Raw genomic sequence first — 72,089 nt, 5'->3', positions numbered from 1 at the left:
ATTGCCAGCCAGAAACTTTTTCTACCCACTCAAAAATAGCTTTGAGAAACCCTCAATAAATGGGAATGATGTAAGCCTTTTGATTATGACCACAGGGAAGATCTTGTATCAGATTGTCTTCCTGCTAAAATGATTATGGGAGTTGGACAAAATACACAAAGCAATTGGTTGAAGGAATTGGAGAGCACTCAGTGCAGCTATGATCTCTAAGAGAAAGAAACACATGAGCTGAACTTCATATCCATCCTGGATATACCCAAGGGCATTTTCCCAAATAGCTGATTGGGGTGGGGAATGGGAATAGGGGGATAGCAGAAAGCAGCAGTCTCACTAGAGAGAGATCAAAATTTAAGCCTGCCTGAGTGGCCAGAACTTGAAGGGGAAATGATAGATTGAATGAGAAATCTGTATCCACGTTCCTCTCAAGATATTGACAGTCTCTTAAGTTGAGCATGCAGTGAAAACGACAGAGAATCCAAAAGAAGTCAGCAACTGGAAAGCTAAAGAGCAAATGTTACTTCATAGTGTTGAGAGAGGTTTGAGTCCCACTGAAATAGAGGGAATTTGACAAATACTTTAGTTGTTTGACTGAGAGACTCCAGAAAGGCCACACAGTAGGAGTGAGGACTATGCCTTGTAGCAAGATGGCAGACTTAAACACAACTACATTAAATGTGAATGGACTAGACACTCACATGAAAAAGACAAAGACCAGATTTAAGCAGAGCATTATGATGGCTGGATGGTGGCGTACCCAGTTAAGCACATGTCACCAAGCCCCTGGTTCACACCTGCAGGGAGGAAGCTTCACAAGCAGTGAAAGCAGGTCTACAGGTGTCTCTCTTTCTCTCATTTGCAGTTTCCCCCACCTCTCTCAATCTCACTCTGTCCTATCAAGAAAAAAGAGAGCATTATGATATTTATAAGGGACATTCTTTAAATCTTAGGAAACAGACTGATAACTGTAGGATGGAATAAAATATATAGTCAGCAAAATTAATTTGGTGGTGTTTATTCAGTATCCCGAAAATTTCATAATGACAAAAGGTCAATTCAAAAGTAAAACATAAGTTATTATAACACAAAAATATCATTATTGCCATCAACTGTATGTCAGGTGCCAACATAAATATTTCACATTCAGTATTACATGTAATCTGCTGAGCAATTTTATGAAGTGAAGCTTATCACTCCCACTAGAAGAGAAAAAAAAAATTGGAGCTCAGAGAGACAGAGGGATTTGCCTAAGATCACACAACTAGACAAGAATCACATTTGGGCTGGAGAGATAGCTGACTGGGTAGGGCAGTTTTGCCAGGTAAATGGCCCAGGTTCAAAGCCTGCTATTAGATAGAAGGAGCCCAGACACCAAGAGAAGTCTAGTGCTGTGGTGTCTCTCTCCTGCCCCTCCCACCTCCCCATCTGAATGAAAAATCAGTTCAAGAGCAGTGTAAGAGCAGATATATGAGACTCTGACCCTTGAAAAAAAAATAAAACAGACTCAAACTTAATTTTGCCTGAACTCTTTTTTTTTAATATTTTTTTAATTATTCCCTTTTGTTTCCCTTGTTGTTTTATTGTTGTTGTCGTTGTTGGATGTAGCCTCAGCCACAAGTTTCAGCATGCCTGCAGGGGAGGGCTGGTGGGGGGGGAGAAGTCTGACAAGACAGTAGGATCTGTCATGGGGTAGAGGAAACCACAAAATGAAGCACTTCCTAGAGTGGACAAACTAGGACTGGAACCCCATTTACCCTTAAGTTACCAGGAGGGTACTTTCTCTCAGATACTCTTGTCTTTAATTGCTCCTCTTATTACTTCCTGGGAAGGTGCCAATATTGATAGGAAAACTTCCAAAGCAAGTCAGGGCCAGAAGGCAGCTCACCTGGATGGGTACATGCCTTGCCATGTGCATGGGCTCAAGAGCTAGATGAGAGGAAATGATTGTACTTGAATCACTTGCTACAGAATTGGGGGTGAGGGCGTAGAGTGCTGGCATACTGGGTTGAGCTCACATGTTACCAAGCACGAGGACCTGGATTTAAGCCCCTGGTCCCTATCTGCAGAAGGAAAGCTTTGCAAGCCTTGAAAGTGCATCTAATTGTGCCTACCTTGCTGGATTGGAGAAAAATATGAAAAAACATGAAAATAAGCACGCGTGTGCACCCACACACACACACATATATACAGCACAGCAAAGGTTTAAGCTGTCTCTGGGTAGGTGAATTCACGAGTGAAAGTAGCAACATTATGTGTAATCACCCCCAAGTGGAAGCAATCTGCTCATCCATTGATTGGGGAATGTATTGACAAGGAAAGCAATTTACACACAGTGAAATCCCATTTAGCAGTCAGAGGAGCAAACTACTGACACAGGATAAATAATCGGCTGATTTCAAATACTTAAACTAAGTAAAAGAAGGCAGACCTAGTATGGATTGACCTGCCAACAAGTCCAGCAGAGAACCAATTACAGAAGATAGAACTTTTAACTTCTGCACCCTAAAAAGAACTTGGGTTCATAGTCCCAGAGAGGTAAAGGGTAGGGGAAGAAGACAAGAGGGCTCTGAATCCCATTTCTGCAAGGACCTGAAATATTTGTCACCAGGAATCTTGTTTTTGTACTATCATAGAAAGGGAAGAAAATCTGGAAAACACCAGAAGTCAGGCACTGTTTCCTTTATCAGAAAGAAGAGGGAAAAAAAAGGAACGACAGTCACACTCTGAAATAGTAATGCATGTAGATGTTACTTAGAAAGGAACAGAAGGGGAGTCGGGCGTAGCTCAGCGGGTTAAGTGCAGGTGGCGCAAAGCACAACGATTGGCATAAGGATCCCGGTTCGAGCCCCCAGCTCCCCACCTGCAGGGGAGTCGCTTCACAGACGGTGAAGCAGGTCTGCAGGTGTCTATCTTTCTCTCCCCCTCTCTGTCTTCCCCTCCTCTCTCCATTTCTCTCTGTCCTATCCAACAACGATGACAGCAATAACAACAACAACGATAAACAACAAGGGCAATGAAAGGGAAAATAAATAAATAAATGAGAAAATAATAATAATAAAATAAAAATAAAAAATAAAAAAAATAATTTTAAAAAAGAAAGGAACTGAAGGCAGGAATGTAGACAAATGGGCAAAAATATAGATATGGATATAAATAAATAGTGATATATGAAAAATCAAACCATATCTATATGCAACCTTGGGAGAACTACTGCAGTTTCCAGTGAAGGGGATGAAGAAACAGAACTCTGATAGTGGGAACATTATGAGATTATACCCCTATTATCTTATAATTTTGTGAATAAATATTAAATCACTAATAAAACTGCCAAAAAATAAGAAGCTAGAACCAGAAAAATCACATTTGGTACAATTTCCTTTCTATGAAATGTCCAAAAAGGGCAAATTTGTAGAGACATAAAATAGATTGCCTGGGGGCAGGGACTAGGAATGGGGATTAACTGTAACTAAGTATCAGATTTTTATCACAAGAATGCAAACATTCTAAAGGCCATACCACCCTGAACACGCCCAATCTCGTCTGATCTTGGAAGCTAAGCAGGGTCGGGCCTGGTTAGTACTTGGGTGGGAGAAACACTTCAAGTGCTGCTTCAGCAATCCTAAAGCTGCCCCTCTGCACATGGAGACCCCCAGCTTGAACCAGGGTCCTTGTGCATCATAACATGTACTCTACCAGATGCAGTACCACCTTTAGTGCAGCCCCATTAGTGTGACTCTAGGTGTATAAATGTCTTGAAAACTGTTGGATTTAATAGGTGAAATGTATCTCAGTAAAACTATTTTAAATTAAAACTTATTTGTGGGGCCACAGTACACTAGTGGTGGATGCAGTGCGGAACTACACCCTCTAGTCTTACAATCTTGTTGGATAAGAGGGGTACATTTCCATACAATTCCCACCACCAGAACTCCGTATCCAACCCTCTCCTTTGATAGTTTTCCTATTCTTTTTTTTTTTCAGTGCTTGTGTGGATGTTATGTTTTTGATAGTTTTCCTCCTATTCTTTTTTAAACTTTGTATTAGGACTCAGACTTTGATTTTTTTTATCTTTATCTATTTTTTGCATAGAGACAGCCAGAAATTGAGAGGAAGGGGGAGATAGAGAGACAGAGAGACACCTGCAGCCCTGCTTCACCACTTGTGAAGCTTTCCTCCTACAGGTGGGGACTGGGGACTTGAACCTGGGTCCTTTCACACTGTAACAGGTGCACTCAACCAGATGAGCTCCACCTGGCCCCTCCTCCTATTCTTTATTCCTCTGTGAGTATGGACCCAGGGTCATTATGGGGTACAGAAGGTGGAAGGTCTGGCTTCTGTAATTGCTGCCCCCACTGAACATGGACGTTGACAGGTCGATCCATACTCCCAATCTGTCTCTCTCTTGCCCTAGTGGGGCAGGGCTCTGGGGAAGCTGGGCCCCAGGACACATTGGTAGGGTTGTCTGCCCAGGGAAGTCTGGTTGGCATCATGGTAGCATCTAGAACCTGGTGGCTGAAAAGAGTTAACATATAAAGCCAAACAAACTGTTGACTAATCATGAACCTAAAATCAAGAATATTGCAGGTGAAGATTTGGGGATAGGTCTATTTTAGATATATTCCAAGGGGCCCATTACTTTACTAGTTTTTGCCTGAGCTTGACATCTAATATGCAGGTGGATTCAGGTTATTGCCTGGGGAGATGGTGTCATAGTTGGAAAAAAAAAAGTCTTATAATCTTGTATCCAACTGTTAATCACACACACACACACACAAAAATTAAGTGGTAGATGATGCTATTATCAATAACTAAGAAACAGATAAACTTGAACAATGAAGTGAGTTTTTTTTTTAATTAAGTTAATTAAGGCGCTGGGCGGTACATAGTCTGAAGTGCAAGGACCTGTGCAACGATTACAGTTCAAGTCCGCAATCCCCAACTGCGGGGTGGGGGTCTCGCCACAAGTGGTGAAGCAGATCTGCAGGTGTCTGTCTTTCTCTCCCCTTCTCCCCTCCTCTTGCAATTACTCTCTGTCCTATTCAACAACAGCAGCAAAATGACAATAACAGCAACAACAATGGAAAAAAGATGGCTGCCAGGAGCAGTGGATTCCTAGTGCAGGCACGGAGCCCTAGCAATACCCTGGGGCGGGGGGGGGGGGGGAATTAAGTTAACCGATGTATTGCATCAAAGTAAAGGACTCTAGAAGGAGGAACTCTCAGGTCCCGGTGCATGATGGCAGAGAAGGACTTCAGCTGAGGATGAGATGCTTTATAGAAAACTGAGAAATTTCACACATGTATCATCAACTCATTTTACTGCCAACCATTAATCTCCCCAATAACAATTAATAAATAAGTTAATGGGGCCAGGTGGTGGCGCACCTGGTTGAGTGCACATGTTACAGGGCATAAGGACCCAGGTTTGAGACCCTGGTCCCCACCTGCAAGGGGAAAGCTTCATGAGTGGTGAAACAGGGCTGCAGGTGTCTCTCTGTCTCCCTCCCTCTCTATCTCCCCCTTCCCTCTCGATTTCTGGCTGTCTCTATCCTATAAATAAATAGATAATAATAAAAATTTTAAAAATAAGTTAATATAATAAAACTGCATGTTATTAGTTGTTTAATTTTAAAGGATTTTTATTTATTTACTTATTCATTTGAAAATGTATTTATTTATTTATTAATTATTGGATAGAGACAGAGAAATTGAAAAGAGTGGGGGAGCTAGAGAGGGAAAGAGGCAGAGAGACACCCACAGTCCTGCTTCACCTCTCATGAAGCTTCCCCGTTGCAGGTGGGGAACAGGTGCTTGAACCTGAGTCCTCGTGCACTGTAATGTGAACACTTCACCAGGTGTGCCAGGTGGCCCCTTATTTATTAAGGAGAGAAGAGAGAAAGAGAACCAGACATTACTCTGTTACATGTGCTGCCGGGAATCCAACTTGGGACCTCATGCTGAGAGTCCACTGAGCCATCACCTGGACCACTCTAGTTTTTTTTTTGTTTGTTTGTTTCTTTTTTAAGGAAGATACATTAATATATAAAGAGAAAAAGAAATATTTGTAATCTCCTTTAAACAACTGTTGGGGGGGATGACTTTACAAAGATTACTAAATTTTAATTTTTTTTTCCTGTTGCCTGCCCTCCTAAATTTTAATTTTACTTGAAACTAGTAATAGGAACTGAACCAAAATGAAGAAGTTGTTGAACATCTCATATTGATTTACAACAGAATCATTCATTTCTAAACTCCACCTGAAGGCAAAAAGAGGAAAAAAGGTGGAGCCTCAGTTGAGATATATGGTTTCCCTTTCAGTTCATGTTTCTTATGGTCAATGTTAAATCCTCAAGTGGACAGTTGTTGTTTTTTCTTTCTTTTTTTAATCAAAGGACATTCCTAATGTTTAAATAATTAAAGCACCTGATCTTCTGAGCTTAGAAAAATTATTGAGTGGTCTGGGAGGTGGAGGTGGCGCAGTGGATAAAACATAGGACTCTCAAGCATGAGGTCCTGAGTTCGATCCCTGGCAGCACATGTACCAGAGTCACCACTCTGGCTCTTTCTCCTCCAGTGTTTCTCATTGATAAATAGATAAAATATTTTTTAAAAAGAAAAATTATTGAAAGCTTTAGCAAGCATATATATATATATAATTTTTCCCTTTTGTTGCCCTTGTTGTTTTTCATTGTTGTTGTAGTTACTGTTGTTGTTATTGCTGTCATTGATGTTTTATTGTTATAGTTATTGTTGTTGTCGTTATTGGATAGGACAGAGAGAAATGGAGACAGGAGGGGAAGACAGAGAGAAGGAGAGAAAGATAGATACCTGCAGACCTGCTTCCCTGATTGTGAAGGGACTCCCCTGCAGGTGGGGAGCTGGGGGCTCAAACAGGGATCCTTACACTGGCCCCTGTGCTTTGCACCACGTGCGCTTAACCTACCACCCGACTCCCTTTAGCAAGCTTTTAGCATCAACTTCTAAGAGTTATTTTTTAAGTAGTGGCTGGTTTGTAAGTCAAATAATTAGAAATGTTGACAAACCCCTATTTAAAAAGCAGGAGAAAATGCTTGTAGCTGGTATGTAAAATAAATCCAAGGAAGTTACCTATGAATTCTGAATTTTTGTCAGTTGTCTCCTACACACACACACACATACACGCGCGCGTGCGTGTGCGTGTGCGTGTGTGTGTGTGTGTGTGTGTGTGTGTGGCAGGGGACACAGTACTTTGGTGTCTATCTCCTTTGAAATTAGGAAAAAAGTTGAGTTGCATGGGCTTTCAATGTCATACTGGGCAATTATTTAAAATTACTTAGCAAGCTCCCCCAGGGATCATTTAATTTTCTAGAAGACTGTATCTGTGTTTGACTTTGTTATGCATTATGTGATTGTAGCTCAGATACTGTGATTCTCCGTGTTGACTTGTATATTCCAATCAGGTAGGAAAGATAGCCCCCAAAGGTTATGGTTTTATTAGCCTGTGGGACATTAACCAATGTCTTCTGTAACCTATCAGTCTTATTCTAACATCCTTCTTTAAGTTGAAAATCTTTTTCCTGGTAGCTTTTTATAAACCCTCTTTCTTTCTGAAGTGGAAACTAGTGAACTCAACTTCAACTTGGCATAATTCTAGATGTCCATCTACCCATTAACTATATCAGAATAAGGGTGGAAAGTGAGTTGATGGAAAAGCTGTATATATAGGTTGAACCTTGAGAAATTGTCCATATTCAACTATGTATGTATGTATGTATATATGTATGTATGTATGTATGTATGTATGTATTTTACTGCCAGCAGGGTTATCACTGAGGCTCTGTACCTACATGATTAATCCATCTCATATGGCAGCCATTTTGTCCTTCCCTCACCCTCCCTTCCCCATCCCCCTCCCCTTCCCCTCCTCCTCTTCCTCTGGTACCCCCTCCCCTCCCCCTCCTCTCCTCTCCTCTCCTCTTCTTTTACTGGACAGAAAGAAATTGAGAGGGGAAGGAGAAAATAGACACCTGAAGCCCTGCTTCACAACTGGTAAAATCCACCCCCACCTTCCCTCCTTTAGATGGGGGACCAGGGCCTTGAACCTGTGTCCTTGTGCATGATAATGTTTACATTCAACTGGATGTGCCACCGCCTAGCCCCTCAATTCTTTACTGAACTTACAAAAACTGGTTTTGTATGGGCTGACCTAATTAACTCTCAGGTGTTTCTAATTTGAAAAGAATTGGCAATTACCTGTAAATACATAGCAACTGGGACTTGAAATTTTAAGGAGGAATGAGTTGTAATTTTCGTCAGATTTACATATTTAAATATTAAGGATTTTTTCACAGAAAAATAGACAAACTACTTTTTTTTGGCAAACAATCTCTGAGGTGGGTGTGGGTGTGGGGTGTGGGGCGGGGGAGGGCTGGGGAGGATTATGGACTTCTTAAATGTCAGGGATCTGAGGTTAATTCTGTTTTACAAAGGTATGCTGAAGGATGGAACTTTGCTGCCCTCTACTGACAATGGTCCTGGGCTGGGTTACTCTGTGAGGCCTGGTAGTGATGCACCCAGTAGTATGCACACACATTATCGCGAAGACTGAGTTCAAGTCTCAGGTTCCCAACTGCAGTGGAGGAAGCTTCAGAAACTGGAGCAGTGCTACAGGTGTCTCTTTCTCTCTCTCCCTCTCTCTTTCCTCACTCTCTATTTCACTCTGTCTCTATCAAAGGAAGAAGAAAGGAAAAATGGCTACTGGGAGCTGTGCGTTTGTTGTGCAAATACTGAGCTCCAGCGATAAACCTGGCAGCAAAAACCAAACCAAACAAACAAAAAACCTCAATGTTGACAGCTCTTAGAGATGTTCAGAAATCTGCTTCTTTTTCTTCACCTTCCTCCCTGTCCTCCCCTCTTCAAAAGTTATTGTAGTACCTCAGGAATGACAAAAAAAAGGGGGGCCAGGTGGTGGCGCACCTGATTGAGCACATGTTACAATGTGCAAGGACTCAGTTCAAGCCCCAGGCCACCACCTTCAGGGGGAAAGCTTTGCGAGTGGTAAAGCAGTGCTGCAGGTGTCTCTCTGTCTCCCTCCTTCTCTATCTCCCCTTTCCCTTTTCTTTTTTCGTTTTTTTTTTTTTTAATTTTTTATTTAAGAAAGGATTAATGAACAAAAACATAAGGTAGGAGGGGTACAACTCCACACAATTCCCACCACCCAATCCCCATAACCCACCCCCTCCCCTGATAGCTTTCCCATTCTCTAGCCCTCTGGGAGCATGGACCCAGGGTCATTGTGGGTTGCAGAAGGTGGAAGGTCTGGCTTCTGTAATTGCTTCCCCACTGAACATGGGCGTTGACTGGTCGTTCCATACTCCCAGTCTGCCTCTCTCTTTCCCTAGTAAGGTGTGTCTCTGGGGAAGCTGAGCTCCAGGACACATTGGTGGGGTCTTCAGTCCAGGGAAGCCTGGCCAGCATCCTGGTGGCATCTGGAACCTGGTGATTGAAAAGAGAGTTAACATATGAGGCCAAACAATTTGTTGAGCAATCATGGATCCCAAGCTTGGAATAGTGGAGAGGAAGTGTTAGGGGGTTACTCACTGCAAACTCTAGTGTACTTCTGCTTTCAGGTATATATTTTGCAGTAGTTTATGGATACGTGTGCACATAAGCTCTCTCTCACAGAAACTGGTGTATATCTAGGTTATGGGACTTTGTTAGAAAGTGAACTACCTGAGATGAAATTAGAGTGTACTATAAAAGGAAAGGTCTCACCCGAGTAATGAAGCTGAAGGGTTGTCATTCCACACGTGAAGTCTCTGGACACAGTCTGAGGTGAAGCATGTTGAGGTGGCAATCATTGCGTTGGTTAGGTTGTGATCGGCGGATATTAAAAAGGTTTATAATATTTATTTTCCCTTTTTTTGTTGTTGCACTTGTTATTTTTCATTGTTGTTGTAGATATTATTGTTGTTGTTATTGATGTCATCATTGTTAGATAGGACAGAGAGAAATGGAGACAGGAGGGGAAGACAGAGGGGAAGAAAAAGAGAAGGGAAGAGAGACACTTGTAGACCTGCTTCACTGCCTGTGAAGCGACTCCCCTGCAGGTGGGGAGCTGGGGGCTAGAAGGGGCTACATTTTTTTAAAAATATTTATTTTATTTATTTATTCCCTTTTGTTGCCCTTGTTTTATTGTTGTAGTTATTATTGTTGTTGTCGTTGTTGGATAGGACAGAGAAAAATGGAGAGAGGAGGGGAAGACAGAGAGGAGGAGAGAAAGATAGACACCTGCAGACCTGCTTCACCACCTGTGAAGCGACTCCCCTGCAGGTGGGGAGCCAGGGTTCGAACCAGGATCCTTATGCCGGTCCTTGTGCTTTGCGCCACCTGCGCTTAACCCGCTGCGCTACAGCCCGACTCCCGGGGCTCCATTTTTAAAGTGAAGAAGGAATGGGAAAATAGGAGAACACACCAGATGGAGTAAAAACACGTTTCTTAAACACTTTGAGTTGAATCTCTTTATCTGCCTGACTGCTTACCTAATTTACTGTAGTAAGAGAAAACACTGATCCTAAAAGCACTTTAAAAATTCAGTCTAGCTATAGTCAAAAAAACTTTATTTCTTTTTTTTTACCTTGCCTTTTCTTTCTTTCTTTCTTTTTTTTTTAACAATGACTCCTGAGGCTTAGAAGTCCAGTACCACCACAAGCCAGACCTGAACAGTGCTCTGATAAAAATCAAACAAAAATGACTTCCAGAGGACTAAACATTAAGGTTTTTTTGTTTGTTTGTTTGTTTTCAGGCTCTTAACTATTATTCATTCTTTTTTAAAAATTTATTTATTTTTCCTTTTTGTTGCCCTGGTTGTTTTAACATTGTTGTGGTTATTAATGCCGTTGTTGTTGGATAGGACAGAGAGAAATGGAGAGAGAAGGGGAAGACAGAGAGGGGGAGAGAAAGACAGACACCTGCAGACCTGCTTCACCGCCTGTGAAGTGACTCCCCTGCAGGTGGGGAGCCGGGTCTCGAACCAGAATCCTTTCACCAGTCCTTGTGCTTTGCACCATGTGTGCTTAACCCGCTACACCACTGCCTGACTCCTGGTTCTTACCTATTCTAAAGGGAATCACTTGTTAGCTTGAGTGCTTTCCGCGGAATTTTGTCTACATTTCAAGTTAAATAACCAACCAAAGATATGGGAGTAGGGGGATGACATGGAATTAAGGCAACAATATCAAGATTCCTGGGACAGGGAGGGGCTTTTTTTTTTTTTTAAACCTTCTACCAATAAGGTAAGTTCCAATGGGGATATGGAATAAAAATGGGAAGAATTCTTTTCCTACATTTTAAAATCTACTTTTGAGTGTTTTATTACTTAGCTTTCAGGAACTGTTAACCATTAGATATTGCTGTCTAAATATTGTGACCATTAGGCATTGCTGATTCATTTTTATTCTCAGATGTACAAGTCTGTGCCTAGACCAAGCCAAAAATGTAATTATGTAGAATGTCCTGACAGGGTTATAGTTGTCACTTTATTAAAGTCATCCTACCTGTTTGTCCTCATACAAAAGTTAATTTAAAAACTGTGACAACCGTGTTAATAGACATCCAACAAAAATGGGCTAGATGATGAGTGTTGTGAAGCCAACCTGAAAGAGAGGTGAAATGTTTTAAAATAATGCTATGATTTATCCTGGGATTAACAACAGTATCTCACTTTTGGTATTTTAAAAATTAACGTGGCATTTTATGAAGTTTCTGTGCATTTTTACCAGTTTTTGTATCCCACCTGGGGAAACTGAGTCTAATTTAGAAGGATGGAGGAGGGGGTGGCAGGTTAGTGAGACTAACCTTGTACACGTGACGAGACATCAAGCGTTGGACAGGGTGGGCGAAGATATCCGCGTATATTGGCAGGTCCGGTCGAGCGTAGACGTGGGAAATGAACTTAGATGATGCCACATCCTGATGAATATCTGGCGGGGCGATGCTGCTAAGAACTGGCAGCCATGGAACCAGGGTGGAACGGATGGTTCCAGAAAATATCCTCATGGAGTCCTGTGCTCAAGCCTTAGCAACACCATATCCCAAAGCTCAGCACTGCTCTGCTGCTCTCTTATGAAAATAAAACTTGAAAAAATATTTTCCCCCATAGGAATTGGACAGTAGCACACCCAATTGAGCACACAGGCTACTATATACAGGGTAGAGGTTCCAACCCAGGTCCTACCGAGAGAGGGAAGCTTCATCATCAGTGAAGCAGAGCTGTAAGTGTCTCTTCTTTCTTTCTCCCTCCCTAATTTCCCCTCCCCTCTCAATTTTTTTCTCCATCCCATCAAATAAGAAGGGGGGGTGGGGGGTGAAGTGGAGAGGGAAGAAAGAAAAAAAAATGGCCAACAGAAAAAGTAGATTCCTCATGCATGTACCAAGCCCTGATGATAACTGTGGTGGCCAAAAAAGAAAAACAAATATTTTATAGAATACTTTTTTTTTAACTGTCCCCCATAGAAGCAGCCTTTATTTAGAAACCCACCTCAGAATCTGCCATATCAGGAGAATGATAGGGGGCTACTGCTTTCCTGGAATGGGAAAGAACCAAAGTTTCCCATCTGATAGAGTAAACTCATTCTGTTGTCTGCCTCCACCCATTTTATTCATCAGTTTCATTCCTCTCTGTGTGGGCCCAAGCATGCTTTGTGAAATGCAATCTTCTTTTTTTTTTTTTTTTTGCCTCAAGTGTTATCACTGGGGCTTGGTGCCTGCACTACCAATCCACTGCTCCTGGAGGCCATTTTTTCCATTTTGTTGCCCTTGTTGTTATTGTTGTTATTGGCTAGAACAGAGAGAAATCAAGAGAGATGGGGAAGACAGACACTTGCAGAACTGCTTCACCACTTGTGAAGCGACTGCCCTGCAGGTGGGGAGCTGGGGACTTGAACCCGGATCCTTGAGTCAGTCCTTCCACTTTGTGGTATGTATGCTTAACCTGCTGCGCTACCGCCTGCATCCCGTGAAATGCAGTCTTAAAGTACCCCCACCCTCCTTGTCAGAAACCACATCCTAAACCGAGAATTGGAGTGGATGTCCATTCACCATTTCCTGAAGAAGAAAGATGTGAATTATACTTCTTTCAAGTGAAAACTAGCATTTGGGATCATTCTCTCCTCCCAAAAGGGTGAGTTACACATCCTCACATAATACAACAAAAATTGAAGTAGTTTCTTTTATTTAAAAAACAAACAAACAAACAAAAAAAACATTTAGAGAGTTGGAAAGATAGCTCACTGGGTAGACATACTTTTTGCCAGGTTCAGGCCCCAGCACCACATGGGATGCCATGGCAGTAGGAAAAGCTCTGGAACTGTAGCATTTATTACCCCTTCTCCCATTTAAATGAAAAAGTATCCAGGGATGGGTGAAATCACTCCTGCACAAGGCCCGGACTCTCCAGATACAAAGAATACTCGGAGAACTAAACACACACATACCTGTTGTATGCTTTACATTGGGTAGTTCTCCCCCACCAAGAGAATTGGATCAGTCCAGTTAGTTTTGCGGGCCTGCTTGGCCCCGCCCGAAGGAACCCCGCCAGAGTTCCAGAGTTCGAGAGTAAGAGAGGTCAGAGGGTTCCTGAGTTCCAGAGTAAGAGAGAGTGCTTGTGCCGCCGCAAAGAGACAGCAGAGTTCTGTTTGGTCATTAGTTTGTCTTAGTTTATGAATCGTTGTTCCTGAATAAAGAAATACAGCTTCCCTGCCCAGCCGTTGTCTCCGCATCTCTGTTACCTGCCGTGAAGCTAGCCCGCACAGCTAGAGCCGCCGAATTTTAACAACACATACCTGTATGGTTTTTTTTTTTTTTCCATTCTCATAAAGACCATTTATTTTGTAAAGGTATCAGGCTGGGTAAGAGAACATCAACAAAGAACATGCCAGTCTGGAATTATTTTTCTCTCTAAATCAGTATTGAATAAGGTGCCATTCAGTGAACACTGCTGTGGTTACATTCTTGCAATCAGGATTCAGACACAATTTAAGGCAAAACTCCAAGTGCCTTTGTCAAATAAACACAAATCTTTAGAAAGAACAAGTGACACTGAAGTATAGATTCTTTTTATCCCTCCATTAACCCTGTAATTGGATTGACCTGATGGAGACCATCTACAACTAAGCTAGGGGCAGGGGCAGACCTTGTTTTGTATTGTGCATCATCTGTTCAGGAGGTGGGGGGGGGCGGTATATTACAGGGAATCTAGATAATTCCATTTAAGACACCTTACAGACAACCTGCTGCTTGGGGGCTGAACACTGATTTTCAGTCTCTCTGTGGTTTGTGTCTCTCCTTCCATCTTGGCATTCACTCTCACAAACCACATTATTTTCTGACTCCAGACAGATTACGAAACCACTTACAGATTCCAGGGCAGCAATGAGGTCTAAGCCGGAGCAGGCTTCTGAGTAAGACCCTCTGACCATTACTTGTGCTTCAGTTTTTGAAGTCAGATTTCACTCTGCCGATTGTCACATAGGTATAAAATTCTGAGAGCCTCAAAAGCTGTCTTTCTGAATAGGTCCAAATACTCATAAGTGCTACTTCTTACTTAATGACAGATCCATTTCAAATTTCAGTTCCCCCTTTACAGACAGATAAACACAAAGATGAAAGAAAGAAAGGAAGGAAAGAAGGGAGGGAGGGAGGAAGGAAAGGAAAAAGAAAGGAAAAAGAAAGAGAAAGAAGGGAGGAAGGGAGGGAGGACAGAAGGAAGAAAAAAACTGATACATTCGTGGTCAGGAATATGAAATCTCTTAGCTCCTAATTTAGTGGTTTATATGTTGAATAACACAGACACTTCAGGCCTCAGACCAGAGTCATGGAACCTTAGATCAGCAATAAGAGCCCCAACTTCCACAATGACCAGCAGAATTAGCTGGAAAGTTTATGAAGTGTGAAAATAACAGAATATTCTGCACAATTAACCAACATTGATTCAGATAAATCCATTAAAAGAAATCGCTTCAGACAAAATAAGTAAGATAAAAATTCAGCTCCCCAGCCTTACAAAAGTGTAATGCTACTTAGAACGAGGACTACATAATTCTGGTTACAAGACAAATATCACCAACCTTCCCCAAAGAGTTTAAGACAACTATTACATTAATGGTGAAATTTTTACAGAACAGGAACAGGTCTCACTGGACAGCTATACTTGAAGGATGAAAGCAAATGTAAAGAAATGTTTCTTGGGAGGTCTAAGGTAGGTGGCTCACCCAGTAGAGTTCACATACTGGAACAGATGTGTTAGCATGTCTGAGGAGGCCCCAGTGCCTGCAATAGGGAAGCTTTACTAGCTGTGGAGTGGTGCTATAGGGCCTCTTCCTCTCTTGTCTCTCACCCTCTATGGGGTGGGGGGGGAATGGCCGCCGGGAACAATGAATTCATGCAGGCACTGAACTTAGCAATAACTGGTGATAACAAAAATGCTATTTGTAGATTCAAGGTGTGAATGTTTACTGTACAGTTCTTCATATATTCCTGCACACTTGAAGAAAGTGCTGGGGGCAGAGAGTAAGCCAGCAAACTACCACCTTAAACTTACATGACATCCAAATATCAGAAAGCAGTCAGTTTTAGTTTTAATTAGTACTTTCACTGAATGTTCAACACTAAATATTGGACTGTGTGTTGTGTGTTGACCTGCAGTTACAGAGGACTGTGTCCCTCTTCATTATTTATTCTCCTAAGGGCTAGAGTAGAAAACTGTTTCAGCTTCCAGCACCACTGAGAGTATCTCTTTCATGGGGCACAGGAATCCACATGCCCTACTTTACGTTGGTACTTTAACTTTGACCCTGAAATACATCTGGAACAATGTTGGGATAATGGCAGCAGAAGCAAGTTCCCTCTACTGAGAGGGAGGTTCTCTTTTTCAAAGAAAATCGTTTGGTAGCAGCATCACAGCTGTGCTTTGGTGGATGCCTCCGAGCAGGATTACACTTCCACTTAGAGCTTCAAGCCCAGAGAGCAGAGGAGTCTCTTTTCTTCCTTCTTTTCCTAAAGGCAGAGCTAATATCCTTCTAAGACAGCACTTTGCGACAGTTGGGACCACTGCATTTCTTTCTCCCTTCTACGAAATTATTTTGCCCGTGTTTAAAATTCTTTTTAGAATGTTAGAATAACCTGAGTTTTCGAAGAAGGACAAGCTATAAACACATTAAAGGCTTGGGTGACATTTAGTGAAACAACTAAGCATCTCCTTGCAGTGTTTATCTTTCACTGAAAGTGAAGGCTGTAATTGAATGTTCAAGCTGTGGAAATCCATCCAATTAAATTTAATCAGATTATTCTGTGAACCTGGGAATTAAGAAATGCATTTCAAAAGAACAAACATGGCTATCACTCTTTTTTAATTTCCTTAAGGCATTACATTGTTTGGGTTCTGTAGAACTAACTAGACCTCACAAATAGCATCTAGTGGTATTTGAATAAATGAGTAGAATTTAATTGGAACTAAACAAGGGGGAAAGAAAGCAGTAACTAGTAAAAGTACTTTAAAGTTGTTTTAAAAAAAAACTCTAATCTCCCGTCTAATCCCACCTGCGGGAGGTGGGGGGGGGGGTCGGTTCACAAGTGGTGAAGCAGGTCTGTAGGTGTCTTTCTCTCCCCTTCTCTATCTTCCCCTCTGCTCTCCATTTCTCTTTCCTATCCAACAACAGCAACAACAAAAATGGAAAAAAATAGCCACCAGGAGCAGTGGATTCATAGTGCAGGCACCAAGCCCCACCAATAGCTCTGGAGGCAAAAAAAAAAAAAAAAGACTCTAATAATGAAAACAAAAAAAGTTTGGTCACCAGAGATTTGAGGATCCCCTGGATACAGAAATGTCAAACAACTACTTCTTAGACAGCTGTTGCATGAATAATAAGCCTACTTTACAGTTTCTGGGATAAAAGCAGTAATGACTTAATTTTATGCTTGCCATAGAAATAACTAGGAGACAGTACCCAGCATTTTTAAAAAATATTTATTTATCTATTTCCTTTTGTTGCCCTTATTGTTTTATTGTTGTAGTTATCATTGTTATTGATGTCATCATTGCTGGATAGGAAAAAGAGAAATGGAGAGAGGAGGGGAAGACAGAGAGGGGGGAGAGAAAGATAGACACCTGCAGACCAGCTTCACTACTTGTGAAGTGACTTCCCTGCAGGTGGGGAGCCGGGGGCTTGAATCAGGATCCTTACACCCGTCCTTGAGCTTTGTACCACCTGCACTTAAACTGCTGCGCTACCGCCTGACTCCCAGTACCCAGCATTTCTATATTAGTTCACTCCTAAGCTAACTCCCCTCTCATTTTATTTCAGTTTTCTCCACCCCCAATATAAAGTTGTCATATTATAGTACAATCATAAAATGTCATTACTGCCAAGGCCAAAGGTTAGTAAAAACAAACAAGGCAACAAGCAACAATAACAACAAAAACACTAGTCAATATCCTAGTTACCCAACAACAAAATGGATAAATCGCAGCTTTCATTCAACACCTCTGAGACAAAGATGAAATTTCTTTCCATTTGAGCAATGCTAAAAAATGTAAAAGATACATGTTAAACAAAAGGCTGATAAAATAAAAATATGTGGTCTAAACTGTTGTTGGTCAACTGGGTGAGACTAAATGTTTCAGAGTAGGAGAGAAGATCATGAAAAATACTGGGTTGGGGGCCGGGCTGTAGCGCATCGGGTTAGGCGCACATGGCGTGAAGAGCAAGGGCTGACATAAGGATCCCGGTTCGAGCCCCCAGCTCCCCACCTACAGGAGAGGGTCACTTCACAAGCCGTGAGGCAGATCTGCAGGTGTCTTTCTCTCTCCCTCTCTGTCTTCCCCATCTCTCTCCATTTCTCTCTGTCTTATCCAACAACAACAGCATCAATAACAACAACAGTAACAACAATAATAATATAACAATAACAACAATAGTAACCACAACAGTAAACAACAGGGGCAACGAAAGATAGCCTCCTGAAGCCATGGATTCGTAGTGCAGGCACCAAGCCTCAGCGGTAACCCTGGAGGCAAAAAATAAATTTAAAAAAAAAAGAAGAAAAATACTGGGTTGTCACAAGCCATGGCATATTTTTGCATAGAAAAATATGTCATGACTTTTTCAACAATCCAATACAAGGAACAACAATTGTCCAGGTAAGACTGCTTCTGAGATGAAGTTTTAATGTAAAGTTCCATGCAGAATGACAGTTTGGCCATTAACTCTATTTTTATATTCACAGTGAGTAGCTAGTATAAATAAGAGGCTGGTTTTCTACAACATGTCAACTGTTGGGTGTTAAAAAAATTCTGCTAATTTGAATTGAGTGTGACCTAGCTGATGGACACTAGCAATTATGTAAGCAAAAAGTAATTTCGACTGGCAAATCTTCAACTATTGTCAATGTCCTACTGGTCAGAACTTCATTTTTTTATTAATCTTTTAAAAAAGATTTTTATTTATTTATGAGAAAAATAGGAGAGAGAAAAAACAAGACCTCACTCTGGCACATGTGGTATCGAACTCGGGACCTCATGCTTGAGAGTCCAAAGCTTTATCACTGCGCCACCTCCTAGACCATAGAACTTCAACTTTAATAGAGAATTTTATGGCTGGGAGTATCTATTCCTATTTCTTACTTTATAGATAGGAGACGTGAAGCTGAAAAGTTGAAGCAAAAGGGAAAAAAACATGACGAAACAAAACCCCATTTTTATTTGGATTAAGATTCCCAAGTTAGTAGAAAAAAAGAAATAACACAACCAAAGCAGGAAATGACTGGCCGCAGTGCCTAGTGACAGCTATGCTTTTAATAGAAATTTCACCAGGAAGCGTTCAAATGTCATTTCCTTTTTTGGTGAGGTTCAGTTTTTTTTTTTTTTTTTTTTTTGTGGGAACATTTATCTCAGCTAAAAGTACATATTTATTGTAGGAAACATAAAACTTTTAAGAAAGTGTAAATAATTCTCAAGTCATCAAAAATAACTCAGTTATTTTCCTTTAAGACTTTTTCTAGGCACATACAAAAAATAACCGCCATTTAAAGTGGAACTCCAGAATTTTTAATTTATTGAAAAACAATCATAGGAACAGCAGTTGTGCAGGGCCCCCTACCCCAAGGGTGGTGCTGCAAGGACTCTCAGGAGCCAGTTGGGAAGCAGAGTCACTAAGAGACACAAACTGCCAAGAAATAGACTGGAAACGAACGAGCAGGTGGCATTGATGGTGGTACTGGCCACAGGATATATAACATAAGCCCATCAGAGAAGGCTACAAATGGGAAGGGCAGGGAGGTTAGAGAAAAGAAAAGGGGAAAAGACCTCTGGGACCCCACTTGCTGGGTCTGTTCAGAACTGAAGCTATTCTTTTGAATAGACAAGGTCTCCCTTTTGAAATGAAGGCTGATCTTCAACACTGGCCAGGGGGCTCCCGATTTGGCCTCTGGAGATATAGTACTGTCTCTTGTGACCAGACAACTTTGACAATCTTGTGTAAGCAGGACAGTGTGTGGGTCCTCTCAAATTCTAAGAGCCTACACTGGTGGGGACTCCCTGAGAACGAAATTTCATCACATTTGCTTTTGATAAATATACATTGGCTCAAAAGTAGTCTCTCCTACTAGGGGCATTTAGTCACCACAATACATTCCATTTTTTTTTTTTTTGCTATAAATTATTGGAGTGTTTCAACCTATAACCCTATCTCCAATATTTCCCTAGTATTAAGAAATTCTGCCTTAGAAAACCTTTTGTGTACATTTGATTGAGCTAAACGTGAGGGTGTTCAAAAGAGTTGAAAAATTTCTGGCTCACATAGCATTCGCTATGCCACATTGGCTAACTAGTTGCATCATTTTTAATGTTTATGTCACTGACTGTGTGCATTTCCTTGTCATGCAGACATTAAACAGCAGAGAATATATGCAGAGCTGGGGGAATTCACTCTGCAGGGAACGGACAAAAAGGAACTTATAGAATAATGCTGAGCAGCTAGTTGGTATCCATATAGTTCTCAGCATTGTAAAGTCTGGAGAAGATGCTGCTTTGTAGCTTCCAGGAAATAATATAACCAGGGTCAAATGAAACATTTAAAGAAGAATTATTCAACAGACAATATATGTTCACACTCAGTAAGCAAGGTCATATCTAGGTTCTAAAGTAGTTCCTGAATATGCTTAGTTAACACCGCCCCCCCCCCACCCCCAGGAGAGTGAGGGAGTAAATGAGAACTGAAGTTTCCCAAGGATTAAGGTTCAGATCCTCTGAAATTTATAGGTCAAATAAAATGAGAACTCAACTCAAGAGTAAGAATTCTTCTTCCTGGCACCAGCATGAGGTGGTAGTGATTGGTAAGTTTAATATATTACATATAATACTATAAAAATAAACTGATGCTTTAAGGAGCATCCATTACTATTAAAAGGTTTGAGTTTTACTACTCCAACCCTGGGCTTTCTGACAATAAAACAGGGGAGTAAAAAAAAAAACAAATACATGGAAGTACAACAGAGAGGTATCCTGACTGGCAGTCAGCTATGGCAACATGCTGCAGATACTTCACTTTAACAACTGGGACATATACATTCTCAGGGGAAAAACTGCTCTCCGTACTTGTAAAAAGAAGTGGTGAGCAACCTCTCTCAACATTCACTGGTGAGCACATCATTCACACTGATTTGTTTCTTTGTTTATGTATAACTGAACACAGGACAAGGAAAGGTACTTTGTTTCTCTAAACCAGTTAAAAACACAATCAAAACAAACAAGGGGACACTATACCCCTGCATCCGTACAAACAAGGGGAAACTACACCCCTGCATCCGTACAAACAAGGGGACACTACACCCCTGCATCCGTACTTCGAGGCTGAAAACCCTCCCTCCGAAGGCTCCCCATGTCAAAGCGGGTAGAGACCTCACAGCGTACTAACAAAGTGTCATCCTTAATGAAGGTTCTTTGTCTCAGGGCTTCCAGGTGCATGAAAGTCACATAGCCAAAACCTTTTGGGTTCCGTGGGATCGTGGGTCTCTGGAAAGCTAGCAGTTCTGGCTTGGCATCCATTATTTCCTCGTGGTTTTGCCTAATAGGTGCTTCAGACTGATCAAGAATTGTAAGGCGTATTGTACCCTGGAAGGGCCAAGGGAGGTGGCTGTCATATTCTCCTTGCATTGTGTGGACGAAGAGGGAAATATAGTTTGCACAGCGCTGAGCAGTGGGTAGCTGAAGGTGCAGGCGCATGCACAGTTTGTACCCGGGCTTGCCAGTGTAGAACCCAGGACTATGAATGACAACAGGTTTCTCCTCTTCTTGGGATTTCAAGTGCATTCCAAAGTTGCCAATCTTCCAGATGTAAATCCCATTGCACTGCTGTGCTTCAATTTCGGCAATTTTGTCCTCAAGGGTTCGAACTGTTCGTTTGAGCTCACTTACATATATACTCTGAGTTTCCATTTTAGCTGTCAGCTCTCGGATTTGATGGTCTTGCCTTACAAGGCGACCCTCTAACTGTTGGATGGTTTCTTGGAAATTTTGGACCTCTGGGTGACACCCAGAGGAGATCCGGGGTAAAGAGGAAGAGTCATATGGAAGCAGCTCTGGTTGAGGCATGGGAGCTAAAGCAAGGCCTAAATTCTGAACAGCCTGAGCTAACATTCTCATGTGGGACTGAGTATTCTCTTGTAGATGGCGCGCCAAATGATTCCTCTGCATCTGAAAAGTCAAGCACAATCCTTAGACTAGGTCTTGTGAGGGCTAAGAATGGGACATAGCCAAATTAAAAAAGAAAAAAAAAAAAACGGTTTTAAGTATTACTATTACTTCCCTCAAGCTCCTTTCCAATCTTGTCTGTATCAAATTCACAATCTCATGAGATGGTCTTTCCCCTTTATAATTGCAGAGAAAACGAGACTCCCTGCTGAATATTCCCCTAGCCTTCACTCAGGTAAATCTTCTCTCCTAGTCTCTCCTAGTCTCAGGGTCTACACGCATGCTTCTCTTTTGACTCCACAACGATCCTCCTCTTGTCTAAGATTAATGTTTCTCGTAGGCTCTAAATGGCATCCACTCTTTTATTGTCTCAAATATTTATTTTATTTTATTATTTATTGGATAGAGACAGAAAAATTGAGAGAGGAGGAGGAGACAGAATACAGAGAGATACCTGCAGTCCTACTCCAACACTTGTGAAGCTTCCCCCCCTGCAGATGGGGACCCGGGGCTTAAGCCTGGGTCCTTGTACAATGTAACGTGTGTGCTCGACTAGGTGTGCCACTGCCCGACCCCTATCTCAAGATTTTGCTTGGTTATCCCTCCTCTCCCTTTTTCTTCAAATATTCTGTCCTTCTAACCTTCTCCCTTAGAATTTAATGATTAAAATATTATTTCTCATTTAAAAGTGGATTATCCTCATTTATCTTTTGTCTTCCTCTAGCTATAACCATTTTTTTCTCTTATAACCAAGAGTAGTCTACCAATACTCTATCCCATCTAACTACTCATATACTCCCATATATTTTCATCAAGCATTTTTCCCATGTACATAATACAGAATCTTCCCACAAAAGGTAACTACACCGTTTTCTCATTTTAGCTTTTAAGTTATTAAACACATACCAATTATGTTTAAAAGCCAGGTTAAAAACAGCATAATAGACAATCAGAAGTGAAGTTACATCTCCAAAAAGAACGAGTCATCGTAATGCTCCATCTCAAACACTTGACACTAGTTTTGAAACTAATTTTGAAGATTATATCAAGTCCTTCTCTTTGCCAGGCTTGTCAGTGTTAAATGCTACTCATCTGTGGTTCTGTTTGGATATACAGTCTGTATGGTCACAGTCACATCTTCCACTGTCAACACAAGCCACTTCCCTAAATCAATATCCTGAGTTTTAATTTCTCTTCAGAGTTTAAGACCACAAACACAGTACATGCAAGTCATCTTCATTCCCACTGGTATTATCGACTGCATTATACAACTAAACTTTCTTGATTTACATTCAAGATTCAAAGAGGGAAAATATTTTACATTCAAGATTTAAAGAGGGGAAAATATTTCTTACCTTTGCATGGCAACCGAAAGTACTAAAAGTGCACGGAATTGGAGCTGTAGGACAGTCTAAATCATAATGGTTAGGCATCTAAAAATCAAAACAAAGGTTTAATAGAGTTTCTGCTTGCATACAACATCCTGTTTTGGTGAAATCACACTTGAGGTGAAGTTTTTAATTTAAACAAACACATGTATTCCCTACAGCTACTTTTCTATCACAACAGTAGAGCTGAGTAGTTGCTGTAAAAATTGCATAGCCAATAAAGATGAAAATCCTACTTTCAAAAGTCACAGAAAATGGAAATGTCGACATCTCGTTTCATTCCTCCCTAGATCACTTAAGAAATTGATTTTAAGCAAATGAAACTATTTCTATTGATGGAAACTGGCACCCTCCAGTGGCATTTTTGAGAAAAAGCATCTTCTGATATTAATAACTTATAAACTCTATCAGGACTTTCACTGTGCTCCAAGTCTTTCAGTATCAACCAGTGGACTATATACACTTTAAAGAAAGTGAATATGTCCATTACTTCCTCCATGATCTGCTTTTGTAAATCTTAATTTTTGTTAGCCTCAGTGTGCACTGGATAACACTGGGAGTCTCAGATGTTAAAACGCATTTTAAGCACACTAAGTTCTACAGTAAGTCTCACTCTCTCATCTGGAAATCTTAACATATATTCTTTGAGGTCAGATCCACCACACAAAATAATATTCTTTGAAAGAGGTACCAAAAATTCCATTTAGCATTTAGTTCAGCTATAGTCTTAGACAATGTAAGGCAGAAATAACCTAATACATCTCTTAATTAAGCTCTTTATTTTGAATAATCTAGAATGGCAGTCAGCAAAAATGCTTGTAAAGGATCAGACAGTCACTAATTTCTGTTCTATGGTTTCTGTTTCTTTCAGGTACTCAGCTCTCATCATTACAATATACAACCAGTCATATACAACATTTACACACATGGATATGACTGTGTTCCAGTAAAACTTGTATTTTGGGGTCAGGCAAAGGCACACATGGTTAAATACACATATCACCATGCACAAGGACCGTTCGTGGCCAATCTGCAGGGGTAGGCTTCACAAGCAGTGAAGCAGGTCTGTAGGTGTGTGACTCTCCCTATCTCCCCCTCTCAATTTCTCTCTGTCCTGTCAAGTAAAATAGAAATAGAAAATAAAATAAAAAATAAAAAAAAAAGGAAAAAATGGCCACCAGGAGTGGTAGATTTATAGTGTAGACATCAAGCCACAGTGACAACACTTTTGGTAATGAAAAACAACAATAAAGAAAACCTTTTATTTTATAGCCAGTTCAGATTTGGTTAGTAAAATATGGTACAGCAAGGAAAAAAAAAAAAAAAAAAAAAAAACATCCTTCTACTCCCTAACTCTTAACCTTAGGGTGTTTTCCTACATTAAGTTTTGTTTTGGTTGGGTTTCCAATGCGTTACACGGCTTTCTTAAACATTAAAGCAGATCAACAAGGAAAATCAGAGAGGCAAGACTTCATAAGCAAAAAAAGTTTAACAACTTCAAATCAAAGCTTTGTTAGAAAAAAAAAATCTAAAGGACCCTATTAATGGACAAGTGGAAAAGTTTAGTCTAGTGAAAGGTTTTGCTTCTACTCAGTCAGGTAATCAATTATGATCTCTGGGTTTGCATAGTTCATTAGTGTTTAATTATTTAGTGACTAATATTCATAAGTGTGGGTAAACTTAAATGTCAGAAATACCAGTCAGATGGAATTTTCCTTTCTCCATTAATAATAATAATGAAATTGGTTTCTACTGTAACCACATCTTCTGATGAGGTCATACTAGTGCCCTATATGACTGCTGGACAGGGACTACAGACCTACAAATCTCAATCTCTTAATATGTTTCAAAGACTAAAGCTTGAAAGCTCTAGTTCTGTTACTGAGCAGACTTTCTGTATTTATTATTTTATTTTAGATAGAGACAGAGAGAAATTGAGAGGGACAGGGAGGCAGAGTGGGAAAGAGAAAGACACCTGCAGCACTGCTTCATTATTTGTGAAAGCTTCCCCCTTACAGGTGGGGACTGAGGACTCGAACCTAAATCCTTGCACACTGTAACATTTACAATCTACCAGATGTACCACTGCCACCCTCTAGATCTTCTTTCTTTCAATTTCAATGCTCACAACCCTTTTAGTCCTTTTAGTTGGTCTCTGCATACCTAAGATCCTTATTTCATAGTCTATATATCAATCTCTCTCTTTTTATTTTCTTGCCAGAGCCCTGCTCAACTCTGGCTTATGGTGGTGCTGGGGAGTAAACCTGGGGCCTTTAGTGCCTCAAGCATGACAGGCTTTTTGAATTGAATAGCCATTGTGCTATCTCCCTCTTACTATAAAATTTTATTTCTTAAAGATTTTTTTTAAATGGATATTTTTACTTATTTTTATCTTAAAGTTACCTGGTTTTGCTTGAAACTTTCATGGATATATGTAAACATGGGTTTTCAGTTAATGACTTAGAAAGGGCTGAATATTCTCTTCTTTCTGAAGGTATTTGTCTACTAATTTATATAAAAAAGAATTTACACAGTTCTAACACTTCTTCAACTTGTGTTCATTTCACTTTGTTAATTTAACCTTCCAACTGAAAAATCTCACTTTAGTCAACTTAAGAAAATATTAATTTATGAGAGGTAGTAATCACACCTGTTCTCTGATGAGCACGGTATTGCAATATTCACAGATGACATTTGCCAAAGGACAGGTTTCATCATGGATCTGTTTTACAAGAGAAAAATAAGAAAATCTGAAGAAGTGAAAATGTAATTTAAAAAAAAAAAAAGTAACTTACTTCACTAACAAGTTAAGGATATTGATTTATGTAACACAGTAGTATGAGTAATATAAAGAAGTTGTTTTCTTTCCTTTTGTTTATGTAGTAATGAAATTCCCCTCTCCTTCCAGCTCTTTAGAATCTTTTAAGGGGGTTAAGAAATAGTTCACCCGATAGAGTGAATATCTTACCATGCAAAAAGCCCTGAGTTTGACCCTTGGCAATACATGGCGACATCATGGCATTGACAGGCTCCATGGATGGTGGAGCTGTGCCATGGTGTCACTCCCCCACTATCTAAAAACAAAAAGAATAGAAATTGGCTTTGGAACAGGGGTATGGAGTATGAGCAAGATCTGAGTATTACTAAACAGTATCGAAGAATGAATTTAGGGTCTCTCCTACTACTGAGACACCTGACCCAACTGTTCATTTTATATTACTTTTTATGAGAGAATGAGATAGAATACAGAGAAAGAAAGTCTTTATATGCAAGCAAACTCTTGTCCCACCATCTATGGAATTTTGCTCACTTTGTCTTTTTCCTCTTGTGTGGTGCTGAGGACCAAAGCCTTATGCATGCAAGGCAAGGCAGGTAGGTACTCAACTGAGTCATCTCCTAGACTCCTAAATCTTTTTTCTTTCTTTCTCTCTTTTTTCTTTTTTTAAAACCAGAGCACTATTCAGCTCTAGTTTATGGTAGTGCAGGCACTGAACCCAGGACTTTGGAGCTTCAGGCATGAGAATCTCTTTACATAACCATTATGCTATCTCCCTCACCCCCTTAATCATTTGCCCAGAGGTGGAACATCTTTGATGAGTTTATCATTTACCATTTGTTCAAAGACACTCTTTCAAAATTCCCAGCAGTAGAATGATGATTTAATTAAAAGTCTTGTCAGGAGGGTTAAAGAACAAAAACATTAGTATTGGGGCCAGAGTCATTGGTGCGCAGATTCTCATAGGGGATTGGAAAAATGAAACCTGTTTTTCTGGACTACAATTAATTTATTTTAGTTGATATGCTAGCAAAAAAATTAACCTTCCAGATTAATTTCATTTATTGAATGACAATTAAAGACAGCGACTCACTCTAATATCACCTCAGACTTTGCACATTTTCAGCAAGTTAGCTGTTTCTGATTATTTCACCAAGTTTACAAGTGTAATAGGCCTAAACATAAGAAAGCAGAAAAATGACCAAAATAAATCTGTAAACACTAATTTTAATGAAGTTTCTCTCTCTCTCTTTGTAAGGAAGTTTTGTAATAGTTTTTTTGGACAAGGATTCCAGCACTGGCTTTACCAGTGACAATACCGATATAAAGTGACTTTAACCTTTCTATCTCTCAGTCTATGAATGGAAGAACTGCGCACTCATCATCATATTGTCAGGCACCTAGAAGCATTGTTTTGTTATGATTTTTTTTGTCTGTATACATGTATTTATTTATTTATTTATTATTTTTTATTTAAGAAAGGATTAATGAACAAAAACATAAGGTAGGAGGGGTACAACTCCACACAATTCCCACCACCCAATCTCCATAACCTACCCCCTCCCATGATAGCTTTCCCATTCCCAAACCAAATAATATTGCATCCGCCAATCACAACCTAACCAACGAAACGATTGCCACCTCAACATGCTTCACCTCAGACTGTGTCCAGAGACTTCACGTGTGGAATGACAACCCTTCAGCTTCATTACTCGGGTGAGACCTTTCCTTTTATAGTACACTCTAATTTCATCTCAGGTAGTTCACTTTCTAACAAAGTCCCATAACCTAGATATACACCAGTTTCTGTGAGAGAGAGCTTATGTTCACACGTATCCATAAACTACTGCAAAATATATACCTGAAAGCAGAAGTACATTAGAGTTTGCAGTGAGTACCTCCCTAACACTTCCTCTCCACTATTCCAAGCTTGGGATCCATGATTGCTCAACAAATTGTTTGGCTTCGTATGTTAACTCTCTTTTCGATCACCAGGTTCCAGATGCCACCAGGATGCTGGCCAGGCTTCCCTGGATTGAAGACCCCACCAATGTGTCCTGGAGCTCAGCTTCCCCAGAGACACACCTTACTAGGGAAAGAGAGAGGCAGACTGGGAGTATGGACCGACCAGTCAACGCCCATGTTCAGCGGGGAAGCAATTACAGAAGCCAGACCTTCTACCTTCTGCAACCCTCAATGACCCTGGGTCCATGATCCCAGAGGGCTAGAGAATTGTTATGATTTTTTAAAATACTTTCTTTATAATGTTTGTTTTGGATACAGACAGAGAGAAATTGTAAGAAGAGAGAGAGGGAGAGAGAGATGTGCTGCACTGTTTCACCACTTGTAAAGCTTCACACTGCAGGTGAGGGACCAGTGACTTAAAACTTGGGTCCTTGAGCACTCTAATGCATGCAGTCAACCAGGTGTGCCACCACCTGACCCCCAGATCAAAATGTTTTAATTAAAGTATAATATTATACTATGTTATAAGAAAGATAGCATAATTTATCAATGAAAAAAGTAAATTCATTATTTTTTTATGAATTATCACCAAACAAAAATATTTTGTGGGATTTGTCTCTCTAAAGACATTTTAATAACCTAACCTCTTTCCAAAGAAAAAAGTGTAAGTCTTTCATAGTAATTTTTTTGGGGGGTTTCCAACCCAAGTTCATCATTACCTATCACTCAGAAAATCTTTGAGACATTTACTGATCTACTGCATTGGTAAGTAGTATAAGCAATGTTTTCTACAAAAGATATGCAAATATAAACTCTATACTTAACTAAGGTGGTTTACTGAACTAACAACAACAAAAAATCTATTTCCTCACATCTGGTAATAAAGAATCCGAATGAGAGTAATGTCCCTATCGACTACTAATAATGATAATTATGACATGACTATTAAAAAGTTAGCACATGCCTCTTTATCTTCGAATGCTATCAACATAGCACAGTTGACACAGGAAACTTGTCTCCTTGGACATTCCTTGTGGATGTGAATTTTGGACTGGTACTTTGGGAAGGGACGTTGGCATTGAGGACAATTAATAAGAGCAAACTCACAATGCACTTGATGATCCTATTATAAGAGAAAAATAATTGATTAGTATTAGCCAATCTTTAAGACAGCTCTTAAATATAATCTAAGAATATATACTATATTCTCTTTTAGATAACTGATGGCTAGAACCTACTTTTTTAGTATTTCCCAAACGATCACAATATAAAGATTTCAGTTCATTTTTTTCCAGTAGTGAATGTCAACTGTAAGTTTATAAGAAGAATGCTCTTAAATTCATATATCTAATTAGGAAAAGTTGGAAAGAAGTCAGATCTTCCTATCAAGTTAGTACTTTGACAAAAGGGCAACTCTTTTAAAAGCTCCAGAGCTGAGGAAAATTACAGTATCTAAAACAGTGATTTTAAATAAATAAAACTAAGCAAAGAATTAGTTTAATTCAAAAGAGAGGCTAGGTGCACATGGTACAAAGCACAGGACGGGCGTAAGGACCCCAGTTCCAGCCTCTGGCTTCCTACCTGTGGGGGGGGGGAGGTCGCTTCACAAATAGTGAAGCAGGTCTGCAGGTGTCTATCTTTCTCTCCCCCTCTGCCTTCCTCTCCTCTCTCGATTTCTCTCTGTCCCATCTAACAACAACAGTAGCAATGACAACAATAATAACAACAACAATAAACAACAAGGGCCACAAAAAGGGAAAAAATGGCCTCTAGAAGCAGGGGATTTATAGTGCAGGCACTGAGCCCCTGGAGGCAAAAAAGAAAATTCTTTTCACTGATTATTTCATTTAATCTCAAATATAGATAGACTACTGAGTTCATAATAAAATGCACAATGTTAGGGAAGAGTAGGATGAGGGTACTAAGATGATGGCTACTTGGAATTTGTTGCTTTTATCAAAATAAGAAAAATGAATTATGAGATTAAGATATGACACTTGACTTAATAGCTACCATAAGAAATTTCTCATTATACTTACATTTGAATGAATAATAAAAGGGTTGGTATTAGCTCAGGAAGAATTTATTTGCCAATCAGTATATGCTAAATATTGACAAAACACAGATGGATAAAGTTCCTAGTCTCTAGAACTGCCTGTATACATACTAATTGCTAGAAAATAACTTTAATACCTCTAGATGTCTTAGTTCCATCTTGTGCAAACAACCTTCATTTGGACATTTTACCATCAGAGAGAGAATCTCTCGTTTTGCAAAATTGTCAGGAAATAGCTGGTTTTCCAATAGTATTTCATTGTCAACTGGACATTTGTGACCTGCATCCCTAAAAGAAACAAATACAGGGCATACATTTGGTAGCTGTAAACAAAAATTCATATTAGAAATCTAAACTTTAATTCAACATATATTTTTCCCTTTCTTGTGGCCTGTAGAAAATATAACATTTTATTGTCTATCAGCAAAATAAACTGTCCTTTGATAAACCAATCTTTCATGAAATAAATACAACTAGGATCATACCTGTTACCTAATAAAATCTGGGACTTTATTTTATGGAACTCCAACCAAAGTATGAGAAAAACTACACAAAATTATATTTTGATAGGCATAAAATGAGATGAAAGTTAAGGATGAAATCAGGCAGATAGCTATATAACCTTGTAGTGAGATCCAACTAAATGTGCTGTTCGGAACACTAATAATATCTATATAGAATATTTCTCAGCCTTTAAAAAATGATTATCTTCATTTATTGGATAGAGACAGTCAGAAAATCAAGAGGAAGAGGGTGGGAGAGAGGGAGAGAGACAGACAGACACCTGCAGCCCTGCTTCACCACTGGCAAAGCTTTCCCCCTGTAGGTAGGTACCGGGGGCTTGAACCTAGGTCCTTGGGCATTGTAATGTGTGCTCAGCCAGATGTGCCACCACCCAGGCCCTATTTCTCAGTCTTAAGCAAAAACTAAATCAATTAGCAGCACTACCTTTTTAAAAACATTTATTTATTTATTCTCTTTTTGTTGCCCTTGTTTTATTTTTGTAGTTGTTGATGTCATCGTTGTTGGATAGGACAGAAAGAAATGGAGAGAGAAGGGGAAGACAGAGAGGGGGAGAGAAAGACACCTGCAGACCTGCTTCACTGCTTGTGAAGAGACCCCCCCTGCAGGTGGAGAGCTGGGGGCTCAAACCAGGATCCTTGTGCTTTGTACCACATGCGTTAACCTGCTGCGCTACCGCCCTGACTCCCTATCAGCAGCACTACCTTTTAAAGCTTTCTCTCTAGTCCCTGCAGCAATCTGATTCATAAGCAACAAGTGGTTTCCTTTATTTTTTTGTGCCCAGAATATAATGTAGTAGGGAGTTAGAGAACCTCTATGTCCTATTTGCCAGTGTTTTCCTGCATTTTATGATGGGTAAAATGCATCCATTTCTTTTCTTCTTTTCTTTTCTTTTTTGTCTCCAGGATTATCACTGGGGCTTGGTGCCTGCACTACAAATCCACTGCACCTGGAGGCTATTTTTTTTCCCCTTTTGTTGCCCTTGTTGTTTAAAATCATCCATTTCAAGTATGGGTATCTGTCATTCTCCCTTGAACTTTTTGGGATGCATCAATAACTCTCACAAAATTTAGTCTGCAGGAACATTAATAACTAATTCAAGTATCTACAGAGCACTTGCTATATGTAAACCAACCATACTAGTTGCTACAGAAAGGGTAGAAAAAGCTAAACATGGGGCCTGCCACCAAATTCCTTAAAATTAGTAAAGGTGAGAAACTCAGTTGTCTTTATAGGGCTTCCTCTAATATTTTCTGAGAACCATAAAAAAAAAGTTATATTAAATTTATTAAAGCACACACCTTTAATCCAAGCGATGGACATCTAAGAGAAAACAAGAGTCTTAAAAATGTAACTGAAAATCATTATCCAAGGCATTGGCAATCACTCCAGAAGAAAATAGTATTGAACTGAGATGGATTTTGACTTCCTGAATGACGTGTTGCCTTGTAACTTAAATTAAACCAAGTCCTGAGTATGTGGCAATCCTAAATTCAAGTGTTACAGGAAAGTTCATTTAAAAGTTGAAAGAGGGAGTCAGGCAGTAGTGCAGCTGGTTAAGTGCAGGTGGCGCAAAGCAAAAGAACCAGCATAAGGATCCCGGTTCGAGCCCCCGGCTCCTCGCCTGCAGGGGAGTCGCTTCACAGGTGGTGAAGCAGCTCTGCAGGTGTCTGTCTTTCTCTCCCCCTCTCTGTCTTCCCCTCCTCTCTCCAATCCAACAACAATGATGTCAATAACTACAGCAATAAAACAACAAGGGCAACAAAAGGGAATAAATAAAATAAATTTTAAAAAAAGAAAGAAATGGAGGAAAGGGGACAAATAAATTTTTTAAAAAGTTAAAAGAAAAAAAAAAAAGCACTTTTACAGAGTAGTGAATAGCCAGCATAACCAACTAAAGAAAGATGTCTCCAATATTCCTAGGTGCTTATTTACTGAAGATCATAAAATCCCCCCCTTGCCCGTCTTCCTTTTTTTTTTGGTTCTACATAGAGCGTTTTAGTCACCTATGCTTATAGTACAATGTAGGAATTCTTCAGTTAAAGTGATCATAATTTACTGGACACTTGTTGCGTAGTAAGCACATTCCTGGAATTCAGGAATAAACAGTAAGAAATAAAAATAGATCAATTCCCACATCCAAGCTACCCAGGAGAAGATGAGACACACCAGAGAGTATAGGTTGCTAGCGAAGTAGTTTGATATGAGTGTTCCAAGTGGAAAGAATAGTTAAAGACAACTCCTCAAAGTGGAAACATGCTCCACATGTTCAGGAAGCAGCTAAGAACAAAGTGGTAAAAGGAAGGAAGGAAGGCATAACAGAGAAGTCAGAAAATGGATCATAAGGACCTGGGGTGATGGCTGTTTATGGAACAATAGACTTTCATGTCTGAAGCACCAGAGATCCTCAGTACCACCACAGACCAGAGCTGAGCAGTGCTCTGATAAAGTGAACAAACAAACAAAAACCCAAAGCTTATCTTTCAGGGTATGAGGACATTGGGTTTTTCTCCCAGGTGACCTGCCTTAATATTCTGAGAAGAGAGTATCTTACCTATTTTATTGGGTTCACTCTGGCTGCTGAGTTGAGAACAGCTTGGAAGAAGGAAGCTGTAGTAGAAGTGGGAATTGTGAAAGAGCTCATGGTGACTCAGAACAGGGTGGTAAAAATCAAAGCAGAGAGAAGGGATTAGATTTTGAATCTATTACGAAGGTAACGCCATCAATCAAAACTTCCTTAAAAAAATACTCTGTTAACGGTATTTATATACTTTTCTCGTATTTGGGAACTACTCTCTGCCCTGATCCAGCTTTCTAGTACTGTTCCCAACTCTGACACTATCTTTCCAGACAATACTTTAAGCCCACCTGCATGTTACCTGTGGGGCTCAGGCAAAAATTAGTAAAGTCATGGGCCCCTCCTTTGGAATAACAGACTTTCTAGCTTCTTCCAACATGAAGACCCCAAATCTCATCTGCTATAGTCTTACCTTTAGGTTCCTGATTATTAAATAATTTGTTCTGCTTTATATATTTTTTAAAAAATATCTATTCATTCCCTTTTGTTGCCCTTGTTTTATTGTTGCTGTTGTTATCGTCATTGTTGGATAGGACAGAGAGAAATGGAGAGAGGAGGGGGAAGACAGAGGGGGAGAGAAAGACAGACACTTGCAGACCTGCTTCACCGCCAGTCTTTGCACTTTGCACCACCTGTGCTTAACCAGCTGCGCTACCGCCCGACTCCCTGCTTTATATCTTAATACTTTTCAGCCAGCAAGTGGCAGATGTTACCATGAGGCCAACCTGACTTCCCTGGGCAGACGACCTCACCAATGCATCCTGGAAACCCACCTTCCCACAGCCCTGTCCCACTTGGCAAGCAAGATAGAAACAGGCTGGGAGTATGGATTGACCTGTCAATGCCCATGTCCAGTGGAGAAGCAATTACAGAAGCCAGACCTGTCACCTTCTGCACCCCATAAAAATCTTTGGTCCTCAGGTTTCGGGCAGTGGCGCACTGGGTTAAGCACACATAGTGGAAAGGATCCTAGTTTGAGTCGTTCCCTCCCCCCCCCATCCAACAAAAACAAAAATGGAAAAAATGGCCGCCAGGAGGAGTGGATTTGTAGTGCAGGCACTGAGGCCCAGTGATAACCCTGGAGGCATGGAACTCTGGTGGTGGGAAAAGTATGGAATTGTACCCCTCTTATCTCACAATCTTGTTGAACATTAGTAAATCACTAATTAAAAAAAATAACCAAGAAATACTCATTTATCAAGATTGGGTGGTGGTGCACCTGGTTAAGCACACCCATTACAGTGTACAAGGACCTGGGTTCAAGCCCCCAGACCCCACCTACAGAAGGGGGGGCTTCATGAACAGTGAAACAGTACCACAGGAGTCTCGCCTTCTCCTTCTCTATTTCCCCCTCCTCTCTCAATTTCTCACCGTTGCTATCCACAAAAACAAAGAAACACAAATACTAACTCACTATCTTATAATAGCTATTGCCATCTGGTAACAGAACATTTTATAAATATGCATTAACATGAAAGAGAGAAAAGGAAAGAGAAGCAGAGCATCACTGTGGCATGTATAATGAATGCTGGGATTGAACTCAGGACTTCATGGTTCAAAGTCCAACTCTTTTGTCACTGTGCGGCCTCATGACCACTGATAACAGAATTTAAGGTAGTTTAAAAAATTACCTGATAGGTGGTCTGGGAGGTGGCACAGTGGTAAAGCTTTGGACTCTCAAGCATGAGGTCCCGACTTCGATGCCCAGCAGCACATGTGCCAGAGTGATGTCTGATTCTTTCTCTCTCCTCCTATCTTTCTCATAAATAAATAAAATCTTAAAAAAAAAAAAACCTGATAATTTAGTCAATATTCTTTTTAAAAAATGTCATTATCTTTTATTTATTATATAGAGACAGCCAGAAATCTAGAGGGGTGAGGGAGGTAGCGAGAGAGACATCTGCTGCATTGCCTCACCACTTGCAAAGTTTTCCCCCTGCAGGTGGGGACTCGGGGGGCTTGAGCCTGGGTCCTTGTGCATTGTAGCATGTGTGCTCAACCAGATGGACCACCATTTAGCCCTTGAGTCAGTATTCTTTGTAGAGCAAGGTTATCTGATTTTATTAGCATTATTATTTAAGATAAGTACATTATTTTCTTAAAGTACAGAAACTTGCCCCCGATAGAACTGTATAGAATTGCTTTATGTAAAAACAGCTTTTATTTACTACTTTATTTACCTGAGAAGATAAATAAAACGGGAGAGGAAGGACAGTAAAACCTGAATAAAAATCCAAATTTCTGTTCAGTGTTCTTTCCCCCCCCTAGGTTTTTCATGTAAAAGACTACTTTCGGTGCTTTTTTTTTTCCTTGCTTTTTAAAAAATATTTATTTATTCCCTTTTGTTGCCCTTGTTGTTTTATTGTTGTAGTTATTATTGTTATTGATGTCATCATTGTTGGATAGGACAGAGAGAAATGGAGAGAGATGGGGAAGACAGAGAGGGGGAGAGCAAGATAGATACCTGCAGACCGGCTTCACTGCTTGTGAAGTGACTCCTCTGCAGGTGGGGAGCCAGGGGCTCGAACCAGGATCCTTATGCTGGTCCTTGCGCTTTGCACCATGTGTGCTTAACCTGCTGTGCTACCACCGACTCCCTACTCTTCGCTTTTTTTTTTTTTTTTTTTATAACCAGAGCTCTACTTAGCTCTGGCTTATGGGCTTATGGTGGTGCAGGGAGTTGAATCTGGGACTTTGGAGCCTCAGGCATAACCATTATGCTATCTACCTCCCACTAAAAGGCTACTTTTGGAATATGCTGTGTAACAATGTTGTCTATACTTGGTTCAGTTATAGGGCAGGCTACTCTCATAAGCTCACGTACCTGATTGACTTGATGATGCAGGCTTTGCAAAACCTATGGCCACATGGTGTTTGCACTGCTTCCCGTAATGCCATCAAGCAGATAGGACATTCATACTTGCTTTCCAGGGGTGGGTCAAACTCCACATCGTATCCCTGGACCTCTTCCACAAAAGAGTTGGAAAGGTTCCCTGTGCTGGCAGTTCCACCCACACTGTCGTCTTTTGCTGACGCACTACAGGAGCTGGCCATGGCAGCACAGCAGTCACTTTCCGACTGGCTGGATCCACAGCTGTTTTCACAGTTTAGGAGACTCATAGTAACGAGGTTATCGGTTGCTCTGTAAAAACTGTAAGAAACAAAGACACCTTAAACACATATGCATCACAGATTATCTATGCAAACCACCATCTAGGTGATAGACGTTAGCTTTATCAATATTTAGATATAATTTTCGTGCTTTGAACTTTGTCTCATCACTATTTTATAATAAAGTTCTGGATGTTGTACAATCATAAAATTTAAAAAAAACATGCACATGAATTGCAACATTTAGCTGTCTGTAAATACCTGTTCATAAGTCACTTGACCATTTGGATCTCGGTTTCTTCCTCTAGGTCTAAAATTCATGCACACTTTGAAGTGTTTAGTGTAGGGATTTCTATTAGATAGAAAGAATGGAAGTGAAAAGGGATATCTGCAAGTCCTTCTTCTGTTTTACTTTTAATGACTGGAAAAACAAGGGAACAATGAATTAGAAGGGCCTACATCAAAAATACTGGAAGCAAGAGTTGGCAAGAATGATGAGAAAAGCCTCTTTGGTGGGGAATACAAATTGGTATAAAGTCCATAGGAAAAGAGTATGGAGGGGGTTTGGGCAGTAGTGCAGCAGGTTAAGCATACATGACGGGAAGCACAAGGACCAGTGTAAGGATCCCGGTTCAAGCCCCCAGCTCCCCACATGCAGGGGGGGGGGTGCTTCATAGGTTGTGAAGCTCGTCTGCAGGTGCTTATCTTTCTCTCCCCGTCTTCTTCTCCTCTCTCGATTTCTCTCTTTTCTATCCAACAACAGCAATGGCAACAATAACAAGAACAATAACAACAAGGGTAACAAAATGGGAAAAATGGCCTTCAGGAGCAGTGGATTCGTAGTGCAGGCACTGAGCCTCAGTGATAACCCTAGAGGCAAAAAACAAGGGTAGTCCTTAAGCAAATAAAAATGGAAATACTTTACAATTCAACAATATCACTGCTAGACCTCTACACCCGGCACATAAACACATATCTGAAATGTCTGCACTGTTGGTAGCTACACTATTCACGATAGCCCAAGTATGGAATTCACCTAAATTTCCATCAACAGGTGCATAGATAAATAAGTTATGTTATACATGCTCTGTGGAGTATTATGTGACCACTAAAAAAGAGGGCATTGTTTGTCCAGGATAGAATGGACAGAACTATAGATGATTATGATAAATTAAGTTAAGTAAAGAAGTGAACAGGGAAACAGAGAGACAGGCTGGGAGTATGGATCAACCTGTCAATGCCCATGTTCAGCGGGGAAGCAATTACAGAAGCCAGACCTTCCACCTTCTGCACCCCATAATGACTCTGGGTCCATACTCCCAGAGGGATAAAGAGTAGGAAAGCTATCAGGGGAGGGGATGGGATATGGAGTTTTGGTGGTCGGAATTGTGTGGAGTTGTACCCCTCTTATTCTATGGTTTTTGTCAGTGTTTCCTTTTTATAAATAAAAATTTTTAAAAAAAGAAGTGAAAGGTTAGTAATAAGTGGGTTGACTCATATTTGGAATACAGATAACTATAACAAACTTACATAAAAACGGTAAGAGTAACCAAACTCTCAGACTCTGTGAAACCTGGGGTGGTTATCAAAGGAAAAAAAAAAGGGTGGAACGGGGAGAATAAGGGATCGGTAGAAGCTTCCATCCGATGTAATGGCACATGAAGTTTGGTGGCTGGTATGATAGTTATATTCACACAGTATGAAACTATACTCCTAAGATCTTACAATAGTGTAAGCCAGTGTTAAATCAATAAAACCAGAAATGTAATAATAAAGTAAAACAAGCAAGGTTTGCCTTTGTAAAACTGCTGTTAAATGGATAGAGAGGATACCTTTGAATTCTGAATCACCATTGTATTAGTGAGAACCTGATGTTTAAAAGCAATACACAGCCAGTGAAACTGGGCCTCTGTTGCAGACGACTCCACCTGAAGAAAACTGCTAATATATACCACATATAGTTTAGAAACAGACAAACCTCTCATCAGTGGTCATGCTAGACAAATTAGTCCCTGCCTGGCTCACTTGATATAGAAATTCTGGCTGCCAGTGATGCCAAGTGCTGGGCTAAGAAAGCAACCTTCTTCTCTTCCCTCTACTATAGACACAAAGAAGGCTGAGTGCCAACTGACAAGCACCTTCTCTGAGTGGAGGCATACTAATCCGCAGTGGCAGAGAGGGTAGGTGCTGGAAACTGGATGATGTGGATTTAACTCTTCACACAGAAAAACACCTGGGCAAACTGTATAAGCTTGTGTGTTGCTATACAGCTTCCTCATTTGGAAATGCAGATAATCATAGAATCCACATCTCAGTTACTAAGAGGGTCTCTGTACCAACATGTGCAAAGCACTCAGAACTCCGCCTAAGAGTATGAATGAGCTACTATTATGTGCCGTTTAATGCAATAATTATATTAAACTTAAAAAAATTTGATAGGACAAAGAGAAATTGAGAGGGATGGGGAGATAGGAATAGAGAAAGAGAGACCCCGGGAGCCGGGCGGTAGCGCACCGGGTTAAGCATACATAGTATGAAGCACAACGACCTACACAAGGATCCCGGTTCTAGCCCCCGGCTCCCCACCTGTAGGGGGGGTCACTTCACAGGTGGTGAAGCAGGTCTGCAGGTGTCTCTCTTTCTCTCCTCCTCTCTGTCTTCCCCCTTCTCTCAACTTCTCTCTGTCCTATCAGAAAAACAAAACAAAACAAAACAAAAAAGCCACAGGAGCAGTGGATTCGAAGTGCAGGCACTGGGCCCCAGTGATAACCCTGGAGACGCGCGCGTGCGAGAGAGAGAGAGAGAGAGAGAGAGAGAGGGAGAGAGAGAGAGACGGGGGGGACCCCTAATGCACTGCTTTACCACTTGTGAAGCTCCCTGCTGCATGCAGGTACCAGAAGCTTGAACCTGGGTCCATGCACATGATAACATGTGCACACAAGTGACTGCATCCCCACTGGGTCCTGTAATAAATGTATTCAACCGTTTCAGAGTCCCCATTTTACCAAACTGGCAACTGTGGGATTTAAAAGAGAAGTAGCTAATGAATAAGTAACAGAACTGGGATCAGAACCTAGGTGTACTGGACCCCAGAACCTGTGTACTTTGTGCTATGCAGCCTACATTGGTCAATTTGTGTTCTGGAAGGTATTTATTTATTTACTTACTTACTTACTTATTTATTATGATTTTGACTCCAGGGTGGCTGGGGCTCAGTGCTGGCAGTACATATCCACTGCTCCTGGTGGCTATTTCTTTCATTTTATTGGCTAGGACTGAAAGACATTGAGAGAGGAGGGGGAGACAGAGAAGGAGAGAGACACACCTGCAGGTGGGGAGGGGGGGCTCGAACCCGACTGTTAAGTAGGTTATTGAGCTTAGTTCTATGTGCACTTTACCGGGTATGCCACTGGCCCCTGGCAGATTTATCTAAAATGGTGGATTAAAGTTTTTCCGTTTTTATCGTACTGGACAAGGAGCCTGACCACTATGGCTCTTATGCATGAGTTGTCCAGCATTATTGTGCTGGGTGGACAGAATTCATACAAAGAGGAGTTTTAAAACCCTGACACTTGTATAATTTTGATATAACAGCTTAAATAGTAAAGAAAGTTCCTAACGTCCTGTGACTGATAATTCAGAGTTCCAGGGAATGTGCCCAGAACAGGCTGAGAGAAAGGGAGGGTTGTCAAATGGCACAACGAGCCATTACACCTGAGCTAGAGGACAGTGTACAGGGTGAACAGGGTTTGTTGTATCCTTGACATGCTAAGCCAAGTTTTATATCCTCTGCTATTCTTCTTCCCATATACACTACTGTGCCCAGTTATTTCCTCAGGTAACTTTCCCTAAAGAACTGCTGGATCAACAGTGCATAAGGATCCTGAAATAATTCTGGCTGTCTGATATGCATCAAAGCCTTTCCAATTCCCACTCACCAAAGTGGACTGCATATGAGAGCCCATTTTATATGTCCTTGGCACGTCTAGGTAGAGTTGTATTTTGAATCCTTCACCCTTTAATTTTTTAAGTAAATCAACCCTGGAAAATTCATGTCTGGCGTTTGGTTATACAGAAACATGTCAAAGTGCTAGCCAGAAGACAAAGGCAACAGTTAGTTACTGAGCTAAGTCTACTTAAAAGTCACAGTCCAGTTTGAATGACTTTAAAGTCTAGACTTAAAGAGAACCTCCACAGCAAATGTGTTCCCAAGAAAACCTGCCTGACAGCCACAATTCCTGCAGTGAACTTCTACTGTAAGAGTGCCATGTCAAACTGTTTCTAAAAATCTATGCCTTCAATTTTGCGTCACTTTCTACACTTTAAGAATTAATATGGAAGCTTTCTAGCTTTCAAATAAATATTTCCAGGCAGTGACTGTGTCTAAGGTACATAGTTCTAAGAACACTGCAAAAGTGAAGATGAAGCTAAAAAAATAGGCTTTTGAGTGGGCTTCAGTATATTTGCTCTCCTGTCAAGTTAAAGCAATTTTTTTTTCCTTTAACTTTTTGGGAATGCAAGAGCTTAATGACTTCAGTGAAAACTACTGAACTACTTTCCTAACTACAAGAATAAAAATATGCTTTGAAGTAGTTGCTGATGTGAACAGTTCATCTGGCATCTATACAGAAAAGATGTGCTACTGGAAGTTTTTTTCAACCCTGCATGTGAGATGCTACAAAAGGAAGCTTGGGATAGTGCTGGGGCTTTACATAGGTTGACTGTGTAAATATCCTTTCCTATACGGTACAAATCTCTCACAATCTCTTTTCTATGTTAATTTGCAGATTATGTGCTTTCTACATGAATTAATGGAAGTGGTGGGACAGAGTTTAAAATCTTTCCTAATTTGTAGGTTAGAATTGCAAGGTTGGGTGGTGGCATATCCAACTGAGAGCCACCTTACCACACATGAGGGCTAGTGTTTAAGCCCCCAGTCCGCACCTGAAGAGGGTCTGCTTCATGAGGGGAAAGACAGTAGTGCTGCAGGAAATATCACACCCTCTCCCCTTTGTCAAATTAAACTAAATACATAAAAAATAGAAGTTTCATGATTGCAGTATCCTTTCTCCAGTTGTGAATCTTACTTATAAGCACAGTCTTAATTAAACACTGTGGGATGTAATCATTGCCAAATTTTTGATTGCAAGATGAACAAATACCAAAAACTGCTTTGCCTTAAATGTACAAACTAGTATCTGCGTATACACTACAATCTAGAGAAGCATAAACATTCCTCCCTCTAAAGTCAACAGATACTAATGAGAGAAACGTGCCAAACTGAAGCCATCAATTTCAAATCAACAAAGGTACAAACTGCTAGACAAACTCATATAAAGGAAAGCTATGTACAATAAAGCTCAATAAAGCACCATAAACAAAACAAAACAAAACAAAAAAACAGGTGGTTAGGTGGTGGCACACCTGCTTGAGCCCACATGTTACCATAAATAAGAACCCAGATTCAAGCCCCCCCCATCCCCATCTGCAGGAAGGAAGCTTCATAAGTGATGAAGCAAGTCTGCAGGTGTTTCTCTGTCTCTCTCCCTCTCTAGATCCCCCCCTTTCCTCCTGATTTCTGGCTGCCTCTATCAAATAAATAAAGATAATAAATAAATAAATACAGAGACATCACCTTTAACTTACTACTTGTTTTAGCCACAAGAAACATCTACCAATGCTTTAAAAACAGACTCCTGAGATTCAAAGCCCTCCCAATGAGTTAGAATGGGTTCAGAGGCACTGCACAAAAGTCAATTGTTAACCCTTGGTCCTGAATAGCAATTGGGGGGGTATTTTCCACCTTCCGAGACACCATGTTGATCTCCAGGATGGCAGGATACGAACTACTTTCAAAATCCATGTGGCCCAAAATCTATGAGTGTTGCACATCCCAATGTACTACAGAAGGAGGAGGAGGAGGAGGAGAATAAAATAAAGAGGACGACAAGGAAGAGATGAGGAAGGAGAAGAAGAGGAAGAGGAAGAAGATGGAAGAAGAATGAAGAAGAGGAGGAGGAGGGAGAAGATGGAAGACGACGAGGAGGATAAGGAGGCAGAAGAAGATGGAAGAAGGAAGAAGAGGAGGAGGAGACAGAGGGGAGGAGGAAAAAGATGGAAGAAGAATGAATGAAGAAGACGAAGAGGAGACGAAGAAAGAAGGTAGAAGAAGGAAGAAGAGGAGGAAGAAGAAGAATGAAGAAGAAGACAAAGAGGAGGAGACGGAAGAGGAGGAGGAAGAAGAAAGGAGAAAGGAGAGAGGCCTCCTGGTAGAACTGTCGGGCACCGAGACTCCCGCACCTGCAGGCTCCGGGCCAGGCGGACCCGCCACAGGACAGCTGCAAGGCCCCGCACATCGCACATTCCTTCCTGAGTCACAGGAGAGGCCACACTCCACCCCCAACCTGAAAACCCGAAAAGCCCCTTCTGCTCCCCCAGCAGCCGCAAGGGAGCGGAGAAAATGCCAGCGCTCAGGTTCCCGACGCCACGGCTCGGACTTTCTCGACAAGTTTTTCCCGTTTCGACGCCTGTGCAGCAAGACGTGGAGCAATCGGCTCCCGAGAAACAACAAGAAAACACACACACGCACACACACACGCACACGCACACACACACGCACGCACACACACACACACGCACGCACACACACACGCACACACACACGTCCCAGTTCCCCTGCTCGGAGGTGCTTTCTGCTCGCATTTCAAGACAGTCCTGACAGTCGGCTCCTGGGTTTCCTCCAAAGTCAAATACCAGGAACCGCTCGACCCGCCCGGCGCCTGCAACGATCGCTACGACCCTCGAGCGCAGAAGCGGGGAGGAAACATTCGTGTCATCTCCACTGGCTTTCAAGAAGAAAAATAAAGGAGAGAGAAGAGAAGAAGAGAAGAGAAGAGAAGAGAAGAGAAGAGAAGAGAAGAGAAGAGAAGAGAAGAGAAGAGGAGAGAAACTTTGCTGTTGGGGAGCTCGGTCGAGTTCGACGGGGAGGGCAAAGCCAAAAATAGTTTCCCCGTGACGGTGACAGAGGGAATCGCTGGAAAATGAAACGCGGGTTTCAAGAAGCCAGGAGCGCTCCGGGGAACATCCAGGACGAGCAATTTCCTTTTCTGGGAAGTGACACCCACCCCCGGGCTGCTGCCTCCCTCCCGCCAGGGAACCGAGACCGGGAGGTAGGGTGTCCCCGAGGCCGGGGGGTGGCGGCGCCCCAGGCCGCCGGGAAGTGACAGGAGCGCGGGGTCCCGTCCGCGGCGAGAGGACGGCGTCCCCGACCAGGGAGCGGAGGCCGCAACCTCCGGCTGGAGGCTCCCGAGGGCGACTCACCGCTCTCGCCCGCCGACTCCTCCGTCAAGACACCGGAAGGAGGTGGACAGCTTTCCCGCTCGGCCCGCACGCCAGTCTCCAGGCCAAAAGGCCGCGGCGATTTGCGAGCCCTGCCCGCCCAGAGCCCAGGGTCCCGCGGCGGCCGCTTCTACTTCCGCCTTCTCCGCTCGCCCTGGGGCGGGGGGCGGGGAGCGGGGAGCGGCAGAGGGAGGAGACAGAGCAGCCGGCCCCGCGTGGGCGCCTCCTGGCGGTGGTCCTCCGCGGGTGTGTGTGTGTGTGTGTGTGTGTGTGTGTGTGTGTGTGTGTGTGTGTGTGTGTGTGTGTGTGTGTGTGTGTGTGTGTGTGTGTGTGTGTGTGTGTGTGTGTGTGTGTGTGTGTGTGTGTGTGTGTGTGTGTGTGTGTGTGTGTGTGTGTGTGTGTGTGTGTGTGTGTGTGTGTGTGTGTGTGTGTTTCTACATTCTTGTGCGTGTGCTATATTCGTGTGTCTGTTCTATATTCGTGAGTGTGTCTGTATGTGTGTGTATTTGTGTGTGTGTGTGTGCTTGTGTGTCTACGGGGTATGTGTGTCAATGCGGTGGTGTGTGTGTGTGTGTGTGTGTGTGTGTTTCTACATTCTTGTGCGTGTGCTATATTCGTGTGTCTGTTCTATATTCGTGAGTGTGTCTGTATGTGTGTGTATTTGTGTGTGTGTGTGTGTGCTTGTGTGTCTACGGGGTATGTGTGTCAATGCGGTGGTGTGTGTGTGTGTGTGTGTCACCTTTGCTGAGCACCAGTGAGAGTAGTAGTCCCAAACTGTTTTTATAGCTTCACTACCCAAGCAGTACCCCCATTAAGCTACTATTTGGAATTCTTAAGTCCCTCCCCCAACTCCACCCTCCTACCCAAGGAAGTTTCAGGGACCCAAAAACCTCTTATCACCTGGTCCTTCCTCCACCTTTCCACCCCCCTTCAACCAGTTCCAAGGAATCGAATTCATTCACTAAGCTTATCTTTGGAACTACTGCTGGCGACATCATTTCCTTTTCTGTCACTGTCATTAGAAGGCTATTTTGAATTCCCTGCTTAACCGGATGTAAATATTTAAGGGCTGTAACAGGCATCTTGCAGGAGATGCCCGGGAGATTTTTACCCTCCTCTGCAACTTCAGCTCATCCATTCATTCACCTGTTAGGAAAAGCAACGGAGTCAAACTTCGTTCTATTTATCAGTCTGACTTCTGGAGTGAAGTTTCGAAATCCCCCTCCCCTCAGCTCCAGTTTCTGAAGCCAGAAAAGGGTGAAGAATCTATCTCCTGGGTTACTGTCAAGATCATCTGATAAAAATGTATGTGAGAGACTCCAGTACTGAACTTAAAATAAATAAATAAAAATAAATAAACCCACTAAGTTTTCTGAGTGTTTCTTTGCATCATATTCAACTCCTATTTACATTTCACTGTCTTAGATAAGGCGCAACCTATCAGTGCTCGCCCACTCTCAGGACACATAAGAAACTTACACTTGAGGTCTTATCCCAGCCAAGGCCTTATGACTATTTCTAGCCCACAGAGTATGGGCGAAGGCATGCATGATGTCATTTCTTGACCTGATTTTCATGACAGGACCTTCTTCCCCATGTGGCAACCAAGGAGACCACGGGGCATCTTTAGGAAATGTGTACTATAGGGCCAGGCAGTGGTACAACCATTACCATGAACAGGACTCAGGTCCAAGTGCTTGCCCGCACCTGATGACAGGGCTTTCAAACTAGCAAGTCAGCACTATGAAGCTGGAAAGGACTGTGTATTCTAGTTAGTATAGTTACCTAATGTGTATAGCAACACAGACCCAGTTGTTTGTTTTTAAATGCTATTTTTTGTTTTTAAATGCTATTTTAGGGGCCAGGTAGTGGTGCACCTGGTTGAGCGCACATGTTACAGTGTGCAAAGACTCATGTTCAAGGCCCCGGTCCCCAACTGCAGGGGAAAAGCTTTGCAAGTGGTGAAGCAGGGCTGCAGGTGTCTCTCTTTTTCTCTACCTCTCTATCTCCCCCTTCCCTCTGGCTGTCTCTATTCAATATATAAATAAATAAGTAAAGGTCATTAAAAAGACTAAAATAAATACATGCCATTTTAAGCTACTTGTCTGAGGTGGGATGGGGGTGGGGTGGACAGTGGTGTGCCTGCACACATTTCACTGCACAAGGGATCAATCCCCCAGTCCCCACCTGCCAGGGGTGGAGGGAACAGGGAACTTCACAAAACACTGCAAGTGTCTCTCTTTCTCTCTCCCTCCATATCTCCTCCCCTCAGTTTCTCTCTGTCCTATCAAATAAATAAATAAGATCAGTCTGAATCATTAAAAATAAAATATTTTTCTAAAGGGCCCAGCAGTGGTACACCTAGCTGAGTGTACATATTACCATGTAAAAGTACTTATACTGGGTTCAAGTGCTCTGGTCCTCACTTGCAGGAGGGAAGCTTCAGGAATGGTGAAGTAATACTGTATATTTTCTCCTTTTCTATTTCCTCTATCCCTCTCAAGTTCTTTCTGTCTTATCAAATTAAAATTTAAAAAGTGGGGGGAAGAAGTGGCTGCCAGGAGCAGATGATTCATGGTGCAAGCACTGAGCCCAAGTAATAACTCTGGTAGCAATAATAAAAATAAAAATAAATAATGATAAAATATAAATAAATAAATAAAATGTACTTGTCCTTGCAAGTAAATACAAAGTATAGACACTATCCCCTTCCTGGAGTACTGTTTTTTCCCTCTCTTATTTTTTCTCCCAAAACTAGGACCTCACGTATGATTTCACCACTTCTAGCTCAATCTTTTCACTCTGAGATATGTAAAGACAGAAAGAGAGAGGAGGGAGAGACACCACAAGTGAGAGCTTCTTCCAGTGCTGTGGTATTTCAGAATGGTGTTGGGGCGTAACCCTAGATCTGATACATGCCAAGACATTGAGCTCTTTCTTGGTGTGCAAGGTTGCTATTTGTCATTGTTAATTATTTGTGTGCTTTTACATTACACTTGATAAATGAAATAGAATGCACCTTGGAGAAAGTCTTTGATTTAAAACACAGTTCACTAATTTAAAACACATATAGTGAATAACCATTATGGATGGGTGACATTCAACCTTGAACATGGAGAAACTGAAGTTTCTGTTTGAATCCCCTTCCACAAAGAATTGCCTTGTCTTGTGCAAACAATTGGCTATTGGGAAAATGGTAGAACATGATTTCCTAGAATGGCTTGTAAAAGACTCTGCCATTTCTGTGTTTCTCTCTCTTAAGTACTTCTCAAATCCTTGAATTAATTACTCAGAAGGAAGCCAGTAAGCTGTTATGAATTTCCACAGCCTTATGGAAAGACCCATGAGATGAGGAACTGAGTTCTCCTGTTGCTGAAGTTTCCTGATAAAAATCTTCAAAGAAACCATATTGTAGTAGACCTTGCAGGTCCAGTCAAGTCTTCAGATAATGCATAATCAACTGACACCTTATCGTCACCTTCATGCGGCATTCTTAGCTGGGCTCTTCTAGTGAAGCTAGGTGGTTGCCTCTGGCTTGTAAACTTTTAGTAATCCATTGCAAAGCAAGTGGTAACTGACTGACAATGTTAGACACTACTCTTGGCCCAGGAGATTTAATGGTATATAAAGCAAATCAGTCTTCCCCTCCCCTACCCCAACAGGATTCCCATTTCTTTAAGGATAGAAAGACAGATCATAATAGTCAGACAAGAAGCAAATAATTTCATTTCAAACAGTGCTAAGTACTAGGAAAATGTTAGGGAGTCAGGAAGGACCTTAGAGTAACTGCTTTTTAGAAAGGTCAGGTCAGCCATTCTGAAGAGGAGGTGAAATAGGGATTAAAAACCTAAATATTTTTTAAATATTTATTTATTTATTATTGGATAGAGACAGAGAGAAATTGAGGGGGAGATAGAGAGGAAAAGAGACAGAGACAGACACCTGCAGCCCTGTCTCACCATCTGTGAATCTTTCCTTCTACAAGTGGGGGCCATGGGCTTGAACCTGGACTCTTGTGCCCCGCTGTAATGTGTGTGCTTAACCAGGTGTGCCACAGCCTGGCTCCAAGATTATTATTATAATTTTACGAGACAGTAAGAGAACCAGAACATCAGAGTGGCACATGTAATCCTGCAAATTTCAAGAACTCATGCTTAAGACTCTGATGTGTTCTCCATTGCACCATCTCCAAGGGCTGAGAATACTGGTTGTTTTGTGCAAAGAAAAGGCTTATAGGCAGGAGTATATATGATAATCTGTATGGGAATCAATCTAAATACTGTGTGAAGAATGAGGCAAAGGAATGAAGCCAGGGGGAAGGGTTTTTAGTCCAGAAAAGATGGTGACTTTAACTAGAGGAAGCAGTTGAAGTTGTTAGAAGCAGGCAGATTCTACATATATCTTAGAGCAAGCGAGTGACAGAGAGAACCTCATATCATAGAAAATGCTCATTTGTGGGAGCCGGGCGGTAGCGCAGCGGGTTAAGTGCAGGTGGCTCGAAGCGCAACGACCGGTGTGAGGATCCCGGTTTGAGTCCCCGGCTCTCCACTTGCAGGGTGGGTGCCTTCACAGGTGGTGAAGCAGGTCTGCAGGTGTCTTTCTCTCCCTCTCTCTGTCTTCCCCTCCTCTCACCGTTTCTTCTGTCTTATCCAACAATGATGACAACAATAATAACTACAACAATAAAACAAGGGCAACAAAAGGGAAAAAATAAATAAATATTTTTAAAAAGAATAATCTTTAAGAAATAAAGAAAAGGCTCATTTGGAAGAAACTGGTGATACTGTGGCACATGGTGTTTCTGATGGACATGAAAGAGTGCTGAGCAGACTGGGAAAGGACAGGAGCAAAAGTTCTATTTTTGATCTACTGAGACTTGAGGCACAACTTCTTAGAGGTTCAGAAACTTTCAGCCTGCACAGACTGTTGTCTGCAAGTCTCCGGAAGAGCTTCTCTGTACATGCCTCTCAGAGATTGCTAGTAAACTGCAGAATTTAGGCCTCAAAAACTTTGAGGGACTCGTCTGATCTGCAGCCGTCTGTTTGTGAACTAGAACTCTGTAGGCAGGATTTAGAGTCGCCTACATGACACCATCCCAGAGACAGAATATTCAGGGGAGAGACACAATCTGGTGCATTCAATCTGGAGAAAAACAACTCAGAGTCAACATCTTTCTGATACTAGAAGTAGGGATAGCAAGAAAGTAGATTTATTAACCTTTGACAAAATTACATACAAAGAAAAGAAATATTCAGTCAGGAGAGGATTTTTTTTTTTCACCAGAGCACTGCTTAGCTCTGATTTATGGGGGATTGAATGTGGGACTTTGGAGCCTCAGGCTTGAGTGTCTGTTTGCATAACTATTATACTATCTACCCCCCACCTGAGGAATTTTTTCTAAATCTAAAAAAAAAAAAAAAAAAAAAAAGCAGAGACCTGAGTCACATTTCCTATGTGCATTCAGTTAGAGGAAGAACATGACCTAAATCAAAATCTCCCCCTTATTTTCAATTATTCTTTCTTCCTTCTTCCCTTCCTTTCTTCCTCCCTCCCTTCATTTCTCTCTTTTCTCCTTTCTTTCTTTTTTTCTTTCTCTTTCTGTTTCTTTCCCTTTCTTTTTCTTTTCAGATAGAGACATAAATAAATTAGATGGGAGAAGGCAAAGAGAGAGACACCTACAGTACTGCTTCACCCTTATGACTCTTCCCCCCTGTAAGTGGGAACCAAGCGCTTGAACCTGGGTCCTCATGCCTTATAATGTATGCTCTCTACCAGTTGTGCCACCTCCCAGCCCTGCTTTCAATTTTCAAGGTAGGAGTTCTGAAATTGTAAAAGGAATCCTACAAAATGATTCATCATGGTTCATAGCTGCTAAATAAATCCAAAGGAGGGGGGTCCGGAGGTGGCACAGCAGGTTAAGCACACATGGTGTGAAGCTCAAGGACCCAGTTCTAGCCAGTAATGATCCCAGTTCAAGCACCCGGCTCCCCACCTGCAGGGGAGATGATTCACGAGCAGTGAAGCAGGTCTGCAGGTGTTTATCTTTCTCTTCCCCGCTCTGTCTTCCTCTCCTCTCTCCATTTCTCTCGGTCCTATCCAACAACAATGACATGAATAACAACAATAATAGTAATAACCACAACAATAAGGGCAACAAAAAGGGAGAAAAATAGTCTCCAGGAGCAGTAGATTTGTGGTACAGGCACCAAGCCCCAGCAATAACCCTGAAGGCAAATAAATAAATAAATAAATAAATAAACCCAAAGGAAAATATAAAGCACTGTTACCCCACAGAGAGGTCTAGTCTTAGAGCACACTCCAAGTACACGAAATGCCACCATATGTTCCCTCTACTTCCACTGCTCCATCACAATAGGAGGACATTCTCAGAGCAGAGGAGGGAGAAGGTCATGATAAGTGAAGGTGGGAGAGCAGAGAGGGCAGGTGAGAGGTGGACATGTGAGCATGTAAGAGGAAGATGGGGGTGGAGGTATACCCTCCCATCTGTCCACTGTCTAGGCTGAAAGTTGACTTTGAGTTGCCAGGACACAGAAGTTTAGTTCTGGATTTGTTTAGAGATCTGAGAAATTCCTAAACTTTGTCTATAGAATTTCTCTGGTAAATCCCACAACTAGGCCAGACCAATAACACAGTGGTTATGCAATAGACTTTCATGATTGAGGGTCCAAGGTTTTAGGTTCACTCTGTGGTACCACTATATACCAGAGCTGAGCAGTGTTCTGGTTAAAAAAAAAATGCCCACAACTGCCTAGGAGTAAAAATACTCATCCTTTCTCCCCCCTCTACCCTCTGCCAAATTACAGACAAGAACAGAGGTGTGTGTGTGTGTGTGTGTGTGTGTGTGTGTGTGTGTCTACACCCATTTTTGCTACTTTCAGAGAAAGAAGCGACTGTCTCTTCCCCTTTCATCTAGGAGTGTCAGCAAGGTGGGCCCAGGGCCTGGGTTGTGGCATGTCTGGTTGAGTGCACATGTTACAGTGCACAAGGACTTGGGTTCGAGCCCCCAGACCTCACCTACAGGAGGAAAGCTTTTGCAAGTGATGAAGCAGGGCTGTAGGTGTCTCTCTGTCTCTCTTCCTCTCTATTTCCCCCTTCCATCTCAATTTCTGGCTGTCTCTATCCGATAAATAAAGATAATTTAAAAAAATTTTTTTAAAGAAAGAAAGGTGGGCCCATTTCTTCTGCACTGGACCAGTTTTTCCCTCAGTTATACTGCTGTTTGCCAAGGATTGTTGACATAATAAGTTGGCTCAATTTACTGCGTACAAGTTATAATTGTAGTGGAGAAGAACTGTGTTTGTCTGATTTGTGCATTCATGTTCAAAGGAGGTCTCGAAACTTTACATCAGGCTCAACCTGACACTGTTGACTGGCTATGGAAGAAGGGCAAACGCTAGAAGAAGAAGAAGAAGTCCTGTGAGCTGACTTACTCATGTACAGACACACCAAGTGGGTATAATCAGTTTCTAAACTAACAAAACTAAGGATTAGCTTCGTCCATCGAAGTACATGGTATCTTGTGATTCTTTTTGATACATTATCTTGTGGATACACTACTATCAAGAAAAAAAAATTGAGCTTGAAATAAAGCAACAGGAAGCCTACATATCCTTTTTTGTGTTATCATTTAATATGTTCAACTAATATTTATTTATGCCATAGAACTTGCCTATATTCAACCTCACTATTTACCATGTAATTAGAGATCAAAAAAAGAAGTTACACATTAACTTACAGATTTCTGTCCTGGGGTGATGGGGGGGGGATAATAACTACAGAGGCTGATTATTATAAGATATTAATCAGCCTCCTATTTAAATTTTTGTATTTATTTGTTTCTATATTGGAGAGAGAAAAAGAGAAACTGAGAGGGGAGGGGGAGCTAGAGAGGGAGAAATAGGAATCCTAGCAGAAGCAGAAGCAATAGCAACACTACTTCACCACTTGTGAAGCTTCACCCCTGCAGGTGAGGACTGAGGCTTGTACCTGGGTCCTTGACAACATAGTATCATGTGTACTCTACTGAATATGCCACCACCGAGCCCCAGCAATCAGTCCTTTATCTATTGAGCAGTTTAATTCATTTCAGCATTCCTCTTGACTGGCTGTGTAAAATGTCCACTTCTCCTCTGAGCCAGATTTCTCTCTCTCTCTCTCTCCCCCCCCTCTTTCTCTCTCTTTTTCTCCTCCTCCTCCTTCTTCTTCTTGCCTCCAGGGTTATTACTAGGGCTTGGTGCCAGCACCACAAATCCACTGTTCCTGGCAGCCTTTTTTTTTTCTTCTTCTTCTTTCTTCTTTTCCATTTTATGTTGGAAATAGGATGAAGAGAAATTGAGAAAGGAGGGGATGATAAAGAGGGAGAGAGAAAGAGAAACACCTGCAGACCTGCTTCACCACTTGCAAAGCTACCTCATTGCAAGTGAGGAGACGGGACAGGAGGGGGGGTGTCAAACCGGGCTTCTTTAGCAGGTCCTTGACTTCTACAATGGGCGCTTAACCTGGATGCTCCCCACCCCCCACCCCCCAACACCTGACCACGTCCTGAGCCAGATTTCTTTTACTGATTCATTAATTAGTCAATGAATCAACATAAACTCTTAGACATGTGTTCATCCTGTATTTTTATGGCATTCTTGTGTTGAATTGTTATGAAAATTGTATTTTAGCATGACAATGTCTCTGCTTAACTCAGCTTCTTTCTAACATCTGTTTATCAAATAAATTGCTCAGTCAGATGTTGGATGTTTAATATGCTAAAGGAGTCATGTTGAATCTTTCAGGATTTTGAAATTTTCATTCAGAAAACCTTAATCATAGTGCCATAACACAAAATCAACAACATTCATTTAAGCTTTGGGCTTCTTTGTATTCTGAAGGCTTATCCTTTAGGAAGGTCCTGAGTTCAAATGGATCTTTTTGTGTATGTTCTTGCTAGCTGTGGGGCTTGAAGATTGTCAGAGCAGCAGGGAAAAACAGGGTGTTGGCCAGGACAAGAAAAATTGTTCTGAACTGTGGTTTGAGTGTAGTAGAAAGAATAGGACCTATGACCCCATGTTCCTAATTAGGATTTATAAAACAATTTCCCCAAAAGGCAATTAAATAATGACTTATTTCTTTAAATTGTCCACAATGTGGTCAAAATAAAATTTCTTTTATGGAACCCCACTATTTTCAATAATGCTGTCTTTTCTTTTCCATATATATATATATATGAAATAGAAGTACAGAGAAAGCTACAAAGAGAGGAAGGCCAGAGCACTGTTCTGCTCTGGCTTATTGTGGTTCTGGGGATGGAACCTGGTGCCTCAGAGCCTGAGGCATGAAGGTCTTTTGCATAGCCATTATATTGTCTTCCCTTCCCTAATGGTGTCTTTTCATTGTAAATGTATTTCAGATACAATGTAAGTCAAAATGGCCTCTTGTCGGGTAGACTGAGAAACTCATCTCAATTGCTAACACTATTTTCATGGAGAATATGCATTTTGTTCTAAACAACTAAAAATTGTTTTTCATAGATGGAGAACAGCATACAACAAGATTTATTGCAATGATACAATTAAATAAACTAAAAGTTGCGTTACTATAAAAGGGAATAGAAGCTGTAGTGTTTTTTTTTTTAAAGTAACATATAGTTGGACACGTTCCAGATTCCTAATGTCTTTGTCCACATGGTTGTCTTTTTTATATGTTGCTGTGGTTACCTTGTGAATCCAAAGAATAAAATACTGTCCTATTTCAAGTTGAATTTTCGGCATTTTATTCACCAAAACCACTTTCATCCTTTCAGAACAGTAGATACCTATCCAGATTTCCTAAGTAGAGCACTGACTTAGTGAATAACAAGAAACTGTTCCCCATCTCCTAGTAATGTGATTCACATTTTATGGAAAAGAGGCAACTTTCTGCTGCTTTCCTGAAGGAGATTTTGCAGGAGATACAAACATGTGGTTAGGGGAAGGTGAGGCCCAGAAGGCCTTGTACCCCACTTGTCCCAAGACCTGGAATTTTTTTTTTTTTACTTTTAAAAAAATTTTATTTATAAAGAAATACTGATAAAAAAAAAAAAACATAGGATAAGAGAGGTACAAGTCAACTATTTAATTAGGGCAAATATACCTGAAAACAAAAGTGCACAATTGTCTGCAGTGAGTCAACATATGCAGCAAGCAAGTAGAAAGACTTAAAAAGACACCATAAAGTTCCTAAAGACCTGGAATTTTGGTGACTAGGAGTCTTTGCTTTAGCTCCAGTCACTGGGAGGGAGAAGAATTTGGATAACATCTAAGGGAATCAGGCCTCTGAAGGATACTCAGACGTTGTAATCGGTGTAGGTAGGCTTAGAAAGTAAATGAAAGCAGGACCTAAGAAGAACATTAAAAAGTCATGGGCCCCTGGGAATATACCTGAAATACCTACTAGCTTTTTCCAAAACAGAAACTCCAAATCTCATCTGCTAATAGTCTTACCTTTAGATTCCTGATTATTAAACCATTTGTTCTGCTTTATATCTTCATGCTTTTTCAGCCACCAAATTGCAGATTCAGCCACCAAGTTGCAGATGCTACCATGACACCAACCTGATTTCCCTTGACAGATGACTTCACCAATGTACCTTGGAGCCCCACCTCTCCAGAGCCCTGTCTTACTAGGGAAAGAAAGAGAGAGACAGGCTGGGACTATGGATTGATGTGCCAATGCCCATGTCCAGTAGAGAAGCAAGTACAGAAGCCAGACCTTCGATCATCTGTATCCCATGATGATCCTGGGCCCATGCTCCCAGAGGGATAAAGAATAGGAAAGTTTCCAATGGAGGGAATGGGAATGCTGCCAGTGGGTATTTTGCCTATCTTATCTTATGGTCTTGTCGATTGTAAAAGGCAGTAGCCTTGAAATTCCCTTTTTATGCAGTTGTTTGTTAAGTGCTTTTAGTATGAGTTGCTTGTAGTATGAGGTGGAAAATTCCTTGCCCCTTCCCCCTTGAATAAGCAGGACCTCATCAGTGAAGGCCACCCATTGTCCGAAGGACCCTACATGGGGACAAGCCTTATCAGGACCTTTGAACAGACTTTGTGGTGTGCTGTCTACCGGATGGGTGGTCATAGCCGATGGCAGGAGGATGTGCCTGGTTGAATTCTATTGGTTGTGTGATCTTACTATATTTGAAACTAGCCCGCGCTTTGCTTTGAATGGATCATGCTTTTGCTAAGTTTGAAATGATTGGATCTTGTGTTTGCTATAGCCTGTTATTGGATGTAGGTTGATAAGGTGATGTGCTCCCCCTCCCTGAGTGTAGTCTGAATTCCTATAAATTGTATGGTTTGAGCCCTGTTCGGGGTCGAGTTTGGTAGACTAACACCAGTCACCATCTCGGCCTGGATTGCAATTCGTCAATAAACATCTTTGCTTCCTTACAGTGGATGGTGGTTTGATTTATGCTCGCTAACATTTGGAGGCCCCAGCGAGATCCCTCAGACGGGTATTCCTGAGGACACCCCATCCTGGGTCCGGACCCTCGGAAGCCTTGGAAGTCCTGCCCGGCGCCGGTAAGTCAGGCCTGAATTTTGCATGGTACCATTTCTTTTCCAGCTCTGCACCTCCGGAGGATCAGTGAGTCAAGCTCGATTTTTGTGTAAATCCCTGCGGGGCCTGGGGGTCTGTGGATTGCGGGACGCCGCGTTAAAAATCCCAGACCGCAGCGCTGGGGAGTGACGACTCCCAGGCTGCTGGGGTAAGGATCTGGAACAGGGTCCGCCCCGGGACCTGAGACAGGGTCCACCCGGGACCTGAAACAGGGTCCACCCGGGACCTGAGACAGGGTCCACCCGGGACCTGAGACAGGGTCCACCCAGGACCTGAAACAGGGTCCCCTAAGGATCTGGAACAGGGTCCGCTTCCGAACTGTCTCTCGTGGCCACTCTGTGTTTGTCTCCTTTACTCTCCTCACTTTGGCAATTCGCGAAAAGGCTGAGCCTATTAGTGCAACTGAGGGGGTCTGGCCGGAGCTACTCTCCGGTGACTCCTGAAGGCCTAATTAGCAACATTCCTTAGTAGCGGCGGCCGGAATGGTAATTGCCCAATCTTGACTGAGTGAGTGATCTGCTGCATGCATTGTGTGTTTGTGTGTGTGTGTGAATTCTGCGTGCCTCACGGCCTTAAGGCTACGGGGCCTGAGTGGGCCCTAACCTGCGTGTCCGTGGAGTCGTCTCAGCTAAACGGGGATTCTCAACTCAGTTGAGACCAGGGCCGGGGATTATACGGCTACCCCTAAAGCTAAGACTTCTTAAGGTCCCGCGAGGGGCCCGGCCAGGCGGGCACAGTTGAGTGTCTGATGTCCTTCGGATGTCAGTTCCTTTTCCCCACTTACAATCTGCCTTGTTGGTCTCGCAGCATTTGCGGTTTGTCTTTTTGTTTGTCTCCTTCCCTTATTTTGTGTTACGGTACCACAGGAGGTTAAAGGTTAAAAATTTTTTTTAGAAAAACTGGAGTCTCCATTAATAAAAACTTCTTGCAACCTAAAAAGGGAAGAAGGTCCCAAGTGGACACCCTTTGGGTTGATAGGGAAAAACTGTGTGAGAATGAAAGAACAGTGTGCCAGCTGGCTGTAAGAAAAAATATAAAAAGAACCCGTGAAATCTGGGGTGTTAGGTATTGTCTGGACATTTGTTAAGCGCGCTTGTCTGTCTGTGTGTGTCTTGTCTGTTTGTCAGTCTGTGTTTCGTGTTCACTTACTTTCACTTTGCAGGAATGGGCCAGGCGGCATCTACCCCATTGGACCTGGTTACTCATAGTTTGGGGGTAGGAGTGCATAAATATAAACTCATGACTTTTTGTTCCTCAGAGAGGCTCACCTTTGATGTAAGATGTGTTTCTGTGCTTTTTTGTGTCCCTGTGTCTTTTTGGTCAACATTAAGAAATCATCTCAGAGCGACGGGACCAGATTTGGTTCCGGCCTGAAGTTGCCAGCTGAATTTTGCCTTGTCTTTGTCTCTCTTTTAAGCCTGAGTAGCAGAATCATGTCCTCAGGCTAGTCCAGGCAGGACCCTGAGGGTGCCACCCCGCCCTCACAGGAGTCAGGCTGGCTGGTCACAGCAGGGGCCTGGAGCCAGGTCAGGCAGCAGCTCTAGTGCAGGGGCGACACCCCGCCCTGCCTCGGTGTGGCTGTGACCTGGGACGGGCCCATGGGTGCAGATGGGTGATAGTGCTAGCATGTGTGTGGCTTTACCCATGCCCCCGGAGCTGACTGGAACTGTCTAAAAACTGTCCTTGATCCTCTTGGGCTCCTCGTGGAGAGAAGCTGAAAGAATTTGTTTCTTCCTCCTTGTTTTTTTAGGGCTAGTTAAGGTTGTCCTAGGAGCTATTGGATAAAAGAAAAATCTTAGTATATAAATGTGAGATGTTTCATCTTGAAAAATTGTGTGAGTGTAGATCTAAATTTGTGTTTGACCAGGTATGTTGCTAAGATGTGTCTGTACTGGTTAAAAGCTGCTCTTTCCCCTAAACAATCAGCCCAGATATATAAATGATAAAAAGGTGGCTATGAGATGTCTTACATGTTTATATGTGTGTTTTAGGTTTGTTTTTGTGGCCTAAAAATGTTAATCTTAAGGTTAAAAGTGTAAGTAACTTTAAAGCTGCATTCTTATCAAAGTTCTTTAAAAAAGGAGTTTTCAATACAGTTCTTATGTGGTAATATAAGGGTAAAAAATCATTTGCTAAGACAGCTAAAGATTTAAAGTCTTGAGTATTTAATGTGACAATTCATCTTCTCCAAATTGATATGCAAATTATCTATTTTATAGATATTGGTCCACAGCAAATTTGGCATTTGTCTGACATTGAAAATGCTTTGAGAAGTCACTAGTATGTGTTAACTCTCTAAGTAATTAGAGTTTGTTTAAAGTTTAAGGAAAAATTTAGTTAAACTGAATTTGGTTTAGAGATCCTGGTCATAGAAATTGCTACAGTAGGTTAAAAAGGTAACTTTTAAATGTATGCTCTTTAAAATTCAAACAGAGCCTCTCAAGTTAGGTATCACACACTGAAGATGTGTCTCTATCTCTTGTGTGGAAAATGGCAGAAAGGTTATTGACATGTAAACGTTTTAAAATACCTTCTCAACTAAAGAAGTAGAACTGGCTTAGGTGAGTGAAAAATAACACAGTGGTTATATTAATGATTTTCTAGCCTAAGGCTTTTGCTCTGGTTTTCCTCTTTATATCTTTCTGCTTTTAAAAATTATCTGGTTTGTTTTAAGACGCTGTCAGAGATTTATTCTTGACAAATGGTATTTTTGGTCTTATAGAAGATTTGTTTTGGCAAATCCTGATTTAACAAAATTATTATTTTGAATATTTAAGTTATGAGGTTTATTTTAGCCCTTTAAGTTGCCATATTAGAGTTCTAAGGGGTAAAATCTATTAAGAGTTTTATATCTACACTTATTCATGATAGCTTTGTGATGAGTAAAGATCTTAACAAAAACTGTTTTGATATTGTGCTTAAATTGCCCAAGCAGTTTAAAATAATGCTAAAAAATGGTGATCATTTTTATTATGTCAACACATTAGATATTGACTTTATATACTATACTGGTATATCTGTTTGTTAAAAAGACCTTCTAAAATTACATAGAGATGTATAGGCAAATTCTGGTCATTAGATTGTCAATTTTGGTAAGCTCTTAATCTGGTTTTGTGTATGTCTTACTGGTTACAAATGTACGAGTACAGCAGTGATACCCCTTCAATCATACTGCCAGGTTCTCTTAGGGGGTCTCCAAGAGGCAGTAAAATGGCCCACAAATTTCTCTAAGGTAAATAGAATGACACTAAATTTGGCCTTTTGTTGCTCAAATCTGCTCCAGGTGTTAGAAAAAAAGTTACAGAAGACAGAAAGATTTTAAAGAAAAGCTGAGAGATTTCTCAGAGGGTTTTTAAGAAGTTGGTAAATGTTTTGACATTAGACTTTGGAAAGAAAGAAAGGAAGGAAGGAAGAAAGAAAGAAAGAAAGAGAAAGTTGGGGCCGTGCCCAGAGGGAAAAGGAAAGTCAGAAAATTGGGGCTAAGGGTAGAGAAAGATCAGTGATGTTACTGCAAAGAAAAAGGACACTGGAAGAAAGGCTGTTTTATCAACAAGCCATTTAGACTGCTGGTGGATGAACTTAAAGGCATAAGCCGGGGAGTGCTGACCCAAAAAACTTGGGCCATGGCACAGACCCGTTGCCTATTTGTCAAATATTGGACCCTGTAGCTGCTGGATGGACAAAATGCCTGAAGACAATAGCACCTGTGGCACAGCTGGTAAGGAAAACAGACAAGCCATCACTGGGGCAAGTCCAATGCCCACCTAACCTGCTACCAAGTTCTGTTCCTAGACCAGCCATGAGTGAAATTCAGTGCTGCCACCAGCCTGAACCCTGCCACCCTGATGTTGGAGACGGATCCTGAGGCTCCCTACAAAAGCATGACTGCCAAGAGGTATGCCTTTGCTACATGGTGTGTGCACGGAGCATGTGGGGAGAGAAGATTCCTGACTCCCACCGGGAAGATGATCCAGCACAAAGAACCTACTGGAGGCCGCATGGACCCTGCAAGAAGCAGCCGTGACCCATTGTTCCGGACATCAGAAAAGAAACTAGAGGGCAGATGAAGCCACTTGTGCAGCTACACAACAAGCAGAGCCAGCCTTGACATTGATTCTATTAGGCTCCCTGCTTCCAAAGGACCCTGGATACAGTAAGGAGAAATAAAGATAGGAGAGAGAGAAAGAACCAGACATCATTCTGGTACATGTGTAGCCAGGGATTGAACTCAAGATCTCATGCTTGAGAGTCCAGTGCCTTAAGATGGGCAAGAGATTAGGACTAGAGACTAAATAGATTTTACAGAAGTAAAATCAGAGACTTTTGGGTATAAATACACATTTTCAAGTTGGGTAGAGGTTTAACCAATAAAGTCTGAGGGGGCATAGATGGTGAGCAAGAAAATTTTAGATAAAACAGTGCTCAGGTGGAGAGTTCCCTCTCACCATTGGTTCTGGTAAGCAGACATTCACTGTTTTTGTGTCTCAGTTAGTGACCCGAGAAATGGGAACAAATTGGAAATTTCATTATGCTAACGAGTCCCATATCCCTGGGCAGGTAGAGAGATAAATTAGACCTTAAAGGAGACTTTAACTAAATTAACCCTTGAAACTGGCAGGGGATGGGTATCGCTCCTGGCTCAGGCCCTTCTGAGAGTACACTGTCTCCCATTGTAAACAAACTGTCTCCCTTTGAAATGGTTTTTGGCAGACTGCTGCTGTCATGATCTGTGATGCTCTTGTCTCTGATCTATCCCACAACTGTTACCAAGTTCTTACAGATCTCCAGCCTATATTGCAGGACAATTAGAATGCTGTGCTACAAGCCTTTGGGAAGGACCCTGTCACCTGCTGCCTGCTCCACAAGGCACACCCAGTGAGAAAGACCTTATATTGTGATCCTGAGTACACCAACTGCTGCAAAGGTTGCCAGAAAGTGCCACTAGAGTCATCACACTCCTTTGAAGAGGACAGTTGCTGATCCCACTGACCCAAAAGAAAAAAAAGATGAAGATGAATCAAAGATTTGATTCTCGGCTAAGACAAGTGGGGAATGTAAAAGGCAGTAGCCTTGAAATTCCCTTTTTATGCAGTTGTTTGTTAAGTGCTTTTAGTATGAGTTGCTTGTAGTATGAGGTGGAAAATTCCTTGCCCCTTCCCCCTTGAATAAGCAGGACCTCATCAGTGAAGGCCACCCATTGTTCGAAGGACCCTACATGGGGACAAGCCTTATCAGGACCTTTGAACAGACTTTGTGGTGTGCTGTCTACCGGATGGGTGGTCATAGCCGATGGCAGGAGGATGTGCCTGGTTGAATTCTATTGGTTGTGTGATCTTACTATATTTGAAACTAGCCCGCGCTTTGCTTTGAATGGATCATGCTTTTGCTAAGTTTGAAATGATTGGATCTTGTGTTTGCTATAGCCTGTTATTGGATGTAGGTTGATAAGGTGATGTGCTCCCCCTCCCTGAGTGTAGTCTGAATTCCTATAAATTGTATGGTTTGAGCCCTGTTCGGGGTCGAGTTTGGTAGACTAACACCAGTCACCATCTCGGCCCGGATTGCAATTCGTCAATAAACATCTTTGCTTCCTTACAGTGGATGGTGGTTTGATTTATGCTCGCTAACATCGATCATTATTGGATCAACTGAAAAAAAAAGTACATAAAAAGAGCTCAGTTTTGTTGCCACATCACTTCATTTTTCCCCCCTTGTATCTCTCTGTGCATGTGCTTTCAGGTCATTCATCCTTGCCACAAAGGTCCATGTCCTAACTTCCCTAGAGTATGTTTCCACTTTTCCTGAATGAAAGTTTAAAATGCCTGAAACTACAGTCTCTGCTGCAATCCTTGTGAGAATGAATCCATGGCAAACTAGACACTCTATGGAGGACACATTTCAGCTTCTTTCTCCAGCAACAATGTGATAATTACATTGCATGAATAATGAATGATCTTTAGAGATTTCACATGTGTGCACCGATGATTTCTAAAATGGATTTCTGAAGGGAATGCCAGAAATAATTTCTTTTAAAGACATTTATTATGGGCCATTTACATTTTTTTGTGTGTGTTCAGCACCAGTGAAAGAGGTATATAATGAGTCAATACTGGAAATCAATGAATAAGAAAAAGCTTTAGCCATGACTAAGTGGTAATGTGTGTGTTCTACCAGGTGAGCCAACTGGCCCAGACTTCAATTCTTACATCAAGCATTACCTATGTAATTAATAATGCCTCAGAATGGCCATAAGTAGTGTTCTGTCTACGTGGCTATAAGGATGCATTGGATCGACCTTCTCGTGGTGCATCCCGTGAGTACCCATTCATTGGGGAAACTGACGATCCTTCCTAGCCGACTGAATCCACATGGATCCCAGTCACTTTCAAAGCCAGCAACAAGCAGCTCCTGACAGCTTTCAACCTGACGTTGTTGACTGGCTACGGAAGAAGGGCAAACGCTAGAAGAAGAAGAAGAGGGGGAAGTGGAAGATCCCAATCAAATGTATACCTCTGTAAGGAAGGACACATTTTCCTTCAACCCTTCTAAATTCTTTGGTCTAGTACTTAAAACATAAGACAGATTGATAGGGAAAACGAAATTTGGTTATGTAATAGTGTGGAAGGTGTCCCACAATGACTTTAGAGACCTAAGGGCATTGAGGGAATATGAAGTGTATATACCATCCTGAGTGAGAAAGAAGGGTGTTCAAGTCTGTAACATCAAAGGAGAAGAAGACAATTTAAGGAAGATAGAACAAGCAAATGTTTGCTAACTAGTGTTTGCCATGCCACAGCAGATATAATGAGACACAGCAAGACGTTTTTGACAGATGTGGATAGCCCTCCTCAGCCCCCTCCCCCTTCCCCACAGTCTACCCTACCACAAATTACATGGTAGCCATTTATGATGATAATAATAGCTCATTTCTTGGGACAGTTCTTCTAATTTTAAAAAGTGTATTTGTTTATTTGTTTACTTAAGAACTAGAGTATCAGTCTGGCACATGTGATATCAGGGATTGAGCTCACAACCTCACATTTCTGAGCACAATGCTTCATCCACTGCACTACCTCCTGGGTCATCCTCTAATTTTTTTTTCCCTGTACAGGGTTATCTGGGCTTGGTAACTGCACTGCGAATCAATAGTTCACAGCATCTGTCCCCCCCTCCCGCCCCCATTTTATTCGATAGGACTGAGAGGAATTGAGAGGGAAGGGGGGAGAAAGAGTGGGAGAAAAACACCTAGAACCTGCTTCGCTGCTTGTGAAGAGCCCCCCACCCCAGCAGGTGGGAAGCAGGTCCTTGAATAGTACTATGTGTGCTTAACCGGTTGTGTCACCCCAGCTTCCTCTAATTTCTAAGATACTTAAAAGTAAGGTCATGAGGGACTGACAATAGGCACTTGGTTAAAAGCACAAAGTGTAATGCTTGGGGCGGGGGGGAGTCGCTTCACAAGCTGTAAAGGTGAAGCAGGTCTGCAGGTATTTATCTTTCTCTCCCCCCCCAGTCTTCCTTCTTCTCTAAATTTCTCTCTGTCCTATCAAACGACAGTAACAATAATAACAGCAACAACAGAGGAAAAAAGATGGGTGCCAGGAACAGTGGATTCCTAGTGCAGGCACGGAGCCCTAGCAATAACCCTGGAGGCAAAAAAAAAAAAAGAAAAGAAAAAGTAAGGTCCACATTTCCCTATGGACCATTTGAGCCTTAGGTATTTTTAGATTGAGAAATAATCCCTATGCCAAAGAGGTATATTTTGGGGTCACCTATTATGCTCCACCTCTTTGGCATAAGTATTATTTTGTGTTGGTTATTTTAAAGAAGCAGCAGAGTGGCCAAGTGGCATACCTGATTGAGTGCACATAATACAGTGCACAGGGACCTGGATTCAAGTCCCCCTGGTCCCCACCCACACAGAGGAAGCATCATAAGTGGTGAGGCTATGTTGCAGGTGTCTTACTCTTACTCTCTATCTCCCCCTTCCCTCTAGATTTCTCTATCTTTATACAAAATAAATAAAATTTCAATTAAAAAGATGCAGCAGAAATAGGAGATGCCCTGAAGACTGAATAGAGTCACCTTTTTATAAGAGGTATTTAGGTAGGTTAAAGACAATGGATATATTTTTGGTTATGCTTCTAAATTCTGCTTATAAGACCTTCTATTTTGATCATCATATTAGGTTCACTTGTATTACTTACGATGTGGTCTGTTTACATAATCACTGTTTTACCTGGGTCCCACCCGGCCTGCAGGGTATTGGTTTAATCCCCACTGGTTAGATGGAAGCTTTCTATGTTCTGTTAGTGTTCTTTTTTGCTCCCCCCCGTCTCCTAATCATTTCCTTTCCCTTGCCACTTCTGGTGAAGAGATGCATAAAAGGCGATGTATCTGATTAATAAACGAGATACTGCTTCCCAGCTCAGCCATGAGTCCCTGGTCATCTCTCTACCGCCCGTGAAGCTAGCCCAGCTCAGCATATGGTGCCCGAACAGGGACCAGCAAATGGCGCCTGAACAGGGACTGGCATATGGTGCCCTGAACAGGGACCGGCAGATATATGTGACTACTATAAAAAATGACTTCTTAAAACAATCATCAACTCGTGTTTTATTTGTTTCTTATTGTATAGTATACCTATTTTTCCTGGATCCTAGGGCTGATTATTGAGAAAACTTATCTACACATACATACTCTCTCTGATAATTAAAAAGAAGTCAAAATTCACATACAGGATAAAATTGTAGGGGCTAGGCGGTAGCATGGATTTGGTTGAGTGCATACATCACCATGAGCAAGGATTCAGCCTTGAGTTTTCTTGGTGTCCCCACCTGTAGAGGGGAAGCTTCACGATCAGTGAAGCAGGTCTGTAGTTGCTTTTCTTTGTCTCTCCTGCTTTATGTCTCTCTTCCCTCTCAATTTCTATCTGTCCTATCTACTAAAAAAAAGGGGGGGGGAGGAAAAATGGCCACTCAGGGCCGACACAGAACCTCAAGCAGTAAACCTGGTGACAAAAAAAAAAAGTAAAAATAAAAATAAAATTAAAAAAGAAAATTGTGGAAGTTGGGTGGTAGCATAGTGGGTTAAGCGCACGTGGCACAAAGTGCAAGGACCTGCTTAAGGATCCCAGTTTGAGCCCTCAGCTCCCTACCTGCAGGGGAGTCGCTTCACAGGTGGTGAAGGAGGTCTGCAGGTGTCTATCTTTCTCTCTACCTCTCTGTCTTCCCCTCCTCTCTCCATTTCTTTCTGTCCTATCTAACAACAACAACAACAATAACAACAACAATTAAAAATAAGGGCAACAAAAGGGAAAAATAAATAAATAGAAAAAAAAGAAAATTGTAATGTTATAATACTGGAAAAATGTAAAGCAAAACTTTCCCCCTTATATTTACAAAAAATATTTATTTTCTTTTTATGAAAGAAAAAAATTGTTTACCTTTGCATAAGGTAGTGCCAAGGGTTTAATCTGCAGGTTCTGGGGTTTCAAGCATGCAAGCCGGTGCTCTAACTTGCTGAGCTGTCTTCCCAACTCTTTTTCATGTAAGTTTGAAACCCATTTCTACTTTCCTGAAATATTTATTGTGGTAGAAAGAAATGCTACCAAATTAAAATTAAAATAAGGCTGTGCTTAACTATATTTGGGGAAGAGGAGAATATTTACCTACTGCCTGCTGCATTTATCTATATTACACTGCTTGATGTGGATATACACCAAAGTCACTCTTACGAATTTCCTTGCATTTCTTGCTGATAGTGTTGTGGCGGGGGGTGGGGGGGCAGGGGGGATGAGAACCCAGAACATGAACATTCAGACAGGTAGGGATAAGGACTTGATTCAGAAAAGAGTAGAATTGGAAAGGGCTATTTAAAATTTACGCCAATAAATTGCATTTCAAAAAAGGTTATAATATTTATTCAGTAAATCATCTAATATTCATTTTAAAAGTTATGGTATGTTTACTTAAGAGAGTGGAAAAGGAGCTACCGTGTTTGTCTAGGCATGTAAGACATTAAAAATTCATATGGGACAAAGTTCATAACTAGTGATGGAAGCTACTTTTCTCATCACCTCTGTACAGAGTGTCTTACTTCTTTGCTTATCTTTCAGAAATATTCTATGTTGGTACTCTGGCTTGTGCTTTCTCTGTCTCTTGCCGCACCCACCACCACCACTCTCTTGCCTGCCAAGATAATCTCTACAGTTTCCAGAGGACATTTTTTCTTCTTCTTTCTTCCTTTCTTTTGTACGCTAAAAGAGAAACAGAGAGAGATAGAAAGGAAAACACACACACACACACATACACACACACCACGAAACAACAGCAGCACTGATCCACAGCTCATCAAGTATCTGCTGCAGGTGGTAACCAGAGTCTTGGACCCAGGTCCTTCTGTGTGACAATATGTGCACTCTACTTGGACCCTGTATTTTGGTTTTTATATCGCCTAGACTTATTTGAGTGTTTAAACATTTTCTGAATTATTGAGCTAGTTAGATGCAGATGTTGCTACATATTATCCCTAAAAACTCTAATATAGGGAGTCGGGTGGTAGCGCTGTGGGTTAAGCGCAGGTGGCGCAATGCACAAGAATTGGTGTAAGGATCCCTGTTTGAGTCCCTGTCTCCCCACCTGCAGGGGAGTCGCTTTGCAGTCGGTGAAGCAGGTCTGCAGGTGTCTCTTTTTCTCTCCCCCTCTCTGTCTTCCTCTCCTCTCTCCATTTCTCTCTGTCCTATCCAACAACAATAATAACCACAACAATGAGACAACAAGGGCAACAAAAGGGAGTAAATAAATAAATATTTTTTAAAAACCCTAGTATAGTCATAACAATGACAATACTATAGTCTCCAATATAACTGTAGCATTATTATTACACTTGAAATTTTTTTTAAGATTTTTATTTTATTTATGAGAAAGACAGGAGGAGAAAGAAAGAACCAGACATCACTCTGGCACATGTACTGCCAGGAATCGAACTCAGGACCTCATGCTTGAGAGTCCAAAGCCTTATCACTGCACCACCTCCCACTACACTTAAACTTTTAGCTTATGCAATAAATATTGCCCAGTATATATCCATTCTTAAATTTCTCCAACCATATCTCTCAATAATCTTTTAAAGCTGTGGTTTTGTTTTTGTTCTTTTTTTTTTTTTTTTGGTTGGCTTTGTCATCTAGGACCCAGTTCAAGTCTGACATTATATATTCTGTTTCAGTAAAGGCCTTTTTTCCCTACTGAATTATTTACATATTAAAAATGCTTTTTCCTTTGGGGGCCAGGTGGTGGTACACCTGGTTAAGTGTACACATTACAGTGCACAAGGACCCAGATTCAATCCCTGGTCCCTACCTGCAGGGGGAAAGCTTCACCAGTGGTGAAGCAAGGGCTGCAGGTGTCTGAGTGTCTGTCTGTCTCTCTCTCTCTCTCCCTATTTCTCTCTGTCTCTACCCAATAATAAATACATAAAGATTAAGAAGTATTTAAAAAAATGTTTTTCCTTATGCTGTAGAATTTCTTCACTGATATATCATGTTGATTTCCCCCATTACTCATCTTAGAAAGGTGAGAATTCTGTGTAGAACAGGTGTTAAATAACACTCCTGTTTATTTCAACTAGTGCCCTCACACCCTTTTTTGCAGTGATGACCTGTGTAGTCTCCACCTGAATTTAAGGCTGGATGTACCATGCATTAGAAAAGCTATACTATGTCTATGGCCATACCACCCTGAACATGCCCCATCTCGTCTGATCTCAGAAGCTAAGCAGGGTTGGGCCTGGTTAGTACTTGGATGGGAGAAAAGCTATACTAGCCTTGATACTCTGGTCTCACTTCAGATTGCATGAATCTTTTGTCTTTTACCAAATACAAAGCTCTCCTGTGCAGCTGCAAAGAGACTCATAATAAAATTGCTCGTGATTGACTCAGTGAATTTTTTTTTATAAAATATATTTTATGTGTTTTATTTTAATGTGAGAGAAAAAGAAAAATATACAACAGAGAGAGTGACCAAAGCACTGTCCAGCTCTAGTTAATGGTGATGTGAAGGACTGATTCAGGATTTAGAAGCCTCAGGCATGAAAATCTTTTTTGCATAATCATTATGCTCTCTTCCCCATGCAACTCAGTGAATTTTTATTTGGTAGAATGAAAAGGCAAATAGGATTAGCTCCTTTATTCCTCATTGCATATTTTACAAGCTCCCTTTAGTCATTATATCTTTAAAAAATATAGTAGTGCAAGTACATGGTCATTGACCCGAGAGTCAATCTTACATGAGTCTAAAGCAGAGGGGCAAAAGGGGTTTTAGGGTCTGTGCCTGCACTATGAATCCACCGCCCCTGGAGGCTATTTTTTCCCTTTTGTTGCCCTTGTTGTTTATCATTGTTGTCATTGCTATCATTGTTGGATAGGACAGAGAGAAATCGAGTGAGGAGGGGAAGACAGAGAGGAGGAGAGATAGACACCTGCAGACTTGCTTCACCACTTGTGAAGCGACTCCCCCTGCAGGTGGGGAGCTGGGGGCTTAAACCGGGATCCTTAAGGCAGTCTTGTACTTTGTGCCATGTGTGCTCAAAATGATAACAATGGAGGCAAAAAAAAAAAAAAGAAAGAAAAAGAAAGAAAGAAAAGAAAGAAAAAGAAAAGGGGTGGTGGGTTTAGGAAGATTTTTTTTGAGGGTCTAGTCTCTTTATCCTTTCAGACTGATATTTTGGCTGGTGCAGTGCTACTGCTTGCCTGAAATGGATTTTTTTTTTTATTGGAAGATTAATGGTTTACAGTCAACATTAAATACGATACTTTGTACATGTGTAACATTTTTCAGTTTTCCACATAATAATTCAACCCCCATTAGGCCCTCCTCTGCCATCCTGTTCTAGGACCTGAACCCTCTCCCCACCCCAGTCTTTTTACTTTGGTGCACTACACCAACTCCAATGCAAATACTGCTTTGTGTTTTCCCTTCTGTTCTTATTTTTCAGCTTCTCTGAGTGAGATCATCCCACATTCTGCTTCCTCTGAAATGGAGTCTTATTGCCTTTGAAGTTGGCTGCCCAGATATTTTCAACTACTACTCTGAGGTGGATTCTATTCTGTTCCATGCTCCAAAGCTCTTCTACTTTGGTTGAGCTTATTAAACAAGGCACCTTCCTTCTTGTTTCCAGGTCGGGAGGTTACCTTGTGGCTAAGGTGTGGGTCAGCCAGAGTTCTCAATCCCATCATCAGTGGGTGGTCTATTTATTCTTTCCTCACTCTTTCCTTTTTCCTCCCTCTCTTCTCCTTGCTTCTCTTCTAAGCAACTTTCTCTGCATTTGGGAAGAGGTACCATCATAGTTTGAACTTTGTCCTCCAAAATTCCTATGCTGACACCTTAATACCTGATGTGACTGTGTTGGAAACAGAGCCAATTAAAAGGGGGGAGGGGGAGACTGGACCTAGGCACACCTGGTTGAGTGCACAACACTACAGTGCTCAAGGACCAGGATTCAAGCCCCTGGTCTCCACAGTAAGTCTCTCTCTCTCTCTCTCTCTGTCTCTCCCTCTCTCTCTTCCTTCTCAAATTTCTCTGCCTCTATTCAAAATAAACAAATAAAATATGTAAAAAAAAAGGAAAAGAACACAAAGTTTAAATGAAGTTGTTAGGGTGGGTCTTAAACCAGTAGAACTAGTATCTGCCTGCCTTTCTGTCTCTCTTTCTTTCTTTTCCTGTTTTTCTTTTTACCAAAGCACTGCTCAGCTCTGGTTTATGATAGTACAGGTGATTAAATGTGGGACTTTGAAATCCTCAGGAATGAGAATCTCTTTGCATAATCTTATACTATCTCCCTCCCTCCCTCCCCAGGACAGTTGTCTATAACAAGATAGAGCACAGGGATGCAGAATGGAGGAAAGTTGCGAGATAACAGCAAGAAGGTGGCCACCCACAAACCAAGGAGAGAAGTACTAGGAGAAACCAAACCTGCTGATGCTGTGATCTTGGACTTTCAGCTTTTGGAACTGCCAGAAACAAATTTATGTTGTTCAAGTCGCCCAGTCTGTTCAACTTTGTTACGACAGTGCTGGCAAACTCATGCAGACCCTAGAAACCCCACTATTGTTAATTTACAGAGACCTGTTCCAGGAATGCTGGCAACTGTCTATTTCTTTCCACTAATATTCGGTACTACTAAAATTTCCTTGCATTTTGGGGCATTTTTTAAAATAGACATTTACTGGAAATTGGGAAAGAAGGGCTGACCTGACTTTCCTTTAACCCTGAAACAGTATATTGCTTATGATTTCTAGCATATAACTTCGCAATTATGCCCTATCTTGTTCCACTAATTAATACCAACAGATTTAATATCATCTTCTCAATTAACCTGTAGCTTCTAAGTAGCAAGTTAGTATGTTCTACAAACGCAGTCTAACACAATGCTTAGGCTTAAAAGGCTGGAGAGTTGACTGATTTAAAACCTAAATTGGGGGCCGTCGGGTGGTGGTGCACTGGGTTAAGTGCACATAGTATGAAGCACAAGGACCTGCACAAGGATATCAGTTCAAGCCCCTGGGTTCCCACCTGCAGAGGGCTCCCCTCACAAGCACTGAAGCAGGTCTGCAGGTGTCTGTAGCTCCCCCCCCCCCGTCTCCCCTCCCCCTCTCAATTTCTCTCTGTGATATGCAATAAAACGGGAAAAAATGGCCACTAGGAGTAGTGGATTCATTTGACCTAGCACGTTATGATTGGGCCCTCCTCAATCGTTATCGAACAGGCCATGGCCGGTGCGCCGCTAGGTTCCATCGCTGGGGAGCCAGAGATGACCCGAACTGCCCCTGCGGCTCCAGACAGACTATGACCCACATAGTCAACGACTGCCACCTCTCCAGATTCAAAGGAGGTCTCGAAACTTTACATCAGGCTCAACCTGACGCTGTTGACTGGCTACGGAAGAAGGGCAAACGCTAGAAGAAGAAGTGCCAGCACCGAGCCCCAGCAATAGTCCTGGAGGCAATAAATAAGTAAATAATTAAATAGTTAAATAAGTAAAACCCGAGTTGGAGCTAAGGCACAGAAATGTTGGTTCTTCTTTTTCCTAGGTGTAGGTGATAAATTCAGAGTCTGTGACCAGTAAAGACAGGGAGCCTGGTACCCTCTCCCAAATTTCTAGCCCCTAATTCTGGCTCCCACATAGTGATAAACTATCCATTGTTTTCCTCTGGGACCAGAGGCAGATTTAGATAAACAGCAAGTGAGGAGGAAGAGCTTTGCAGAGCAGACTGAGGATTGTAAACAAAGGGAGCTATTTTAAGAATGTTCATCTGGGGAGTCCTGCTGTAGTGCAGCCATGAGTTAAGTGCAGGTGGTGCAAAAGATCCTGATTGGAGCCCCCGGCTCCCCACCTGCAGGAGAGTCGATTCACAAGCAGTGAAGCAGGTCTACAGGTGTCTCTTTTTCTCTCCCTCTCTGTCTTCCCCTCCTCTCTCCATTTCTCTCTGTCCTATCCAACAACAACATCAATAACAACAATAATAAAACAACAAGGGCAACAAAAGGGAATAAAAAAATATTTTTAAAGTGTATCTGCAGCACTTGTCTCAATCCTGCCACCCACTGGTCATATTCCAGAATCAACTTTTCCTTAGGCAGCTGATCAATAAAAGCAGGTATGGAGGGATTTGTAACATACTCAAGTTGTACCCTCTTAAAGGTCAGCGTATTCTCAAATATCACATCCATCACACACTTTAAAGTTTGACAGTTCTTAGAGAGCATATCCTTTAATGTTTGACAAAGTCCCTTTGTGGTATGTGGAATGATTTTAGGGAGAACACCAGGTGTTTTTAGGTGCAGGCGTTTTAATTGGAAGCATATAAACACTGAATTGCTTTTCCAATTTTCTTTTCAATCCTCTAGATATTGGGAAGTAGAAAGTACCTGGTTGGTACTATTAGATCATTTTGTTGCCCTTGTTGTTACTGTTGTTGGATAGGACCAAGAGAAATCAAGACAGGAGAGGAAAACAGAGAAGGGGAGAGAAAGACATCTGCAGACCAGCTTCACCGCTTGTGAAGCGACCCCTCTGCAGGCGGGGAGCCCAGGGCTCGAACACCTTGTGTCGTCCTTACACTTCTTGCTCTGTGCACTTAACCCACTGTGCTACCTCCTGGCCCCCTGGTACTAGTAGATCTTTATACTCACTAGCTTCCCTTTCTAAGAGGGCATTTTCTCTTCTACATTGTATCTCTGCTACTACCATTTGTTAACTTATGAAATACCTTATTTTTTTAAAGGGTTGATTTTTTTATTATCTTTATTGGATAGAGATAGGGAAAGGAGAGATAGACAGAGAGAGAGAGAGACAGAGAGACACCTGCAGCCCTACTTCACCATTCGCAAAGCTTTCCTCCCATAGGTGGTGCCTGGGGGCTCGAACCTGGGTCCCTGTGTATTTGTAACATGTGCGTTCAACCAGGTGCACCATCACCTGCCCTCTGAAATTTCTTATTTAAGAAAATTTATTTAAGTAAGCAAGCTGTGTAATTTTTTTCCAGATAAAAAGACAGAGATAAAGACAATTTCATCAGGATCCAGAGAGAGAGAAGAGGATAAAAGGAAGGACATCTGGAAGTAGCAATAAGTGTAGCTGTGACTTAAGATGGAAAAGAAGACAGGACCATAGAAAAAAATGGGGAAATATACATACAAATAGACAGATAGTTATAGAAATAATAGCCAACCCATATCTATGACCTTAGGAGAATCACTACAGTTTCCAATGGAAACACAGAAACCACAGAATTCTAGTGGTGGGAATGTGGTGGAATTGTACCCCTGTTATTTTGTAATTTTGTAAATCACTAATAAAAAAATAGAAAATAGTGAACAAATGATAGTGCAGGTGATGTTTGGAAAAGGCAAAAACTGTAGATGAAACAGTGAAATGATGGAGATCCTAGAGTCCCCATCACTCTCCTTTGCTTCTACTAGTGAAGAAACTGAGGCCTTTGTTGCAATATTTGACTAAGAGCCTAAGTTGGAATACTTG

The 72,089-nt window shown here is 41.5% G+C and overlaps 1 protein-coding gene across 1 annotated transcript; it reads right to left on the bottom strand.

Annotated features, from left to right (window-relative positions):
• Positions 1–16,980: 16,980 nt before the first annotated feature.
• On the bottom strand, positions 16,981–43,605 carry TRAF6 (TNF receptor associated factor 6). The gene is made up of 8 exons (XM_060176587.1): positions 43,437–43,605; positions 36,378–36,468; positions 35,830–36,156; positions 30,043–30,193; positions 28,814–28,972; positions 25,759–25,830; positions 23,076–23,153; positions 16,981–21,723 (listed from the first exon to the last, which is right to left on the bottom strand). Exons 2-8 carry the CDS (start codon positions 36,383–36,385, stop codon positions 20,854–20,856), a joined length of 1,665 nt encoding a protein of 554 aa, XP_060032570.1. The 5' UTR covers positions 36,386–36,468; positions 43,437–43,605; the 3' UTR covers positions 16,981–20,853.
• Positions 43,606–72,089: the final 28,484 nt, after the last annotated feature.

The sequence above is a fragment of the Erinaceus europaeus genome, chromosome 17, assembly GCF_950295315.1.
Source record: "Erinaceus europaeus chromosome 17, mEriEur2.1, whole genome shotgun sequence".
Lineage (NCBI taxonomy): Eukaryota > Metazoa > Chordata > Mammalia > Eulipotyphla > Erinaceidae > Erinaceus > Erinaceus europaeus.
The sequence above is the reverse complement of the archived record's forward strand: the minus strand, read 5'-3'. Positions and strand labels throughout refer to the sequence as shown.

Bases quoted from the DNA above. Each gene is read 5' to 3' on its own strand.
- TRAF6 (XM_060176587.1), bottom strand. The intron at 25,831-28,813 runs GCATGTGCTAAC...CTTGTAAAACAG, and splicing joins TAGCATTCGAAGATAAAGAG to ATCCATGATGAAACCTGTCC. The intron at 23,154-25,758 runs GTGTGATTACTA...TTTGATTTTTAG, and splicing joins CCGTGCTCATCAGAGAACAG to ATGCCTAACCATTATGATTT.